Raw genomic sequence first — 72,089 nt, 5'->3', positions numbered from 1 at the left:
AATATACTCCACATTACAGAACTATTATTATAAAAAGTGTTCAGCTGCCATTCTAGAATATATAAAAAAGAGAAATACATATTATTCTGGCAGACATCTTCATCATTAAACAATCTATAAATCAGTTATTTCTTTCCCAAGCTGAGTGTGGACAGAGATGCCAACCTCCAGGTGGAGTCTGGGGATCCCCTGGAATTTCAGCTCCTCTCCAGACTGCAGAGATCAGTTCCCCTGGAGGAAAGGGCTGCTTGGGAGGGGGGACTCAGGGATGCCAGCCTCCAGGTGGGGCCTGGGGTCCCCTGAAGAAAAGGGCTGCTTGGGAGGGGGGACTCAGGGATGCCAGCCTCCAGGTGGGGCCTGGGGTCCCCTGAAGAAAAGGGCTGCTTGGGAGGGGGGACTCAGGGATGCCAGCCTCCAAGTGGGGCCTGGGGATCCCCTGGAATGACAGCTCCTCTCCAGACTGCAGAGATCAGTTCCCCTGGAGGAAAGGGCTGCTTGGGAGGGGGGACTCAGGGATGCCAGCCTCCAGGTGGGGCCTGGGGATCTCCTGGAATGACAGCTCCTCTCCAGGCTGCAGAGATCAGTTCCCCTGGAGAAAAAGGGCTATTTGGGGGAGGGACTCTGTTTCATTGGACCCCACCGAGGTCTCTGTCTCCCCCAGACTCCACCCCCAAACCTCCAGGATTTTCCCAACCTGGAGCTGGCAACCTTGCCCCCCCTTGTGGGGACTCCTGGGGACCTGAACTGTGGATAAAAAAGGACAAACGAGTCCCCCCCCCCCTCTGCTCGCTTTCCCCCGACTTCTCGGAACAAGGGAATGTTTCCCCCTGCTTGCCTGAAATTGCACATTCTTTCGTTGAAAACAGTTAATTAGGAATTGAACTCCGAAGTTAATTTGGCAAAGGTCACCCGGTATTCCGTCGGGCCCGGTGACCCTGTCTCGAGTAATCGGCCAGCTTTCGGCTACAAAAATTAGGGCTTTTCCCCCCCTTCCCCGTTGATGACATAATCTCTTTAATTGGTGTCAGGAGGGGGGCTTTTGAAAGGAGGCAGGGGAAACACCTATGGGCTATAATTTTGGCTTGGCCCCCATTCACTGAGGAGTGAATGGAGCCCGGAGCTTTCAGAATGTACTAGAGTCTCATTACGGCCCCCTCCCCTGTCGACACAAAGGCCTGGCTTTTTCGAGACAGGGGGGGATTAGCAATGGGAAATTCGGTTTGCTACTAACTTCACTCCCTGAACTGTTAACCTTTTCAGAAAAACTGGTGAAAAGCAAGTGTCAAATAAGACTCCCTGAGAAACTTCAGGGGAGGGGTCGGGGAACGGCGGCTGGTAATCATACATTTTCAGCTGATTAAAAGTTTCGCGAACAACAGGTTTCCTGTTTGTGTGTGTGTGTGTGGGAAAGAGAAGCTGCCTTTCTGACAACTATTCTGTACTTAATCCACCAGATATATTCTCTGTAACTAGAAATCAGGGATAAGATTGGGACGTGGGCATGTATTTGTTTATGCCCTGCTTTTCTCCTGAATGGGGACCAAAGTGGTTTACCATTTCATTCTCCTCTCCTCCGTTTTATTTATCCTCACAACCGTCACCCTCAGGAGCGATTTAAGGATTCACAGGGCCCGTAGCACTGGAGCCCGTTTAAGGATTTGTGGGGCCCTAGCAGAATAAAGAGCTTCTTATATGCCGCTTTTCTCTACCTGAAGGAGGCTCAAAGTGGCTTACAGTCACCTTCTCTTTCCTCTCCCCACAACAGACACCCTGTGAGGTGGATGAGGCTGAGAGAGCCCTGATATCACTGAAGAAGAAGAAGAGTTGGTTCTTATATGCCGCTTTTCTCTACCCAAAGGAGTCTCAAAGCAGCTTACATTCGCCTTCCCTTTCCTCTCCCCACAACAGACACCCTGTGAGGTGGGTGAAGCTGAGAGAGCCCTGAGATTACTGAAGAAGAAGAAGAGTTGGTTCTTATATGCCGCTTTTCTCTACCCAAAGGAGTCTCAAAGCAGCTTACTTTCGCCTTCCCTTTCCTCTCCCCACAACAGACACCCTGTGGGGTGGGTGAGGCTGAGAGAGCCCTTATATCACTGCTCGGTCAGAACAGTTTTATCAGTGCTGTGGCGAGCCCAAGGTCACCCTGCTGGCTGCATGTGGAGGAGTGCAGATTCAAACCTGGCTCGCCAGATTAGAAGTCCGCACTCCTAACCACCACACCAAACTGGCTCTAACAGGGCCACCCCATCTTGATCTGTCTCCTTGGAAGGCACCCCATGTAGCCCTACAGAATGGAAAATCCATCATGGAAATCCAATCTCGTGAGAGTCTTTAAGGAGCTCCTGGACTCTTGCGCTTCTCCTCTTTCCCTTGACCCATCATCCTAAGCATCAAGAGTGCAGGCGCTGCTGTATCAGTTCATCCAATCGCCTACGTTGAGTGAGACTCACCTCTAGGCGACCAGGCGGAGAAGATTTACCCCCCCCCCCAAAAAAAAGTTCCTTTTCTCCAGGGCATGCATTTATTCATGCCTTTATTTTTAGATCCATAGCCTACCTTTCTGTCACCTGCCAGTGCCATAAGAACGAGACATGAAAGTGGTTCAGATAAATAATGTACAAGCCGGGGGAGGGGGCAGGGAAAGTATTGCAGACTATCTTTGTAAGGCTGAGCTGATAACCTCTGTGGGAATTGTGCCTTGGAAACCCAAAGGCCTTGGGTGGGTGCATGTGTGACAAGCGCCACGCTGGGAGATTCCTGGAGATTTGGGGGTGGAGCCTGGAGGAGGCAGGTTTTGGGGAGGGGAGGGACCTCCTCAGGTTTCAATGCAGTTTGTCACGGTTTGGCTGCCTTGGCGATCACCAAAGCCCGAAGCAGTGCGTAGGAGGCCAGCGCTGCGATGTGGCATGGAGAGGAGGGGTGGCAGCGGTGCGCCAGCCAGTGGCCGCACGGAGGCACAGAGCTCTGCACCTGCGTGCGGCTGATAGCTGGTGTGCCGTTGCCACACTTCCTTCCTTTCCGCACCACGGTACTGACCCCCTCGGGCTGCAATGATCCCCAAGGCAGCCGAACCGAGCCAAAGCACATAGAATCACAGAATCATAGAGTTGGAAGGGGCCATACAGGCCATAGAATCACAGAATCATAGAGTTGGAAGGGGCCATACAGGCCATAGAATCATAGAATCATAGAGTTGGAAGGGGCCACACAGGCCATCTAGTCCAACCCCCTGCTCAACGCAGGATCAGCCCTAAGCATCCTAAAGCATCCAAGAAAAGTGTATATCCAACCTCTGCTTGAAGACTGCCAGTGAGGGGGAGCTCACCACCTCCTTAGGCAGCCTATTCCACTGCTGAACTACTCTGACTGTGAAAACTTTTTCCTGATATCTAGCCTATATCGTTGTACTTGAAGTTTAAACCCATTACTGCGTGTCCTCTCCTCTGCAGCCAACAAAAACAGCATCCTGCCCTCCTCCAAATGACAACCTTTCAAATACTTAAAGAGGGCTATCATGTCCCCTCTCAACCTCCTTTTCTCCAGGCTGAACATTCCCAAGTCCCTCAACCTATCTTCATAGGGCTTGGTCCCTTGGCCCCAGATCATCTTCATCGCTCTCCTCTGTACCCTTTCAATTTTATCTACGTCCTTCTTGAAGTGAGGCCTCCAGAACTGCACACAGTACTCCAGGTGTGGTCTGACCAGTGCCGTATACAATGGGACTATGACATCTTGTGATTTTGATGTGATGCCCCTGTTGATACAGCCCAAAATGGCATTCGCCTTTTTTACCGCTGCATCACACTGCCTGCTCATGTTTAGTTTACAATCCACAAGTACCCCAAGGTCTCGTTCACACACAGTGTTACCTAGGGGTGTTCACGCACCCCTTGTGCGACGGCATGGAGTCCACCTGCAAAGCAGCCTTTTGCTCCTGGGAACTGATCTCCGCGGTCTGGGCATCTGCTGGAATTGTAGGAGTTCTCCGGGTCCCACGTGGCGGTTGGCCGAGGTTGTGTTGAGAAAGCTGCAGAGAGGACAGCGACTGCTCAGAACGGTTGCCCTGAACGGTGAAATAAATAGAGACGACACCGTTGCCTTGGGCTAAGAGAAAAACATTCAAAATCAAAAATCCAAGAGCCAGCATTGTAAACTGGAAGGTGAAGGAGGGACGCTTGGATTCCCGACAGCCTACCCGCTGGAAAACTTGTTTAAAGAGCTACCGGATCTGAATCGGGCTGATGAATCACCACTTTCTGGTGCTAGTGGATCCATCCCAGGTTGTCAGTTTTCATGAGAGGCCTGGAGATCTCCTGGAATTATAATTGAGCCCCAGATTGAGGAGAACAGTCCCCTTGCAGGACAGATCAAGTTAGGAGAGAGACTCTTTGGCAGGGATAGCCAAACTGTGTCTCTCCAGATGGCCATGGACTACAATTATCCATGTACTACAATTACCATGAGCCCCTGCAAGGGCTCATGGTAATCATAGTCAATGGCTTTCTGGGGACCACTGTTTGGCCATCCCTACTCTATGGCAGGATATAAGATATAGAATCATAGAATTGGAAGGGACCTCCTGGGTAATCTAGTCCAACCCCTGCACTATGCAGGACACTCACAACCCTCTCGCTCATCCACTGTCACCTGCCACCCCCTTGAACCATCACAGAATCAGATTGTCTGTCAGATGGCAATCCAGCCTCTGTTTAAAAATTTCCAAAGATGGAAAAATTTGGAAGAATTTGGAAAGATTCTCTTGAAGAAGCCGAAAAGTACTTGAATCATTGCTGATTCAGGTAATTTTTTTCGCTCCTCTGAGCTGAACCACCCACTCCCGCATTCAAACGGTCCAAATCAGGGCACTCAAATTGCAATTTGCAACTCGGCCATGATTCAGCCTGTTTCAATGTATCCCACTCCCCGCATTCTCAGGCAGTACCTGTGAAGGTGGCGGGGAGATTGTGTGCCTGATAATGACAGGTGCCCTGCACGCTTCCTTTAAATCCCTCCCCAGATTTAAAGGGAGCAGGTGGGGCCTGTGTCATCATCAGCTGTTCCACGCACTGACCACTCCCTTTAAATGCTCGCCCCCAACCTTTGCAGGTAGCTGGCCTGCAATGGTGGGATGAGCACTTAAAGGGAGTGGCCAGTACACTGAACAGATGATGACAGGAATCCCACCAGCTCCCTTTAAACCCTCCCCCAACTGGGAACAAGCGGAATGCCTTTCAGATTTAAAGGGAGTGGGCAGGACACCTGTCTGGTTTAAAGGGGGTGGACGATACTCCTATCAGGTTTAAAGGGAGTGGGTGGGACGCCTGTTGGGTTTAAAGGGAGTGGGTGGGATGCCTGTCAGGTTTAAAGGGAGTGGGTGGGATGCCTGTCAGGTTTAAAGGGAGTGGGTGGGACACCTGTCATCATCAGCTGGTTGGCAGGTGCTCTCTTTCCTCTCCTTGTCAGGCAGCAGAGACACAGCTACCTGTGTTTAATGTGTTAAGCATTTATCGGGTGTTTAATTTGTTAAATATTTATTGGATGATATGACCATCTATGGTCCATGTTGACCTCTCCCTGCTCCCAAAATGGCCAGTGATGGGCCTGGAAGGAGCGGGAAGGGGAGGGGCCCTGTGTGGGGATGTACACAGCTGTGCATCCCAATGATATTCTGCATGATGGTGTCATTTCTGGGGTTTTTTGAAGCCTGAGAAATGTTTCAGGGGTTCCTCGACTGTAAAAAAAAACTTGAGAAAGGCTGCCACAGAGTTCATCAAAGGAGCCCTTTTCTCCAGTGGGACAGATTTCTGCCAGCAAAGGTCATTCTGGGAGATCTCCAGGTGCAGCCTGGAGATTGGCACTCCTTCTCTGAAAATCTCCTCTCCCTTCTTGACCTGTTGCAAAGCCAGAAAGGTAACTCGTGACAGACGCACTTTCCGAAACCAGGAGCTTTCCGGCGTGTAGCACAAGGGAGACCAGTGGGAAAGACGTTAACGAACAGAGTTAATTATCGACACTGATGAAAAGCCAGGGCCGAAGCTGTACAAGCCAAAGGGGATGAAAAGGAGCAAACCTTCAGTGCAGTGACACAGAGCCATTCGCCACGACCGGTCACCTAGCAACGTTTCCTTCCTCCCCCCCTCCTCCTTCTGTTCTTTAGTTCTCTAAACCTGCTGAGGATGTCGGCCTGATCTCCTAACAAAACGCATTATGCTGGCCGGATGGAGAAGGCAGAAAAAGAATCGCTGTACACCAAAACACCCCCCCCTCGAGTGAGCACGGCTCCATTCTCTCCCAGAAAGCACTGGAGGGGGGCCTCCCCTCCCCGTCTCCCACCACCACTACCGCCAGAGAAAACATTTACTTCTAATTGACATTGACTAGGTTGTGAAAAGGATGTTCTTTTGAAAAGCTGCCTTTATTGAGGCCACACTCTTTGGGGCCCTGGCACACAGCCCCCCCCCCCCCCCCACTCTCCGCTGTGAAGAGGGCTAAACACTGAAAACACTCAGTTCCTGGGCGCATCCCTCCCCCCTTCCACTGCTGGTGTTTGAGGCACACACAAACACCCAGACGGGCCTGGTGAAGTTGTATGTTTTGCTTCAATAAGCTGGAAGATCCAACGGGAGGGGAAGAAAGCTAGAATCAAGTCCGGGGGTAGGGTTGCCAGCTGTGGGTTGGGAAATACCTGGAGACTTTGGGGCGGAGCCAGAAGTGGGCAGGATTTGGGGCAAGGAGGGACCTCAGTGGAGGATAATGCTATAGAGTCGCCACCCGCCAAAGTGGCCATTTTTTTCCATGGGAACTGATCTCTCTTGCCTGGATATGAACTTCAAGACAGGGGGACCTCCAGGTCCCACATGGGGACTGGAATCCCTACACAGGTCCACTTTATAGATAGGGATACCAGTTCCCAGGTGGGACCTGGGAATCCCCTGGAATTACAAAAGAAGAAGAGTTGGTTCAGTGACAGATTTTATTTTCCTGGGCTCCAAGATCACTGCAGATGGGGACTGCAGCAAAGAAATTAAAAGACGCTTGCTCCTGGGGAGGAAAGCTATGGCAAATCTAGACAGCATCCTAAAAAGCTGAGACATCACCCTGCCAACAAAGGTGTGTTTAGTCAAGGCTATGGTATTCCCAGTTGCAATGTATGGCTGCGAGAGTTGGACCATAAGGAAGGCCGAGCGTCAAAGAATTGAGGCTTTTGAACTCTGGTGCTGGAGAAGACTCTTGCGAGTCCCTTGGACTTCAAGGCGAACAAACCGGTCAGTCCTAGAGGAGATCAGCCCTGACTGCTCTTTAGAAGGCCAGATCCTGAAGATGAAACTCAAATACTTTGGCCACCTCATGAGAAGGAAGGACTCCCTGGAGAAGAGCCTAATGCTGGGAGCCATTGAGGGCAAAAGAAGAAGGGGACGACAGAGAATGAGGTGGCTGGATGGAGTCACTGAAGCAGTAGGTGCAAACTTAAATGGACTCCGGGGAATGGTAGAGGACAGGAAGGCCTGGAGGATCATTGTCCATGGGGCTGTGATGGGTCGGACACGACTTCGCACATAACAACAACAAAGAGTTGGTTCTTATATGCCGCTTTTCCCTACCCGAAGGAGTCTCAAAGCGGCTTACAGTCGCCTTCCCTTTCCTCTCCCCACAACATGCACCCTGTGGGGTGGGTGAGGCTGAGAGAGCCCTGATATTCCTGCTCGGTCAGAACAGTTTTATCAGTTCCATGGCGAGCCCAAGGTCACCCAGCTGGCTGCATGTGGAGGAGCGCAGAATCGAACCTGGCATGCCAGATTAGAAGTCCACACTCCTAACCACTACACCAAAGTGGCTCTCTCCAGACTGCAGAGATCAGTTCCCCTAGAGAAAAGGGCTGTTTGGGAGGGGAGACTCCATAGCATTAGACTCCACTGAGGTCCTTCCCCTCCCTCTCACAGCACCACCCCCAAAGTCCCCAGGTATTTCCTAACCCAGAGTTGGCAGCCCTATCATCTGATGTCCTGGAAGGTGGCTTCTGGAAAACCTGAAGTAGGCATAAAAATGATGATGTTGCATGCAGAACAGTCATGTGCTTGGACATGCTTGGGAGGACTGGCAAATACTCCGGAAGATAGAGACAGAGTTCAACGAGATCTGAACGCAATGGAAAAATGGGCAAATGAGAACAAGATGCAATTTAATAAAGATAAGTGTAAAGTTCTGCATCTGGGTCAGAAAAATGAAAAGCATGCCTACTGGATGGGGGATATGCTTCTAGGTAACACTGTGTGTGAACGAGACCTTGGGGTATTTGTGGATTGTAAACTAAACATGAGCAGGCAGTGTGATGCAGCAGTAAAAAAGGTGAATGCCATTTTGGGCTGTATCAACAGGGGCATCACATCAAAATCACAAGATGTCATAGTCCCATTGTATACGGCACTGGTCAGACCACACCTGGAGTACTGTGTGCAGTTCTGGAGGCCTCACTTCAAGAAGGACGTAGATAAAATTGAAAGGGTACAGAGGAGAGCGACGAAGATGATCTGGGGCCAAGGGACCAAGCCCTATGAAGGTAGGTTGAGGGACTTGGGAATATTCAGCCTGGAGAAAAGGAGGTTGAGAGGGGACATGATAACCCTCTTTAAGTATTTGAAAGGTTGTCACTTGGAGGAGGGCAGGATGCTGTTTCTGCTGGCTGCAGAGGAGAGGACACGCAGCAATGGGTTTAAACTTCAAGTACAACGATATAGGCTAGATATCAGGAAAAAGTTTTTCACAGTCAGAGTAGTTCAGCAGTGGAATAGGCTGCCTAAGGAGGCGGTGAGCTCCCCCTCACTGGCAGTCTTCAAGCAAAGGCTGGATACACCCTTTTCTTGGATGCTTTAGGATGCTTTGGGCTGATCCTGCGTTGAGCAGGGGGCGGGACTAGATGGCCTGCATGGCCCCTTCCAACTCTATGATTCTATGATTCTATGACATGAAAGTGGTGGAAAAGATGTGTGTGTGTGTGTGTATACATATATATATATATATATATATATATATATATATATATATATATATATATATATATATACACACATATATATATACACACATATATATATACATATATATATATATATAAAGACTTTCCCTCTTCTACGCCTACTTAAATAGCTCTGCCTTCAGTCTACGCCTGCTGTGCTGGAGACGGGGTGATGTAAATTTAATGTACTGGGGATAGCAACGGCAAGCAAGGATGTTGGATTATTGATGAAACACAAATTGCTCAGTCAGCCGTGCGGTGTCTGGAGCCCCTTCTGCCATAGATTCCCTTAACTAGGTCTCGGCCACTCAGAACTGCTTCGCTCTTACTAGGCCATTAGTTCTCAAAGCAGAAGGGTTTTCTTCTCATAGTTAGCTGGACAAACCGGTATAAATTAGGGCTGTAAAAGGCAGGGAACAGCATGTATTTCATCTCGAGAAACTACCAGGGAGCCACTTAAAGTGGAGGCTTTGCCGTACGCCAGGAACCCTTCCCTTCGCCGTCGTTAGATCATGGATTAATATATTATAGCCTCCAGCTTAGATCTTGCTCGGCTCTAACCGGGAATGCGTTTCTGTCTCCATTTGAAAATCAGTTTGATTTACTGGCAGAATGAGGAGAACTGGGGCAGACAATGTCACACACATGCGTGGAGGCACAAGCGCACGCAGTCCGCTTCCCTGCAAAACTCTGTTGGTGGAAAGCAAGGAAATCTTTCCAGCAATGCTAGCTTTAGTGAGAAGGCGGCCAGAATAAATAATGTATGAGGGCTGCTCCCACACCGGTAACAATTTGCTCGCTGTCTTTTGTTGCCGGTAGGAGTGCAGAAGGATTTGCAGTAATGGAACGGCCACATGGAGGGGCTTGGTCATTTTTCCTGCTCTAGTCCTCTGCAATCACCACGACCACTTACAACAACACCCGGCGCTGGAGAGCTTTATTGCTTTTGCTTAATTCCTTGGGTCCATGATCAACGCAGAGGGATGCTGCAACCAAGAAATCAGAAGGAGACTGAGATCAGGAAAGGCACCCGTGAAAGATCTAGAAACTTTTTCTGGTAACCAAGATCAAGATCAAGATAAGTGGGTTCCTTTGAAATGTTCTGGTGGAAGGCAGTTTTACGGATACAGTGGCATGCCAAAAATACAAACCAGATCAAATGAAACCTGAACTTTCCCAAGAAGATAAGACAACCAAACCAAGGCTATCATATTTGATCAAATGATGAGATGATTCACTGGAAAATACAATAATGCCAAGAAAAAGTTGAAAAGAATGAATACCTGTGGCAGGAGGCTTCCAAGTTAATGAACAAAAAACTCCAAACTTTTTTCTTTTCTTTGGAGTCCAGCCAGAATGACCTCTGCATTTTATTTCATTCTCAAGCATCTTTCCTCAGGGGCTAGTCCTGTACTGGGTCTCAATTAACCCCTTGAGCCAGCTTGGTATAGTGGTTAGGAGTGCCAACTGCTAATCTGGCGAGTCGGGTTTGATTCCCCACTCCCCCACATGCAGCCAGCTGGGTCACCTTGGCCTCAGCACTGATAAAGCTGGGGCTGGCTCTGCTTCTCTCCCCCCCCCTTTCTACACCAGGGCAACTCACTGGGTCTGGCTCTGCTTCCCACCCACACACACACAATTTTTATACCAGGGCTACATACTGGGAGCAGTTCCGCTTCCACACAGCAAGTTCCAAGGGTGGCAGGAAGTTGGGAATGGAGAGCTGACTCCTTATCGGTGCTTCCTGGCTGAGGGCTCCTTCCCAATTGGGGCTAAGCTACAGGGAGGGCCATTTCTGGCTGAGAGCCAATCAGGTAGTGAGTGACCTGTTGTTTTGGAAAATATATAGTTTAGTTATTCTTACACACTTATTTTATATTGCATCCCAGTGAAAATAATTATAGACCTAATACAAAGCCTACTTGCTACATAATTGGAGTTACGACTGAAGTTAATGGAAAAAAATATCTAAGCTGACAACTTCATGTAGAAGTTTTCTTAAAGGAGTCTTTATATTACTGTATATAGCCATTAATGCACAGATTGTATGTTTCTTCATTCATCCAGTATCACTCCAGTTTTTCTGAATATATAAATAAAATGGTACAGGAGTGCTGGGAAGAGGGGGATCTCATTGCATCCCTGATTGTCCATCTCCCTCCAACCTCTTCCATGTGGAACAAGTGCCAGCCCACTCTACTGGACTGATGGCAAAAGATAAGATAGACAGTGAACGCAAGTTAGGAGGGAGAGGAGGCCTGGGATATGGTTGGGGGAAGGGGGCCTGGGACCACGGTTAGGGGGTGGGCAACCCAGCCAATGAATGGGTCCTGGGAGGGACGAGAGCCAGCGCTGGCCTCACCACCACATGAAGGGCCTGGGAGCACAGCGAGCTGAGGCATTACCTCCTGCCATGAGGTTGGGAGGCCAGCAGGCAGGAGCTGGGAGGGAGGGGGAGCGAACCCCAGCCTCAGCACTGCAGAGGGGAGAAGGCACTGCAGGAAGGCAGGAAGGAGAGACTGAGAGGGAGGGGGCCACAGTGTTGTGAGGCCTCGCCTCCTGCCCATCTGTCCACATGTGGCCCATGCCCACCTGCAAACAGTGTGCCTGTGTGGGCCAGCTAGGACTTTGCCTCCTGCCATATTGAAGGCTGGCCAGCAGGCGAGTGGGAGCTGGGAAGGAGGGACAACTAGTCCCGTCTTTGGTGCTAGGAGGGGAGGTAAGAACTCCCCACCGGCGCTTCTCTCTTTGCGAGGCCTCAGCAGAGCCTGCCTTGGTCAGGGGAAGGAGGCAAGAATGCCCCGCCGGCGTTTTCCCCCCTGCCCCAAGCAGCTCAGCCGCAGTCTTGCAAAGCCTCGATGGAGCTGGCCTGGGGGGAGGGGGGAGTTAGTGCCTGTTGTATTTTTTATGCAACAGGCTTTTCTGCTAGTATCCAGTATAAAAGTCTGCAAGGAGCCTAAACCTGATTAATATTGAACTGACCTCCAGAGGGAGCAAAACATGTGATGTTGAATTGACCATCGGAGGGAGAAAAACGTGTGATATTGATCACCAGAGGGAGCAAAACATGTGATGTTGAATTGACCACCAGAGGGAGCAAATCTTGTGTGATATTGAATTGACCACCAGAGGGAGCAAATCTAGTGTGATATTGAATTGACCACCAGAGGGAGCAAATCTCGTGTGATATTGAATTGACCACCAGAGGGAGCAAAACCTGTGTGATATTGAATTGACCACCACAGGGAGCAAAACCTGTATGATATTGAATTGACCACCACCGGGATCAAATCTTGTATGATATTGAATTGACCACCACAGGGAGCAAAACCTGTATGATATTGAATTGACCACCACCGGGATCAAATCTTGTATGATATTGAATTGACCACCAGAGGGAGCAAATCTTGTATGATATTGAATTGACCACCAGAAGGAGCAAATCTTGTATGATATTGAATTGACCACCAGAGGGAGCAAATCTTGTGCAATATTGAATGGATCGCCAGAGGGTGCAAAACATGTGTGGAACAGATTACTCAACCCTCCAAGATACAGGCAATGACAAGTGGGGAAAATGAGAAGGCGAGAAAGTCCATGGTTGGCTTCCTGATGATGTCACTAAGTCTAAGAACAATGGTTCTTTGCTACATTCCTTAAAGGGGCAAACACTTGTACCCTCTTTCGGAGGGACCATGGGAAAATTGCTTATGGTAGGGGAATCTTTTTGCTGCTTCAACCCTCTTGTTACCAGCTTTCGGCACAGCCTAGATGGGCACCCACATTCCATTTTTCCCTCTCAAGCACACAGGGTGCTGGTTTTGGTTTTTTGTTTTGGCAGATTTTTCTATTATATCTAAAACCTGCAAACCTTTCCCAGCAGAGGTGACACCATGGGATGTTTTAAAATATTCTTTCCCACTGCTTTTGTAGCTCATAAAAACAATCATGCACTTCCAGCTCCGGTTCCTTTGGAATCCACCGCACTCCAAACAAACCTGCCCCGAGAACAAATTTTTCTGTTCGTCAACTGGTGTTTCGCTTCTGAAAGAGGAGGCCATTAAATCAGTTTTGACATCTCAGTATAATTAAACCATATTATAGTCAGATAAGGTTCATTAATGAACTGTGAAGCTTGGTAGTTGGCCAGAGCTGGAAATCTATGCTGATTAAAAAAAAAAAAAACACAACACCAACCTATGTCTTACACTCACCTTTCTGCTACAGTGCTCAGCTAATTGACATAAGTATATCTAATGAGTACAAGGCACTAATAGGATTGTCTCAGTCTCTCCCTCGTTTTTGTTAAGGATCTGGCGGCCTTTATAATCGCAGCCCTTACAAATAATCCAGAGTAGCTTTAGTCCGCTCTGGAATCTAATTAGAGCCCTGTGTCCCAGTCGCCAGTTCCAGGTTAGGAAACTCCTGGAGATTTTTGGAAGTAGATCCTGGGAAAGGTGCGCGTTCAGGAGGGGAGGGGCCTCGGGGATGTATAAAGCTTTGAAGTCCCCCCTCCCAAGCAGGCCTTTTCTCCAGGGGAACTGATCTCTGCAGTCTGGAGATTGGTTACAATTCCAGGAGATCTCCAGGGCCCACCTGGAGTCTGGCAACCATCAACAAATAAGATAGGTTTGCCAACGTCCAGGGAGGGGCTATTCCAAAATCGCAACGGATCCCCAGGATGGTGACACTGGACAGTTTGGTCATGTTGCAGGTGACTTTCTATATTTCTTCTAATTCATTTCTGTGCCCAAATTTTAGAGTGCCAACTGCTTCCTGGTTTATCTACAGACCTCCTTCCTTCGAAATGGCTCAAAATGGCTAATCAAACCAAGAAGAAGGAGGGGGGGGGGACATAACCCAAAAAACATGAATTAAAAACCCAAAGGTTAAGGAAATGGAAATATAAGGGTCTAATGATTCAAGATCTCCACATACAAAGAGAAAACCATCAATTATACAAAGAATACATGAACTAATCTACATTATATCTCTGCCTTGAGTCACAGTTATTTTAAAGCTGTCTCCACTGGACCCAACTTTAGGAAATTATTCTTGATTAGCTCTAAGCCTGTGTAATATGTAATTTGGATGTTTGGCCACTGGGCATATGTAATTTGGATGTTTGGCCACTGGGCCACTGAACATGCATATGTTCAGGATTGCATATGGTCCTTGTTTGAGCATCCTGAATAAATGTTCTGAGGAGAACGCTTGGTCCTATAAATTGTTTTTAAACATTTTGTAATAAATACATTTATTGTATTTTTTATTGTTGTATAACACCTGTCCCCATAGGGCAGAGGTAGCCAGACTGTGGCTCTCTAGATGTCCTACAATTCCCATGAGCCCCTGTCCATGGACTACAATTCCCACGAGCCCCTTGCCAGCAGGGGATCATGGGAATTGTAGTCCATGGACATCTGGAGCACCACAGTTCGGCCACCCTTGCCATTTGGGGGAGGGGCGATATAGAAATGTAATGTTATTATTTTTGTTTAATGTAAGAGAATAATTAACTTAACATTTCCTAAAACCAACCGTCATTTCCATAATCAGCCAAACAAACAGGGTCAACAGTGTCTTTGTTTCAACACGAGAGGGACAGAAGTCCTTTTGCCATAGCAGAATCCGTCTGTCATGAACCGTAGGCTGATCCGCTCGACCAGAACTGCTCCAAACACATGCGGTGCTAAGAAGTCAGTCTTTATTGAAAGGTTCCATAAGGTGAAACAGGACAAGCGTGCTAGGGGCAGGGGATGCACTGACAGAGACAAGGATGGGTTGCCCCCATAAGGGTATTTATAGGGGGTCAGTTTAGGCGGGAAGAGGGGTTCACATAGGAAAGATTTTTGATCTAAAATATCAAAAATCTTTCCTATGTGAACCCCTCTTCCCGCCTAAACATCTAAAAGATGTGCATAGCTGGAGATATCTTGTCTGCCCTGACTATTGTTCCCAGCAGTGAATTTACAGCATCCCCCAAACAGACCAAGGACACTGGTAGATAAGAGCGAGTTCTCACCGTGGGGGAGAAAAGGCTTCTCCAAGCCATAAAACCTGGCCAAAGAAGCAGGGGGAAGATTTGGAAAGAATACCAGGAACTTGCAGGAGGGAGGGGTGATGATTCTCAGTGAACCTCTCCCTCAACTCTCTATTGGAAAACAGGAGGGCAGATCCAACATCCGACGGCCATAAACAGCCAGGCTCTGTGGAAAGGCTTTGAAGTAGGAGTCCAGGAGAATGCACGAGGCATAGAAAACGGGGATTCATGACACCGTCCTTCTGGCCAGACAGTGGGCACTGCTCTTCCATTAACATGATGAAACCATCAGGAGTCTTCATTCAATTAGACTTCTTTTCCTTCCGGCCAATGACGACGATGCATTTATTGTATAATGGTGCAATTAGCTGATACTCCTTGCCTACTGGCATCTTATTAAATCTGCATTTTTCCATCTTTTTTTCAAAATGGGATTTAGATCATTAGGAACTCCTAACGAATGGATCTTTTTTTCTCGTCCAGAAAATGGGTGAACAGAATAAGTGCCCTGCTCTTTCAGCGGTGGGATGCATGCCAGCCCTTCACGTAACGTATCTTCTGGGAATGAGGAGAAAGATACCCACCCCATAGGGCTGGCAGCCCCCTTCCCCCCCCCCTGGCCACTGGCAGGGGGTAAGGGGTAGGGTTGCCAGAGTCAGGCACGGATGTGCAAAGTGCAGACTCTGGGGTGCGGTGATTAAAGATCAGGATAACAGTAAATAGTTGCAACTTGAGAGAAGGTTGTCAGTTCTGTGTTTCCCTTGAGATGGCAGAATTAGAAGACGTCAGGTTTTGTTCTGGAGCTATATAGGTCTGAGAGTAGCCGAGAGACGTCCTATAGTCTGCCATGGTTCTTTTGGAGAAAGTTCTCTTGGGATATTCAGTTAGTGTAGAAGGCCTTGGCCCAGTCACAGAAGGTTGAAATAGATCTCCACAGAAGTAAGTAGTAAAATAAAGTAAACTTATATTCATTCAAGTACATCTGCTTCACATTCCGGTTGAAGTCAAAAAGAGAGGAAAGAAACCTAATCTAGCCAGCTTGGTATAGTGGTAAAGAACAGCGGCTTCTAATCTGGAGCCAGGTTTGATTCCCCACTCCCTCACATGCAGCCAGCTGGGTGACTTTGGGCCAGTCACAGCTCTCTCCGAGCTCTCTCAGCCTCACCTACCTCACAGGGTGTCTGCTGTGCGGAGAGGAAAGGGAAAGGTGTTTGTAAGGTGCTTTGAGACAGTGAAAAGCGGAATATAAAAAAAACCCAACTCCTTCTCTTCCTCTTCTCCTTTCTTTCCCTATCACCAGTGGCCAGCTTGCCCAGCATCAGACCTCTTTCCTTCGAAATGGCTCAAGGACCTACAAGCTGCAGAGATCTGTGTCTCCGTGGAAGGCCATGTGGAGAGAGTGAGAGAAGATGGGAGGAGAGGGAGGGGTCAGAGGGCAGCTTCCAGGTTAAGCTAAAAAGAGGCATCCCATTCAAAAATATAACACTTTAAGTGTGGGTAAGTGATGTAGTTGCTCCAATAACTTCCCCCTGCAAATATTAAATGAAATTCGGAACAAGAGGTTCCAGTTTCAAACGGCATTGACAGGAGACTGGTCAGTTCTCACTCAATATGTGAAAAACCTTTATCAGAGCTGTAGAAATCAGCTAGGACCTTCTGCCTCTGGGCTGTTGCTTTTTAAAATCCCTTGTTTTTCTTCAACAGAGTAATTATTGATTGGCTTAAGGCAAAGCTGGCGACCGACCATATGGGGAATGTCTGTTATCCGCCTGGATTAGCCTTTGACTATAACTCCCTCCCATCCGAGAGCCTTTAGGATCAATCGAAGACCAGGGGGCCAGAATGATTAGCCCGGTAGCCTCTGCTATTGCAAATCCTTCAGCATGGCATGGAGGCTGCAGAGGTTAGGGGATGATCCCGTGGGGACTTTTTCTTTAGACACCGCACGGTTTGTCAGAAAGCCGGTCTGCTCTGTTTCCTAGAGGGGCAAGAAAACATCTAGCCTCAAACCAGCCAACAATCGATAGCAAATGTAATTGATTGCTTGGCTGTCTTTCCTCCAAAATGGAAAAGGACTTGGAGTTTGACGACGGGAGAGGTGCTTTAGTCAGCTTCAGCACCTTGGACCAGGAGCAAATTTGGACGAACTAGAGGTTTGCCATTTGGCCAACTAACAGTGGAGGCACACCCACCTCTTTGGATCCCATTCCCAGCCACTGAGAAATTGAGGCGGAAGGGGGAAATTACCAGAGAATTGCCTCCATAGGGACACTCTAGGCATTTCCCCAAATCTTTATGGTTTTTAACAGAGAAATTCGGGGAGATTCCTAGAGCATTACCCAGAAATGACATCAGTGAGAGGAGAGAGAGAGAGAGAACCATAAGAGGCTAACTGACTAACTGTGTTCTTCTGGAGGCAATCAGGGAGGAAATGTGCTCAAAGGAGCAGGAAGTCCCCAGTTGAGCCAATCAGAACACAGGAGGATGATTTGGAAAATGCCAGAAATTGCTAATTTAAACATGCTTACCTCCCGCAATGCCCCCTGGGAAAGATTCTTCTTACGCAGCAAATCATAAACACTACAGATCTTCCCTGGTCCAACAATTAGCTCCCTCCTCAATCTCACAATCGCCGGTTTAGGCTTAAATTTATTTTATTTATTCATTCTGCAATTAATTATTTGCCCTATACTTAGAAACCCAGGAAATAACATGTCGGAATTCCACAATTCCAGAACGCCTGCAGATTCCAGCCCTCATGGCATTCTCCCCCCCCCCCCCCCGGTCTGAAAATACGTTTGATTCCAACAAATCCTTGCAATGAATTAAAAGGAAATGTAAGGAAAGATCTAGAGGCTGTTAATCCTTATTTCCCCAGAGCAGATGTTGAGTGACCTGTTCAACAAAGCAGATTATCCGGCCTTTGGGCAGGCGTTAATTACACTTAGTAACAGAATAATTGCTTGTTTACCTAAACTGTTATGGGAAGGAGGCTTTTCCCTCCCCTCTTCAGTGAGGGAGATAAGCTTGTTAAAAGAATTTTGTGTACACACATTGAGGCTAGCGCCAGAACAGCAGAACAATCTGCCTAGATTGGTGCCAACCTTGTCGAAATGAACGGATGCCTTTCTTTCACGGCCTTTACGATGGCTTGAGGGTGGTAAAGCGATTGGAAAATCAGCCGTTTTGAACAGCGGATGGAGCTTGTATGGTGCTTACTGCGGACTGATCCCCAGTGGATGGCTTGGAGATAAGTTCTTTGGAAGGGCGGTATATATAAATGAATGAATGAATGAATGAATGAATGAATGAATGAATGAATGAATGAATGCATGAATGCATGAATGCATGAATGCATGAATGCATGAATGCATGAATGCATGAATATTTGCCTTAAGAGCATAAGAACATATGTGAAGCCCATATTGGTTCAGGCCAATGGCCAATCCAGTCCAACATGCAACAGCAAAGACCCGGGTGTCATCAGGAGGTTGACCAGTGGGGCCAGAAGCCCTCTCCCTGTTGACCCCTAACACCAAGAAGACAGAGCATCACTGTCCCAGACAGAAAAAAAACATAAGAGAAGTCATGCTGGATCAAGGCCAATGGCCCATCCAAGTCACACAGTGGCCAAAACCTAGGTATCATCTGGATGTTCACCAGTGGGGCTAGAACACCAGAAGCCCCCCAAGCATCAAAAATCTCTGCCCCAGACATAAGAATATAAGAGAAACCAATCTGAATCAAGGTCAATGGTCCGTCCAGTCCAACCCCCTGAGTCACACAGTGGCCAAAACCGAAGTGTCATCAAGAGGTCCACCAGTAGGGTCAGAAACCCAGAAGCTCTCCCACTGCTGACCCCTAAAACACCAAGGAGACAGAGCTTCACTGCCCCAAACAGAAAAGCATAAGAGAAGCCATGTTGGCTCAGACCAATGGCCCACCCAGGCCAACCCTCTGTGTCACACAGTGGCCAAAACTCAGTGGCCATCTGGAGGTCCACCAGTGAGGCTAGAACTCCAGAAGCCCCTCCCCTCACACACTGTTGTCCCCCAAGCACCAAGAATACAGAGCATCTCTGCTTCAGACAAAATGTTCCATCTATACCTTGTGGCGGATAGTCACTCTTGGACTTCTGCCTAGTTACATTTTAAATGTGGTGCTGGAGAAGAGTTTTTGGGATACCGTGGACCAACCCAAAACCTCCAGATCACTGGGTTCTAGACCAAATTAAGCCAGAACTCTCCGCCGAAGCTAAAATGATTAAACTGAGGTTATTGTTCTTTGGTGACCTCTGAAGAAGAATCACTCTGAACTTGAACAGGTCCGCAAGGCCTGCAAAAGGGAGCTCCTCCACCAGGCATTTGGTTGAGGTCGACCTGAACAACCACTTCCCATGGGCCCTCGCCCTGAGCCTCCCTCCTATGGCACCCACTACAATTCCACCCAACCCAGTGGGCTATCAGTATGCGTTAATTTAATGTTTTCCACATTTTTCAACTGTTCTGTGTTGCTTGTTGTTATCACTATTGTTTCTGTTTTAGGTGAACCGCCCTGAGCCTTCAGAGAGGGTGGTATATAAATATAATAAATAAATTATATTTATATTTTAACTTATGCACCGCCACACTCAAAGGCTCTCAGCAGTTTACAATAAAAGAATAAAACAGCCCTTAAAATCCCCACACATAGATGGCTATTCATTAAAATTCAACCCCCATCTCCTCCCCTGTCCCACGTGCAGTCCGGAGCTCTTTCTTTAGGAGCGAGGGTCCGGATCTCATTGGTTCTAGGGGATCCCCTGATGGTAATTCTGGGACCACAGCCCAGCCTCAACCATATGCCTGGCGGAAGAGCTCCGTCTTACAGGCCCTGCGGAAAGCTGGTAACTCCGGCAGGGCCCTCAGCTCTTCCGCCAGGCATATGGTGCTAGGAAAAGCAAAAGCAGCAGGAAAAGAGAGAGACCCAACAGAACAGAAGTTGGCTCAATCAAGGCAGCCTTCGGTCTGCAGGACCTGAGGAATGCTGTTAATGATGGGACGTTTTAGAGGCTGTTAATTCATAGGATCATCATAATTTGGAAGTGACTTAATTCGGATGGCCCATAGCATGTTGGGTTGGATGGGATGGGTTGGAGGAGGAGGAGGAGAGCTGTTTTTTTGTATCCTGCTTTTTATTACCCAAAGGAGACTCAAAGCAGCTTCCCTTCCTCTCCCCACAAGAGACATCCTGTGAGGTAGGTGGCCAAGAGCACCCAACTGCCTGCATACGAAGTGGATTATCCTCCAGATTAGAAGCTGCCTCTCTTAACCACCACATCAAGCTGGCATTCAAAACTGGCAGCAGCTTTCCAATTCTCAATCCGAGGTCTTTCACATCAGTGCATACCTGATCCTTTCAACTGGAGATGCCAGGGATTGAACCTGGGACCTTCAGCATGACAAGCAGATGCTCTGCTGCTGAGCCACAGCGCTTTCCCCAAGGCATGTGCACGAGGGGTGCTATTTTGGCTTTACAGAGGGCAAAATCCACACAGGGTCTTGGACACCAATGACAGCCCTGCACCGAGGGCCTTGTTTTAGAAATCAGACCCTGCCAATTGTGGGTGCTGAATATAAGTTGTCAAACCACAAATATAAAAACACTGAGTCAAATGCTGTCAAACAGCAAATCAAACACTCTGCAGATGTCCATAGACTACAGTTACCATGAGCCCCTGAGCCACACTTTGGCCACCCCTGCATTATTGTCTATTAGATGTCAAATATCAAATACCAAGTGCGATCGCTAATCAAATATTGTCAGAGCTCCAGAAAAAAAGCTGTCAGGTTCATTCAGTGCCCTGCCATGTCATCTACCGAAAGCCGGCAAATGTTAAATGTCAAATGCAGCGAAATGTCAAATATTCAACACAAAAATCATTGGGGGGAATCGAATATAGAATATTGATTATCTAGTGAATGTTTGACATTGATGGACCGGTGGTATCTGATTCAGAATAAGTACGTTTCGTGTAACTGGGACTGGGATTTAGGGGAAAGCTTTACAGTGACTGATCTCCTGTCCCCAGAACCGGACACAGAGGGTGGCTGTGGGAGTGGAGCTGGTATGCCCCTACCAACTCCCTTGTAGAGCACCACAGGGGGCGATACTCTCTCCTACATCTTTCAACATCTGGCGTGGAGTTTTGGTGTGGAGTTTTCGGCTGGGTTGTCACCAGTATGCGGATGACACCTAGCTCTATCTCCTGATGGACGGATGGCCAAAATTCCTACCCACCCACCCACCCCGAAACATTCACCGGATGACTGGAAATGGTGTCTGGATGGCAGAGTCACCTGAAATTCAACGCTCCAAGATGGAGGTCCTAGGGCTGGGTAGAAGGGGATCGGACCAGGAAGCACGTCTCTTCCTGCACCTTGACAGGGTGCGGCTTAAGGCTCTGCCTACAGCCAGGAATTTGGGAGTGATCTTCATTGCCTCCCTGTCAATGGAGGCACAGATCACTAGGGTAGCCCAGGTGGCCTTTTTCCGTTCCCGCAAGCTAGGCTACAAGCACCTTACCTGTCCCTGGAGCACCTGGCTGGACTTTTATAACTCGCTCTACATGGGCCTTGACCCGGAAGTTTTGCTTGGTGCAAAATACAGCTGCTAGGGTCCTCACTAGGTCATGCTGGAGGACCCTTATCCAGCCAACGCTGAGGCAGCTGCATTGGTTGCCAATTGCATTCCGGATCAAGTTCAAGATTCCAATGTTGACCTGTAAGGTCATCCACAGTCTGGGACTCACATATCTGAGGGACCACCTGTCTCCTTACGCTACCTACAAGGGCTCTTTGCTCTGCAGGTCTGAATCTGTTGGTGGTCTCTAGCCCATGGGAAGTGCACCTGGCCTTAACCAGGGCCAGGGCCTTTTTGGCCCTAGTCCCAGCCTAGTGGAATGAGCTCCTTAAAGAGCTGAAGGCCTTGACAGAACTGTCACAATTCCACAGGGCCTGTGAGACAGACCTCTTCCACTAGGCATTTGATAGAGGCCAGGCTGTGGAAGATCTTGGGTCCCTCCTCAGAAGGCCCTGAACATCTAGGGCCTGAGGAGTCCTTCCTGAGGCCTGTAAGCAGTGGGTAGAGGGATGGGCCATTTTGGTCCATGCTGGACTGGTGCATTGGGAGGGGATTTAGTAGGATTTTATGCTGCCAGGAGATTGTTGTTATTTTATTTATGTTTTATCCGGGTCTTATTGTAAACCGCCACAAGCCGGCCTGGCCCGGGAGTGGCGGTTAAGAAATCAAATAATAAATAAATGAAATAAATAAAGTCCATTCAACAGTTAGCTTACTCTTCCTTAACAGTTTTTCAGCCATCACTTCACAGTCCTTGTGATTGAATTAAAATGCATTAGAGTTGGTTGTGACATTCAATTGCACTGGAGTAAATTGTGTCCTGAGGTGTTGAACTGAGCATGTGAAATTACTGTTAATTCTCCTGTCAAAAGTTCTCTGGATGAACAAAGGGCTAGAAACTTTTGTGAAGCCCCCTTAAGTTGAAGATAACTTAGTGGAGGGTCTTGTACCAGCAGCTGGGCAAAACATAGTTAATATGACCCAATACATATGCCCTGAAGATTTTCCTAAGGAGAATAAAGCCATTTATGACACTGAGAGCATCATTGAGGGAGAAAAGAGAGAACAGTCTGAAGTTACCTTTACAAAGGTGAACTGTTGCAAGCGTTCACTGAAAAAGAGCATCATCTTCACATCAGATCTAGCAAAGGTAAGGAGAGCAGCGCACCCAAAGGCAATTCCTTGGCAAGATGTTAACATGGGAACACAAAGCGATGTGTCTGGAAGCAGAACTGCCGAGCCGCAGACAACCTGGGTGTGAGTCAGAGAACATTAGGACAGGCCCTGTCCACCAGGAAAAGGAACTTGATTGCATGTGACTCATGTCAACTCCGGAGATGTCAAGAACCACAATGCGCGCGCACAAATGCCAAGGCAACAGAGAGGATTCTAAATGAGCCATTCAGCCTCGAAAGCAAGCCAGCTGGAAGCAACTCAGATTCTCCAGGGAGACAGCCAGCAGTCCAGGTGTGCTCTCTTAGAGTTCGAGCATCAATTCCGCTGCCGTTTGTTGGCATGAACAAAATTGCACAGGCGCACCAGTAATCCACTCATTCCTTGCTATAAAGGTGTTGTTGTTTTATAATGAGATCCCTCGTTTTCTCTAAAGAGCTAGTTCGTTGCAATAATTATGGGTGCAAGCCAGTGGCTGAGTCCATTTGTGCACCTTTATTGGAGAAGGTGCAGTATATAAAAGTTTAAATAAGTATCCTGGGATGGTGGGAGGGACTTGGCCTGCATTGTTGGTGTTAGAACAGCAAAAAAACAAACAAACAATTAACACGTGACTATATATATATATAAGTAATAATGCAATAAGTTGTTAGTCGAATTAGAAGTCCTGTTTATTATCCAAACTTGGCAAGCCAGAGGAAAAAATTTCAATAATGCCTGCTGAACAGGATTCTGGTACAAACAAAGCTGGTTTCAGTACCTTTTCCAGCAGCATTATTTATTTATTTGTTTGTTTGTTTGTTTGTTTGTTTGTTTATTACTATTTTTTTTTATTTATTCCCTGCCACTCCCTTCAGATTCAGATACCTTTATTGGCATAAGATTTGATATACTTAAAACAAAATTTAAAACAGAAACAAATTCCGGACATAGACACATGGACAACAGTAATAAGGCTCATGTCGGGTTACAACGTGTTATAAAATCCTCATTAAAACACCCATTAAAAGACATCAAAAGAACCCAACATGGCAGAAAAACCACTCCCAACCCCAACTACTAGAAGGGTAGAGAAGGAGGTCTAACGGTGTACCACTGAAACCCGGGGGGGGGGGGCCTGGATCGACCTCGCCAACCCCAGCCTCAACCATAGACCTGGCGGAAGAGCTCCGTTTTACAGGCCCTGTGGAACACTAAAAGATTAGCAATGTTAACATGAGCTCTCAGTGGAACCTGGCTCACAATCACTTGTGTCTCAGTTCTTAACTGAGCGACTGCAGGAGGCATTCATCATGTATCTACTAATCCTCCATCTTGTTAGCAATCAACAAGATTTTCCGGCAACGGGATTTCAAAAGTCAAAGCTCCCTTTGCCGCTATTACATTATTCTAGAATCATAGAATCATAGAGTTGGAAGGGGCCATACAGGCCATCTAGTGCAACCCCCTGCTCAACGCAGGATTAGCCCTAAGCATCCTAAAGCATCCAAGAAAAGTGTGTATCCAACCTTTGCTTGAAGACTTCCAGTGAGGGGGCGCTCACCACCTCCTTAGGCAGCCTATTCCACTGCTGAACTACTCTGACTGTGAAAAACTTTTTCCTGATATCTAGCCTATATCGTTGTACTTGAAGTTTAAACCCATTACTGCGTGTCCTCTCCTCTGCAGCCAGCAGAAACAGCATCCTGCCCTCCTCCAAGTGACAACCTTTCAAATACTTAAAGAGGGCTATCATGTCCCCTCTCAACCTCCTTTTCTCCAGGCTGAACATTCCCAAGTCCCTCAACCTATCTTCATAGGGCTTGGTCCCTTGGCCCCAGATCATCCTCGTCGCTCTCCTCTGTACCCTTTCAATTTTATCGATGTCCTTCTTGAAGTGAGGCCTCCAGAACTGCACACAGTACTCCAGGTGTGGTCTGACCAGTGCCGTATACAATTGGACTATGACATCTTGTGATTTTGATGTGATGCCTCTGTTGATACAGCTCAAAATGGCATTTGCCTTTTTTACCGCTGCATCACACTGCCTGCTCATGTTTAGTTTACAATCCACAAGTACCCCAAGGTCTCGTTCACACACAGTGCTACCTAGAAGCGTATCCCCCATCCAGTAGGCATGCTTTTCATTTTTCTGACCCAGATGCAGAACTTTACACTTATCTTTATTAAATTGCATCTTGTTCTCATTTGCCCATTTTTCCATTGTGTTCAGATCTCGTTGAACTCTGTCTCTATCTTCCGGAGTATTTGCCAGTCCTCCCAATTTGGTGTCATCTGCAAACTTGATGAGTAGTCCCTCCACCCCCTCATCTAGATCATTAATAAATACGTTAAAAAGTACCGGGCCGAGCACCGAACCCTGAGGTACCCCGCTACTCACCTCTCTCCAGTCTGATGAAACACCATTGACAACAACTCTTTGAGTGCGGTTCTCTAACCAATTCCCTATCCACCTAACGATCTGAAAATCCAGATTGCAGTCCTTCAACTTATCCATCAGAACATCATGGGGAACCTTGTCAAAAGCTTTACTAAAATCCAAGTAAATGACATCAACCAAATTTCCCCGATCCAGCAAACCTGTTACTTGGTCAAAAAAGGAAACTAGGTTGGTCTGGCAGGACCTGTTGGAGACAAATCCATGCTGACTTCCTTGGATCACCAAATTGTCCTCCAGATGTTTGCAGATCGCTCCCTTTAATATCTGCTCCATTATCTTCCCCACAACAGAGGTCAGACTCACTGGTCTGTAGTTTCCCGGGTCATCCTTCCTCCCTTTTTTGAAGATCGGAATAACGTTTGCTCTTTTCCAGTCCTCCGGGACATCTCCAGTCCTTAAAGAGGTTCCGAAGATGATGGACAAGGGCTGTGCAAGTTCTCTGGAATGTTCTTTGAGTACTCTTGGGTGCATTTCATCTGGACCAGGGGATTTGAACTCATCCAGTGCAGTTAAATGCCTCTCGACAACCTCTCTATCCATGTTAACCTGCCACCCAGACACTATCCTTTGGCTACAGCCATCTCTAGATGTGCCTAAACACTTTGACCTGTGAGAAAAAACAGATGTAAAATAGGCACTAAGCCTTTCTGCTTTCTCTGCATCTTTTGTTAGAGTTTGTCCATCCGCACCCAACAACGGGCCTATTGCCTCTTTTACTTTACGTTTGCTCCTCACGTAACTGAAAAATCTTTTCTTGTTACAATGGGCTTCCCTGGCCAATCTTAGCTCACTCTCAGCTTTGGCCTTTCTGATGATTGATCTACAGTGCCTAGTAACTTGTAGGTACTCTTCTTTAGAGCTCTGTCCTTTCCTCCATTTCCTGAACATTTTCCTTTTCTTTCTTAGTTCCTCTTGAAGTTCTCTGTTCATCCAAATAGGCTTCTTAGAGCTCCTGCAGTGTTTTCGTATTTCTGGAATAGTCATTGATTGAGCATGCAATAGCTCTTGTTTGAGTAGCGCCCACCCTTCACATGTTCCCTTCCCTTCCAGCATTCTCGTCCATGGTATGACACTCATCATGTCTCTGAGTTTATTAAAGTTTGCCCTACGAAAATCCAACATCCGCGTCTGGCTACAAGCTTCCTTGGCTCCCCATCTCAAAAGGAATTCTACTAGTTAAACTCTGTAGGTTGGTGTTTTCTATAGGTGCATGAAATCTGAATTTTTTAGGGATGCTGAAGGAATAGTTGTACAGACTTAAAATTATATCTAAAGAAGATGAGCAAATGCACACAAAAGCTTACACCCAGAATAAAACTTTGTTGTTCTTAAACTGGACATAAACTTTGAGGATTTCAGAGCTGCAGCTCAGAGTTAAGTTTGAGAGCCAGTTTGGTGTAGTGGTTAGGAGTGCGGACTTCTAATCTGGCATGCCAGGTTCGATTCTGCGCTCCCCCACATGCAACCAGCTGGGTGACCTTGGGCTCGCCACAGCACTGATAAAACTGTTCTGACCGAGCAGTGATATCAGGGCTCTCTCAGCCTCACCCACCCCACAGGGTGTCTGTTGTGGGAGAGGAATGGGAAGCCGACTTTGAGCCTCCTTCGGGTAGGGAAAAGCAGCATATAAGAATCAACTCTTCTTCTCCTTCTTCAGTAATATCAGGGCTCTCTCAGCCTCACAGGGTGTCTGTTATGGGGAGAGGAAAGGGAAGGCGACTGTAAGCCGCTTTGAACCTCCTTTGGGTAGGGGAAAGTGGCATATAAGAACCAACTCTTCTTCTTCTTCTTAAGGACAAATTAGTAAAGTTTGTGCACTGACATCATTCCTGCTCCAACCCGTCCCATCCCATCCCCAATCTCAGAGCTGTTGTTGTTCAAAAACATATGACATCATCTAATTATGCTGTAAAAAATGAGATTTTTTTCTTGAAAGAAGAGCCAGTCACACAAATGTTTATTCAAACTCCTTTTTAGCGTACGTTAAAATAACTTTAATGTTGTGCAAGTTAAAATACACTACAAGCAATTATTTAAAAACTCTAGAAACAACAACAATGACAAATACCTTCCCAGTATTTTTGCCATCTTAAAATAACTATGGCTATTCCACACCATCAAAAAAATGAAAATGTCTTCCTGCTTTGGGAAGCAGATTGAAATCCTTTTTTGGAAGCAGTCTGTGATCCAAAAGTGAAGGGAAAATTGAAGTCATCTTTTCCATCTTGAAAACCTTGGACAGAAGAACATGACGGGAAGGAAAATGCAAACGAATCCTCACTTTCCATTTTTCCAAATAAATCTCCTTGAAGGGCATAATAACTTGAATTAAAATTTGGTTTGACACAAATATAATCATATTATGAGACGAGGCATCAGAACATGGGAGATTCTGCGTTCCCTTAGCTGCTGCAGGGGCCAACAGGGCCTGTCCTGTGGCAGGCCTGTTCTCCCCGCTCTATGGTGGCCCAGAAGGGGGGGGGGAAATGCTCAGGTTGGCTTTGCAGCATTTTGCCACGCCACAGGGCGGACCGGGTCATTTTTTAAATTTTGCAGGACGGTGGGATTGTGTTCCATGCAATCCTGCCTTCCTGCAGAATACCCCCCCCCCATGTGGCAAAACCATCCCACCACTGCTGTATTTCTCAGAGGGACACATTTCAGTGGGACGCCAGGTATCCCACTGAAATGTGTCCCCTCTGGGGTACATCTCGGCACTGGAGCAGATCTGGTGCTGAAATGTGTTCACATTATGTTGTGGAGCATGCAGCTCCTCAGCAACGTACCAGTGGTGTCCCAGCATGGCCACTATCTTGTGGAATGGGCCTCTGCCCATCACTCCTACCCAGAATTCATTCTCCCCTTAATCCCCCAACTGCTGTCCGAACATTTGAAGGTACAGGTTTTCATAAACTCTTGTCCTTTAACGTAAGAGAACCAACATATGCCCAACATTCAAGTTTGGGCCTGTCACGTAAGAATTAGATACTGTAGTATTCTTTAGGCCCTCTCAATTCCTGGCAAATAGAAGGGGAAGAAATGGAGATAGTGACAGATTTTATTTTCCTGGGCTCCAAGATCACTGCAGATGGGGACTGCAGCAAAGAAATTAAAAGACGCTTGCTCCTGGGGAGGAAAGCTATGGCAAATCTAGACAGCATCCTAAAAAGCAGAGACATCACCCTGCCAACAAAAGTGCGTTTAGTCAAGGCTATGGTCTTCCCAGTTGCAATGTATGGCTGCGAAAGTTGGACCATAAGGAAGGCCGAGCGTCAAAGAATTGAGGCTTTTGAACTCTGGTGCTGGAGAAGACTCTTGCGAGTCCCTTGGACTGCAAGGCGAACAAACTGGTCAGTCCTAGAGGAGATCAGCCCTGACTGCTCTTTAGAAGGCCAGATCCTGAAGATGAAACTCAAATATTTTGGCCACCTCATGAGAAGGAAGGACTCCCTGGAGAAGAGCCTAATGCTGGGAGCGATCGAGGGCAAAAGAAGAAGGGGACGACAGAGAATGAGGTGGCTGGATGGAGTCACTGAAGCAGTAGGTGCAAACTTAAATGGACTCCGGGGAATGGTAGAGGACAGGAAGGCCTGGAGGATCATTGTCCATGGGGTCGCGATGGGTCGGACACGACTTCGCACATAACAACAAGTATTCTTTAATAATAATAAACTTTATTTTTATAGCTAGCCCTTCCTCGTTGGGCCAGGGCAGATAACAATGCATAATATTATAATTATTGTTCTCTAGCCAAGTCAACTGAGGGCCCGATCCACGGCAAGCCCAAGAGGGGGTCTGTCCAGTGGCTGCATCATGCGGAAGCGGGGATTAGCCCTGCTTCCATATGAGCGCCCCTCGTCTTTTTCTGCCTGTGCAGATAGATTGAGTATACCAGATGTCTCTGACCTCTTTGAGTCTACATGCACCTTTAGAACCCTGACACAGCATGGTAGGCACGGCAACAAAATGGCCGCCTCCGCTTACTTCCGCTCAGACAGTCATAGCCCATAAAATCACCAGTGGCCAATTAGAACCTGTGCTGGGCAGAAGTCCCACCTGACCCAGCCCACTTTCTAAAAACACTTGGTGGTCACCATATTGAAGGCCTCCAGGGTTGACAACAGCTACTAAATTTAAAAATTCCAGGATGTGTTGGCCTGTCAACATGACTGTTAATGATAATACTCAGAAACTATGGGTAAAATGTCTCATAGTATAAGGACCGCTGCCAGTATAACTGTTATCACTAACAGAGTAATATGCAGGAATTATTGGTAATATTCATCTTGCTGTAAAAACTTACCAATAGGTTCATGTGGGGAAACAGGATTTAGATTTCCAGCAGAATAGTTTTTGCCTGTCTGAAACACAATAATAACACACTCTAACAGGACATTTATTACTGTACTAGTGCCTGAAATACAGCGGGTGCTAGGAGCCCTCAAATTCCTGTCCAGCGGCCTAGAAGCCCTGTCCCAACCGCGAAGCCCTCCCCCCCCCCCCCTCAAAGAGCAGCTTCCCGTCTTCGAGGCCAGGGCAGGAGCTGGGCCGCGAAGCTCTCCTCCCCCCCTCCTGGCGTAGATTCCCGGCTTCGCGGCCAGGGCAGGAACTGGCAGGAGCTCATGCCCCGGCCGTGAAGGCCTCTTCTCTCCCCTTCCTGGCCCAGCTTCTCGAGGCCTCTGGGCCTACCTTGCCTCTCGGTGGCCAGCACAGGAATGGCCGCTGTGGGGTGAAGGTGGCCCACATTGCGGGGTAGGTAGGTTGGGAGGCACTTTGCGCCTCCCAACTGATCAGTCTTGGGGCTTCGCGCCTCCCGATTGGGCCCGCCACTTGTCAGTCCAGGGCCAATCATTGCCCTCCCCCATCCTGGACAGTGCCCACCCCTACAGGCCTTACTGTTTTATTTATACCGCTCCCGCAGAGCGGTTTAAAGATTATTGTCATTAAAAATAAAATAAAATAATGAAAATAAAATAAATAAATAAATAAATAAATAAATAAATAAATAAATAAATAAAAGGTTATTGTCATTAAATGTTATGCTGAATTAATCATAAAACTAAGCAATGTGCTGGCAAATATGTAGAGCCAGCTTGGTGTGGTGGTGAAGATCAGTGGCTTCTAATCTGGTGAGCTGGGTTTCATTCCCCACTCCTCCACAGGCAGCCAGCTGAATGACCTTGGCTTGCCACAGTCCTGTCAGAGGGACATTCTGCACGACTGCCAATGTAGCTAAATCTGAGCGCTATCGAAAAGCGCTGCAATTAATACCGGCAGGTCTCGTTAACACTAAAACTCCCATTAAAAAATCCAATAAAATTAACATTAACAAGTACAACAAGAACGGTGGTAAAAACAAGCCCTCCCCCACTGCCAAATGGCTCCCCCTTCTAGGACAACAACTGCTGGCCACCACTAATGGAACAAGCATGGTGGGGTGTCTTTCTAGGGGGAATCCATCACAACCCATCAGATCTTTCACTGCACTGGCGGAAGAGCTCCGTCTCACAGGCCCTGCAGAACACCGGAAGCTCCTGCTTGACTCGTAGCTCTTTTCTAGGAGCTCATTACACCAGGTAGGAGCCAGGACTGAAAAGGTCTTGGTCAGGGGTAGTCAAACTGCGGCCCTCCAGATGTCCATGGACTACAATTCCCAGGAGCCCCTGCCAGCGTTTGCTGGCAGGGGCTCCTGAGAATTGTAGTCCATGGACATCTGGAGGGCTGCAGTTTGACTACCCCTGGTCTTGGCCCTGGTCGAGGCTAGGAGAGGTTCCCTGTGGCCGGGACTGACCAATACAAATTAATTACAATTAATTTAATTAAAAATTAATTAATTCCCACCCATTCAGGAAATCCTTCCAGAGCTGTCACAAAACCCTGGTTGAGAAATCCTGGAATAGTCAGTGCTAATCTTGATAGAGCACAGTCTGAGTCACTATAATCAACAACTGCCTGTACATGTGTTTTGTCTGTTGTAGCTCCCACCTTGGGGAACAGCCTGCTCAATGAGTTCAGGAAAACCTCTGCTCTCCTGGCTTTCCATGAACTATTCAAAACTGAACTACTCCAGAGGGCTTTTCTGCACAGGCCACAGGGTTGCACCATACAAAATGGTTTGCAAACTTACTTGGATTAATGACTTGTGGTCTTACTGAAAGCAGGATCCTGTTTTTCATTTCTGTACTGCTTAATGTGACATGCTAATATTTATGCTGTGTTTCAGTTTCCTTCTAGTGGTTCCAGACTTCTAATCTCCTAATGCATTAGTTATTGTTGATAGTACTGACTCACTATGTGTAACGGGCTTTGAATCTCTGTGGGAAAGACAAACTCTAAATAACGTAATTAAAATTAAAAAGGCAACTTCATCTGTGTAAAATATTGTGGAAAGAATCTAATCCTCTCAGCAAGACCTGCCTAACTATGACATTTAAAAGAACACTTTCTCAATCTGTTCCATCTCATGCTGATAATTTAATGTTACCTGGTCGGGTGATTGTTCAACTCCGAACGCAGACGAATCAAAGAAATTAAACGCTGGGGACTTTGCGTTAAAGCTGGTTAGAAAACTGAATGCTGGTGACTTTGATGCTGACCCTTCATTTTCTGTTTGGAGTCTGTTATAATGAAAAAAGAGAAGCAACAGGAAGAAAATTAATATAACTCTTAAAACTTCACTAGGGCAACTAGTTTTTAACTGACATGGGTTTCTGTTGGTTTTAATGATCACCTAACTCTAGCCAACCTCAGCATGATCTCCCTGCTGGACCTAGCATTCCATTTTCTAAATGCTTTGATTCTCAAATATTTCCATAACTAACTGGTGGGGTTTTTGTTGTTGTTAGAATAACCTGCTGCAATTAAATAGAGCAAGAGTCCAGTAGCACCTTAAAAGCTAACATTTGTGGCAGGGTATGAGCTTTAGTGAGCCACTGCTCCCTTCTTCTAAACCCAACATGGAAAACATATGGCAAATTACAACCTGGAAAAAGAGGGGAGGAAAGCCCAAATGAGGAAAGCAGAGTGCCAACTTGCAACATCCAATCGGAATCCAAAACGTGGCTAAAATGAGCTACGTCTCCTAAAGCGGAAAGTAACATAGTCTCTCTTATGGACCAATCAAAATATACTAAAGATGTGGACTGAACTAGAGACAGGAGAAACAATGTTGCCGAGAGCCTTGGAAAAAGGCAACATTCTTGAATAATATTATAACTAAAAATCCTTACAGTTCAAAAGGAGCTCCATTAGACTCGGGTGTCTTCACAGATATGTTAGGTTCAGGGGTTCTGGGGAAGCTTTCAGTGTGCTCTTCTCTTGAAGCAGAATTATGTCCAGCTTTTCTAACACTACTGTCTATCTGTTCATCCTGTTAAAGGAAAATGATAAATATAAGAAGGACAGTTGGTTTTTATACCCCGCTTTTCAGTACCCAAAGGAGTTTCAAAGCAGCTTACAATTGCCTACCCTCCCTCTCCCCACAACAGACACACCATGAGGTAGGTGAAGCTGAGAGAGCTCAGACAGAATTGCTAGGTGAGAAGAGCTCTAACAGAACTGTGACTAGACCAAGGTCACCCAGCTGGCTGCATGTGGAGAAGGAGTGAGGAATCATAGAATCATAGAGTTGGAAGGGGCCACACAGGCCATCTAGTCCAACCCCCTGCTCAACGCAGGATCAGCCCAAAGCATCCTAAAGCATCCAAGAAAAGTGTGTATCCCACCTTTGCTTGAAGACTGCCAGTGAGGGGGAGCTCACCACCTCCTTAGGCAGTCTATTCCACTGCCTCTCTCACTGTGAAAAATTACTCTCACTGTGAAATTTTTTTTCCTGATATCTAGCCTATATCGTTGTACTTGTAGTTTAAACCCATTACTGCATGTCCTTTCCTCTGCAGCCAATGGGAACAGCATCCTGCCCTCCTCCAAGTGACAACCTTTCAAATACTTAAAGAGGGCTATCATGTCCCCTCTCAACCTCCTTTTCTCATGGCTGAACATTCCCAAGTCCCTCAACCTATCTTCATAGGGCTTGGTCCCTTGGCCCCAGATCATCCTCGTCGCTCTCCTCTGTACCCTTTCAATTTTATCTACATCATTCCTGAAGTGAGGCCTCCAGAACTGCACACAGTACTCCAGGTGTGGTCTGACCAGTGCTGTATACAATGGGACTATGACATCTTGTGATTTTAATGTGATGCCCCTGTTGATACAGCCCAAAATGGCATTTGCCTTTTTTACCACTGCATCACACTGCCTGTTCATGTTTAGTTTACAATCCACAAGTACCCCAAGGTCTCGTTCACACACAGTGTTACCTAGAAGCGTATCCCCCATCCAGTAGGCATGCTTTTCATTTTTCTGACCCAGATGCAGAACTTTATACTTATCTTTATTATCTTTATTAAATTGCATCTTTATTAAATTGAATCAAACCCGGCTCTCCAGATTAAAAGTCACCACTCTTAACCACTATGTCATGTTGGCTGTGAATGGCGTTTACAGCCATAATACCAACTGTTTATGTTTGAGAGCTTTTCTTGGTAAAAGTTAATAATGTTAATGTTCAGGTGGGTAGCCGTGTTGGTCTGCAGCAAACAGAACAAAGTCTGAGTCCAGTGGCACCTTTAAGACCAACAAAGTCTAATTCTGGGTATATGATTTCATGTCCATGCTTATTCCAGAGTGTATCCAAGTCATTCACTTGCTAGTCTTACGCAAGCACTATAAATTGCTGTCTGACAGCCTATGAATCCCCAGTACAGAACCAGAACCAACTCCTGGATTAGGGTTATTAGGCAATCCACTCCACATTCCAGATTTCTAGATGCATAAATCACATAAGGCTGCACAGTTTTGATTTGTGTCAGACCAACAAATCGCATCTTCAACCTATATTTGCACATGTAGTAAATCTTGATGTTGGGGCATGCATTAATTTAAACACGGATAGTGTGGATTAACTTAATTAGTGGATTTGACTGTCAGTGTCTTCCAGAGTTAGGAGTACCCACTGTCACCTTATAACTTTGCTGAAACTAACTGGGATTGGGACAGGCTAGTGCTTGGATAAACAACCAAAAAAGGGAGCAAAAACGCAACCTGACAAGACAAGTTAGGAACCTAAAGGTTGAGCTTCAAAAAAAAAAAAAAAGTTGAAAATCTAAATATTTATTATAATTAGATGCACATAAAAATGTTAAAAACACTCAGTTATATACACTGTGCAGTAGAGCAAGTACTGAATCAACATTAACATGTAGCATATAAGGACCAAAAACCAGATGCATTTTAACCTCTAAGGCAGCCTTTCTCAACCTTTTTACTGTTGAGAAAGCCCTGAAACATTCTTCCGGTTTCGAGACACCCCATAAGTGATGTCAGCAGGCCACACCTCCCTGCCATGCCCCGGAAGGCACATGCCACTAGAACGGACATCACCAAAAAACTCCCACTGAATGTGACATCATGCTCCATCAACCCCCATCTCCCCAACACAGATAAGTTATAATGAGAGCACTTGCCTCTCTGGACTCCAGTCGCTACCATGTAAAATAAACCTCAACCGGCAAAGATTTTAATGTCCATTTCCACCACTTCCTAGTCCATCATTGGCCATTACGTGAGGGCCCCCAAAATAACCATAAATGGTTATATCACCCAATCAATTTTTAATTTAAAAATATATTTAAAAACTAATTAACTCCCACCCAATTGGGAAACCATCCCAGGGCTTGGCAAGAAACCCCAGGGTTTCATGAAACCCCTGTTGAGAAAGCCTGACCTAAGGGGTCTTCCTCAGTGGTCAAAACTTTCAATATATAGAAATATATAATATTAGGGCTTGCTAGATGGTAAAAATAATTCTGAAAGTGAGGGACCGTCTACCTCCTTATGCCCCGTGCAGGGCACTTCGCTCTGAGGGTAAGAATCTGATGATGATGCCAAGACCCCGGGAGGCACACTCCCAGTCTTGACAAGGGCCAGGGCCTTTTTGGTCCTGGCCCCTACCTGGTGGAATGAGCTCCCTGAAGAGGTGCGGGCCCTGTTGGAGCTCTCTGACTTCCGCAGGGCCTGCAAAACAGAGCTCTTCTGCCAGGCATTTGTCTGAGGCCAGGTGGTGGCCCGGAGACTAAGATCAGACCCCTCTCCCTGGGGGGGGGGGGCGGGAAGAGGCCAGATTGTTCCCCAGATTGTTCCATCCTATCCCCAATTATCCATCCGCTCCCTTCTGCCCATCCAGTGGGCCTGTGTGGAAACAGTTTTATTCAATCACCATCATCATGTGTGAGTCACTGTTTATGGGCTTTTTAATGGGGAATTTTAAAGGGTTTAAATGTACTGATTTGTATTGAAATATTGTGAACCGCTGCGAACTGGTTTCCGAGAGTGGCAGTCATACAAATCGAATTATTATTATTATTATTAATAATAATAATAATCTCCAGCTTATATTCATTGTGTATAAGAATGTTTAATATGGAGCCCACCTTGTGAAATATTGTTCAAAAGCCACTGTTCTCAGTATTGCCCAACTCTCGTTCAAAGTGCATTCTCATGTGTTAAGCAGAAGAAGAGTGAGATTTTATCAGTTTTTTAAAATTATGTGCACATGATTATAATAAATATATTTGGATTTTAACTAAAAATGTTTTTGCAGCTCAACCTTTAGGTTCCTCGCTAGTACTTGGATAAGACAGTAATGGAAGAAAAGAAGAATGAAAATGAAATAATGACAATCTTCCCTGTTAGGAATATGAGCAGATACAAATCCTTTGTGCAGAAAATATTGGTCAGCATGGCAGGTTGCATTTTTTGAACAGCATACTTCAAAGCAGAAGTATGTAAGATAATTTAAGGCATTCAAGCAGACGTTATCAATCAACACAAGTCAGAATAACTTAGAACTGCAGCGTCTAATGTACTAATTGGACATTAAAACAATGAAAATAATTAGATAAAACAAACTTAATGTTAAACTCACTTGAGACGCATACGTGCTGTCCTTCAGTTCATTTCCTTCTTCTCTCCCTATGACATCAAGCTCTTTTTCTGCGACTAGAAAATTGTTTGTATTAATAATATATATATATATATCTTGTCAATTCTGTGATGCGAATAGTCGAAAATCCGAACATCCATCTGGTAATCCTAGTGCTTCTACTAATACAAATGTTTTAAAGATCAAGGTACAATGGTACCTTGATCAGCCCTGACTGCTCCTTAGAAGGCCAGATCCTGAAGATGAAACTCAAATGCTTGGGCCACCTCATGAGAAGGAAGGACTCCCTGGAGAAGAGCCTAATGCTGGGAGCGATCGAGGGCAAAAGAAGAAGGGGACGACAGAGAATGAGGTGGCTGGATGGAGTCACTGAAGCAGTCGGTGCAAACTTAAATGGACTCCGGGGAATGGTAGAGGACAGGAAGGCCTGTAGGATCATTGTCAATGGGGCCGTGATGGGTCGGACACGACTTCGCACCTAACAACAACAATGGTACAATAAAACCAGAGTCTAGTAGCACCTTTAAGACCAAGAAAGATTTATTCAAGGCATTAGCTTTCGAATGCAAGCACTCTTCCTCACTTCATTTCAATCATCAAGGTTTCCTTGTATCGGCCTACACTCCCATTGTAAAGAAGTAACATGGTATGAAGTAACATGGCTATAGCTGAACATGGAATGCCAGTCCTTCTGTTGCTTTATCTTGCTATATATTGCATTGATCAGACTGCACTTGGGAGTCCTGTGTGCAGTTCTGGAGGCCTCCCTTCAAAAAGGACATGGACAAAATGGAGAGGGTGCAGGGGAGACCGACAAGGATGATCTGGGGCCTGGGGACCAAGGTCTATAAGGAAAGGCTGGGGGAAACGTTCAGCTCGGAAAAGACGAGGTTGAGAGGGGACATGATTGTTTTCTTGAAGTATTTAAAAAGTGGCCACTTGGGGGAGGGCAGGGAGTGGTTCCTGTTGGCAACAGAAGAGAGGAGCCACAATAATGGCAGTAAACTATGTGCAGAACAGTATTGGCTGGATAGGAAAGAAAAAAAATTCACATAATTCAGCAGTGGAATCAGCTGCCTAAGGGGGTGGTGAGTTCTCACTGGCAGCCTTTAATTAGCAGCTGGACAGATCCTTAGCATGGATGCCTGAGGCTGATCCTACATTGAAAAGGGGGTAGACTAGATCAGCGGTCCCCAACCTTCTTGTAGTCGGGGACCGCCTCCGAGGGTGGGAGAGAGCCGGCGGCCCGGCCACAGCAGGTGCACGTAAACACGCACATGCAGTTGCCGCGCATACACGTTTTCGCCACTGTGGCGCTAACACGCATGCGCAGAACAGCCGCACGTGCGCGTTTTCGCCAGCAGAGGGCGCAAACGCGCATGCGCGGCGGCTCCGCGCGTGCGCGTTTGCGTCGCTGGTGTGCCAGCGGCCGCGCCTGCCTCTTCCCCCCTCTCGCTGCGGGGGGAGGGGAAGGTAGGCACGGCCGCTGGCGGCCCGGTACCATGGCCTTAACGGCCCGGTACCAGGCTGCGGACCGGGGGTTGGAGACCTCTGGACTAGATGGCCTCTATGGATCAGGCCAGGCCTCAGATGGCGGATTTTCTCCGAAGCCCTGTCGCTGCCATCATGGGCATTCCGGTCTGTGCATAATTGATCTCTGTCATTTGGAAGTTAGTCATAATCCCAGGAGACCTCCAGCTACCACATGGAGGTTGGCAGCCAGATGTACTATAGCCTCTTTTGAATGCCTCAGGAGCATTTTACCTGTTTCTGTAGCCTCTGTCTCCAAGATCTGCTTGCTATTTGTTTGCTTCTGATAAGCCAGCAACCTATTCAAATAGAATAGGGGGATTAAGTTTGTATCAACAGCACTCCTTGCAAGAGACATAAGTGAAAATACATTGTTGTTTTTAATTACCTGAATGGTGTTTCTCTTTGCAAGCTTGTGGTAGAGGTAACTTGTGCAGCTTTTGCACTGTATGTTCCTGCAGTGTCATTACATTTCTAGAACAAAGGACATACTTCAAATGGAGGAAAATACAAAATAATAACAATAGACATGATGACTTTTCCTTAGGCTATACAAATCCTGCTTTCTTGACCTCTATTTATAGGTCACAGTCTTTTTTTTTTCAGGTTTCCTCCCATTTGCTTTTTTCCCCTCCCCCCTTTTTAAAAAAAGGAACAGACTGAAGGAAAAACATTAGGAAATTATAAAAGTGAACCAACATCTTTAAATTGCTTTTAAAGTTGGGTATGCTTATTATTGTTACATGAAGAACACTGTATCTAAATAAGTATATTATTTGCTTTTTTTTTCCTTTGAGCTATATTTGAGCAACGTGACTGTGTTGAATATATAAAGGTAAAGGTAAAGGTATCCCCTGTGCAAGCACCGGGTCATGTCTGACCCTTGGGGTGACGCCCTCTAGCGTTTTCATGGCAGACTCAATACGGGGTGGTTTGCCAGTGCCTTCCCCAGTCACTACCGTTTACCTCCCAGCAAGCTGGGTACTCATTTTACCGACCTCGGAAGGATGGAAGGCTGAGTCGACCTTGAGCCGGCTGCTGGGATTGAACTCCCAGCCTCATGGGCAGAAAGCTTCAGACAGCATTTCTGCTGCCTTACCACTCTGCGCCACAAGAGGCTCTGTTGAATATATATAGGTACACAATTAAAAGGTACACAAAAGGAAAGACAACTTGTCATTTCCAGAAGAAATGTTGGCTTGCTAGCAATGGGAAATGCTCTGCCCTCGATAATTTGAGAAGAAAAAAAATAGTGGGAGGGATTCATAGCGACTTTCTAGGATTTTCTTTTAGTCTCTATGGTCTTTACCAAAGAGATTATGGGGAATTCTCAAAATATCACCTAGATGTGATATTACGTTTTCCTGAAATTCATCAAGTTCCACCCCAAATATTCCATGACATTTGTAGTGCAGGGCTGGGAACCAAACAGTGGTTTAGTTTCAATGAGGTTTTCCATTGAAATTTCTGTGATGAGACTGTTAGCTGTTGCTAGAAATTGCTTTTCTGTTCCATAGTTGTATTTTTTTTTGTTTAGGTATGTTTTTGTGATTTGAATCATTGTTATAAGTTGCCAAGCCTTGAAGAAATGTCTTATAAATGCTTTAAGTGTGTTAAAAAATTAAAGTTTCTATTAGCGACTTCATCTATTAAATATTGAAATAGCTACAATTAAAGCCTGTTTTCAATAATTAAAATATGTTTTAACAAGGAAAAAAATTACTTGCATTAATCCTTCCATATTTCACCAATGGCCTTATCTATTTGCCATTTGTGCATACCTGTGTTTCATTTTCCACATGACTGAAATAAATACTGGTCACTGCTGCATGTCTTACAGAATCTTCTTTCTCCTGTGTACCTAGATTATTTAATAACAGAATTAGTAACAATACAGTGTGCTGCAGTTTAGATGCATTTTGAAGAAAACAAAACAAGGATATATTCAATATGGAGTATCTGTTTACAGATACCAAACTTCAGAACAAATCTAACAACTTCTTTACCTTTAGGTTTGATTACAGCCACGGGACACAGAAAACAGAATAAGGTTCTAAGATCTACCAACTGGTGGTAAAGGTCATTTTGTGGTATCTGAATATAACAAGCTTCTCAATGTGGCGCCTGACCCTCTTTACAACCTGTTTCTCTCCAACCTCACTTTCAAAAATACAATCAGATTTTTCTACTCATCAAGTGTTTTAGTGCATTCACCACAAATTGTCTATACAGTATATTTCTCCCCAATATGTTAAATATTGCATTACTGTACCACATACTTAAACACAGTGGGCTCAGAATATTTCGGCATAAAGAGTTACCATAGATATTGCATACTGATATATTAGTGGTTTTCTTGTTTTGAAATCTCAAAATTTGAGGAAGACTGCTGCCATAATTTTTCAACAGCCTAGCAAAACTGCATCTGGTGAGGCCATGACAGGGTGACAGATGGGATCATGAAATTTTCATTTGTGTGACATGAGCTTTTTTACTAAATTGGACAAATTTTTACCAGTGCAACATTTGAAACCTATTTGGCTGAGCATGATGTTGATATAGCTGCATTCTGTTGAAATCAGCTTCAAAACTCCGGATGGTTTCCCTTTTTCTTAAGAGGTTTAAATTAATTTTTCAGTATATTTTACATCAATAAATATGAGTCCCATATTTATTCTGTTTATAGAACAACCACTACTCATTCTCTCCAAGATACAATATCTAGCAAGCTCTAACAATAGACGTTTTTTTAAAAAAGGAAAATGATTAAAAGATGGTACCATCTTTTAATCATAGAATCATAGAGCTGGAAGGGGCCATACAGGCCATCTAGCCCAACCCCCTGCTCAACACAGGATCATCCCTAAGCATCCTAAAGCAATGGTGCTGTGTGTTTTCCCTCTTACAGTACAAAGAAATAAATTGTGGCTTTCTATGTTCCTAGTGTCAACTGGAGATCTTCTATTACAATGGATGTCTACTAATCATGATCATTTCTCCTGGAGAAAATGGCTGCTTTGGAGAGTGAATTCAATGGCATTATATCTTGATGAATTCCCTCCAGTCCCCAAGCCCCGCCTTCCCAAAAATCTCCAGCTATTTCCCAACCTAGGGCTGGCAACTCTATCTGGTGCCAATCTGCTTCATTACGGAAGTATGTCTTCCCCCAAACCAAAGACCGAGTGTTTGGTTTCCTCCAGTTCATTGGAGTAGGGGAACCCAGAAACAACTAATTTCGTAGCAGAATGCACAGAGAAATTCCCAACATTTTGAGTACCTCATGGATTTTCTGATTGGTCCCACCTCTCCATTTTGTTATGACATGATTTCAAAATTCCGAAAGTGCCTGCAGTCTGAACAGGATGTGCTAGCGTGTGTTTTGGAAGAGCTTTTTGTTGACTGCAAGCAAAAATCCTCATCCATGTTTTATTATAGGGGGTATCAGGGCCTTCAAGACTAACTCTTGTTTCTTTAAAGGTATAGGTTTTCTACTTCAAAGTAATATAGAAAGAACATGTCCTGTATGAAAGAGGTATAACAGAATACAGGTGACACAAATATAAAAGACATCATTTTAATTAAGAATAGTGGACACAACTTCTCAAGCTGACTGTGTAGAAACACTCAGACAGCCTTCCTGTGTTAATCAAGGCAGCTCCAGAAAATATGGCAAATATGATTTCTGAGGCTACACTATTGTGGACAATATAGCTCCATCTTTAAACACTCATATATGTGCGTCAAGATGCCTTCAGGTAAGTCAACTCGGTGCAGTGGTTACAGCAGCCTTTTTCAACTTTTTGACTGTGGGCGAATCCCTGAAATACAATTACAGGCTTTGAGGAGCCCCGGAAGTGATGTCAGCTGGCCATGTCTTCCTACCACAGCCCTGGAAGTAACATATCACCAGAAGTATCCAAGAACAAGTATCCAAGAACAATCCGAGAAATAATTAAGGACTGTGTATAAATAGCAATGACTCTGTAAACAAGTCTGTGAAATAAAACACTATACATATGTTGTGTTTCTTGGTTCCAAATCACCCTGATAATTTTTATTTTAGTCATCACTATTTATACAAAGACCTGTTTATTTTGGGCTGCTTTCACTTTCTCTGTGTACTCCTTTTTGGTTTGGATGTCATCAAAAGTGACATCCCTACCTGTGTTAACACAGGCAGGCTTGAGGATGACGAGGGGGGGGGGGGAGAAAGGATGCAGTTTAAAGTGAGGAGAGGCATGCAGGCTCTGACCCCTCCCCGGCTCAGAAACCATGAAAGAACTCATACTGGGGGGGGGGGGGAGAAATGGAAGCAAATGATTCCCTTGCTTGTGGCCGAGTCCATTAAGGCAGGATGGAAAAGTCCACAGACCACCTCCAGAGCTCCCATGGACACCCAGGGGTCTGCAGAACCCTGGCTGGGAATCCCTGGGTTAAAGTGTCAGACTAGGATTTGGGAACCCCAGATTAGAATCCCAACTCTGCCAAGGAAGCTTTCTGGGTAACCTTGGGCTAGTCCTATACTCTCAGCCTAACCTACCTTTTGTTGGAATTGGCAATATCTGTAGTGTGCCTCCCCCTTTAAGAATCGCTGCCTTGCCATGGCAAGGGAGCTTGCATAGCTCAGTGAAGCTATGAGCTATGCCATGCAGGGCCACCCAAGACGGACAGGTCATAGCTGAGAGCTCTGACAAAAGGTGATCCACTGGAGAAGGAAATGGCAAACCACTCCAGTATCTTTGCCATGAAAACCCTATGGACAAGTTCAAAAGGCAAAACGATATGACACTGGAAGATGAGCCCCTCAGGTCGGAAGGTGTCCAATATGCTACTGGGGATGAGCAGACGGCTAGTCCGAGTAGCACCAGAATGAATGAAGCGACTGGGCCAAAGCCAAAAGGACGCTCAGCTGTGGAAGTAACTGGTGGCAAAAAGACAGTCCGAGAGGACAGGAAGGCCTGGAGGATCATTGTCCATGGAGTCGCGATGGGTTGGACACGACTTCGCACCTAACAAGTAGTGTGCCTGATTCTAAAAACATATGAAGACTATCCTACGAGGGGCATCGGAGGTGTGTATTTAACAGTTAGATTACCGTATTTGCCGGCGTATAAGACGACTGGGCATATAAGATGACATGCAAATAGTTCCACTCAAAATATAGAGTTTGTTACATTACAATACAGTACTATGGGCAGCTATATCTATCCCAATTGAAGTGCACCCGGCATATAAGACGACCCCCACACTTGGAGGCATGTTTTTCAGGGAGGAAAAGTAGTCTTATATGCCAGCAAATACTGTAGGAATTTTTTCAAATTATCTCCTGCTGTGTCCTGATTGGCTCAACTGAAGACTTCCTGCACCTTCGCTTGCCTCCTGAACAAACAGAATGAGCAAAACAGACAATTAGACTGTTAAGACTAATTCTCTCTCTCTTCTTTCTATGCAAAGTTGTTCCTCCTAATGAAACTATTTTATTATTTTAAGCAGCCTGATGTTTTGCTCCTCTCCGTATATTCAAACTCTGCAACACCTCACGGGGTTGTTGTGGGGATATAACAGCAGAGAAGAGAATGATGCACAGAGCTCTGGGGAGAAAGATGGGATATCAATAAATAAATGTGTTATTTGTCATTACAGGTTCTGAGAGAAAGAGAGATCTTTTTGTTTGCTGCCTTGAATGTACTTAAAGGTAGAGATATGCCCTTTTCACTTTACATGTTCAGGAAATTTTGGAATACTTGCGCCAGAGATGACTGCTGGACAAAGTGTGGAGCTGTCCTCAGTGCTTATTATATGGGGATATCTTATTATATAGAGAGCCTCTTGTGGCGCAGAGTGGTAAGGCAGTAGACATGCAGTCTGAAGCTCTGCCCATGAGGCTGGGAGTTCTATCCTAGCAGCCGGCTCAAGGTTGACTCACCTTCCATCCTTCCGAGGTTGGTAAAATGAGTACCCAGCTTGCTGGGGGGTAAACGGTAATGACTGGGGAAGGCACTGGCAAACCACCCCGTATTGAGTCTGCCATGAAAACGCTAGAGGGCGTCACCCCAAGGGTCAGACATGACTCGGTGCTTGCACAGGGGATACCTGTACCTTTACCTTATCTTATTACATAGAGAGACTTTATTACAGCATGGGAAAGATTTATGCTTTCCTAAAACCCCAGACAAAAATTAAACATAAACATGTTTTCATTATAGACACAAACTACACCTGTTTCTGACTGCTGGAACAATGGCTTCAGTGTCGGCATGCTTCGCACAAATTTCTGAGAAATGCTGGGGAAATATAATGGTTTGTATTTCTGATGTTCTTCATTTAACACTTGGAGCTGACCATCTTTTTTGAACCAGCTGAAAGGGAGGGGAAAACTTCAATGAAAACAAGTAGAGAACAGAAAAGGAAATTTACCAGAAGCAGGAGATGTGAAAATGGCAGGACTTTAATAAGTTAAGAGATAAGACCTGGAGAAAGTATGCCATCTCTTCCTCAACAAGATTCCCTTAAAGCCCCAAGTGACAGGGTGTAGCATATGGCAGAGCATATATCATGGCACCCCAGCTCAACAGTACGGTCCGGAAACATCTGTTAAAGTGTGTGCATGTATGTCGACACTTTAAACATTTCTGTTTGCTAATTAACTAATTCCATTCTACTGGATGAACATGTTGTAACTCAGTTTGAAAGATTTGGAAAATGCTTTATTCCTCCTCTTACCAACTGATATATTTAGTTTACAGAAGATAACCTGTTAATTGGGCAATTGCAGTGCCACATGGAATTCTAAAGTAGTTAGGCTACATAGTTAAAAGATAAAACCCAGTTTTGTCGCATTTTAAAAGAGGTTTGCCCCAAATGTTAACAAACTCATCGTTAGACTTCAGTAATGTTTCTTACAATAATGGTACAGCTATTTAAAATAACGGTTGTTGTCTTTCTACATAAGACACACAAAACAACTTAGAATCATAGAATTGGAAGGGGCCATGCAGGCCATCTAGGCCAAAATCCTGCTCAATGCAGGATCAGCATAAAGCATCCATGAGAAGTATCTGTCCAGACGCTGTTTAAAGACTCCAGTGCTAGAGTTAAAGACTATAGCTCTCAGTGCTATAGTGGAATCTCAAAAGTAATACATTAATTTGTTGTACTACACTCAAGGCCAAGAGCCTCTTGTGGCGCAGAGTGGTAAGGCAGCGACATGCAGTCTGAAGCTCTGCCCATGAGGTTGGGAGTTCAATCCCAGCAGCCGGCTCAAGGTTGACTCAGCTTTCCATCCTTCCGAGGTCAGTAAAATAAGTACCCTGCTTGCTGGGGGGTAAATGGTAATGACTGGGGAAGGCCCTGGCAAACCACCCCGTATTGAGTCTGCCAAGAAAACGCTAGAGGGCGTCACCCCAAGGGTCAGACATGACTCGGTGCTTGCACAGGGGATACCTTTACCTTTTACCTTTACCTTTTACACTCAAGGCTGGTTTATCCATATAGCACATGCTAAGGGCCCCATGCTTCCAGGGGCTCCACACAGTGTCTTACCCCCCATGGATCAGGGCCGTAGCCTCTCTCCTTCCCCCTTTTCCTCCTTTAAAGACACTTTAGTGACACCCCTTTCCAATGAAGGGGGCCCCTCTGCCCCCAGCCTTGCTGCTCCCACCACAGTTGTACTCTGTTAGGGTCTCGCAAATCCTTAAACTGGCTCTAATATTATGAAGAAGAGTTGGCTCTTAAATGTCACCAGAAGGAGTCTCAAAGTGGCTTCCAATAGCCTTCCCTTTCCTCTCCCCACAACAGAAACCCTGTGAGGTAGGTAAGGTTGAGAGAGCCCTGATATTACTGCTTCGTCAGAACAGCTCTAACAGTGTTGTAGCGAGCCCAAGGTCATCAAGCTGGCTGCAGGTGGAGAAGAATCGGGGAATCAAACTTGGATCGCTACATTAGAACTCGGCACACCTAACCACTACACCAAGCTGGCTCTATGGGTCCTGAAAATGCTTAAACCACTCCTGACTACACTGAAGTAATGAAGGGCCTGTTCCCACTGAGATGGTAGACAGGTGTACATCGTAGATCTAAACTGATTCAATATGCGTTACTCTCCCCCAAACAATCTAGTTGTATTTGTGCCAGAGATCTCTAACAGAGAATTTTCAGCATTCTCAGCAAATGAAAACTTTCAGGATTCTTCGGCGAAAGACTTGACTGCAAAATGGCTATGACTGGTATATATTTATATTGCAGATGTGTTCTAAGATTTATATAATGTTCTGGAGATTTGTGTCACCACATTCATCCATGTGTAGTCAACTTGATTTTAAAATGCTACCTTTTAACAAATGCATTTGTTTCATGATTTTCCTCACTTTTTTCTTCTCCCGCTTCAGAATGGTTTTGATCTTCTGTAACACTTTCAAGTTGCTAAAGAAAAGTGATGTAAAAATATCTTGAAATAATTAATCAACATTTATTTGACAAGCACTGCAGTTCAGCCTACATGTTTCCCAAGAGATCAATGCACCAAGGATGACTTTGAGCATCACTTAAATCACTTAAATTAAATCACTGAAATGAAATTTCTCGCTGGTGGTGTCAAAGAGGGAAAGTGGCCTGGGGTACTCTGATTTTATCAGATATCAAAAGCTAAGCAGGGTCATTACTTGGATGGAAGACTACTGAGGCAACCTTTGTTTGTTTGTTTGTTTATTGTTTTTATATACCGCCCTCCCTGAAGGCTCAGGGTGAGAAAGCCAACTGAAAGCCACTGCTGTTTCTCACTTAACTAGAAACCCCCTTGCTGAGGTCACCATAATTCAGTTGCAATCTAACCACAAGTACATATTGCCTCTCTCAGGAAACCTGAAGCAGAACATGGAAGGTACCACTTCATCTTCTTTCTTCCTGGTAATCAGAACTAACCTAATTGCTTATTTTCATCCCTGGATGCTCCCAATCGTATAGGTAGTCTCCTTTTTCCATTGCTTACCTTATAATAGTAATATTAATTTTATTTTAAAACCAACTATTCCTTAGTAGGCTCAGGGCCGGTAACAACAAAACATCTGTTCCACATAATATTTCTGGTAAGGGATTGGAGGAGGAGCGTGCCACTCAGCACAACACCCACTCAGGGTGGCTGTCCCGCCCCGAGTGCCTCCTCCTCCAACTGACTTGACTGTCTGTCCAGCGGCCAGCCAATCGCCTTCCATCCCCCACCCCTGACCACCCCCTCCTCCTTCCACTTCCCTCTGAAGCTCGGAGGCTTACAGCGTGAGAGCTGCCTGCCTGTCTGCCTGCAGCCTTTTCAAGTCCTGGGGGGAGCTGGAGGCCATCCGCAGAGTTCTTCCACCACCACCACCACCCCAATCTAGTATCCGCTGTATGTAGGAGGCAGCATGGAATCAAACCCGGTTCGCCAGATTAGAAGTCTGCATTCCTAACCACTACACCAAGCTGGCCAATCACTTACTCTGGAGGGCCAACAACAGAATGTCCCCCGTCCCCCCCCCAAAAAATTGGTTCATAAAGCATTAAAGGGCATAGTGGCCAAAGACTTATCCTGATGTTGCCTCCTGGCACTGGAGTTCTGATTGCTTCTGAACATAGGTCATCACCAGGGCTAGTACACATTGATGCACCTATACTCCACGAGTCTGTTTACTTAGCTGTCTAATTAGTAGCTTACTATTCTGTTGTAAGAATTACTGAAGCGAACTGCTTTGAGCACTTAAAAACAATTATGTATGTATGTGTGTCATCGCTAATGGCTAACTGGCTCAGCAATAACACTGGCTCAGATTCAAAAGCTGTGAGAACTGGAGGAGAAGCTACTATTATGTATGAGAAGCAGCACTTATGTAAGCTTCAAAGAGGAACAGGGCATGCTCAGAACTTCTTGGAGAATTTCCATTTCCTTTTCTTACAATCAAATAATTTACTTTGTAATAACAATATGGAAAGTATTCACTATGAAGGCCAGCAGGGTGAGATACAGAATTATATTTTAATGCATAATGTAACACAACATTAAATTAATAATAGACTTTTTACCTGCCTGAAAGATTGCGTTTTCTTTTCCAGTTCAACGGCTGTTTTGTCTAGTTCAAGTGATTGCTGCCTCAGAATGTTTGCCTGCTGAAGAGTTTCCTTTGTATTGTGCCTCAAAGACGCACTTTCTTAAGCTAAGGAATCAATAAACTTCACACAACAACAAACAGACAAGTAAAAAGCTGATTGGAAATCACAGTTCAGCCTAAAAACTGAAGCGCTTACTTGGGCTTCAGCCATGGAAAATACTAGATTTATATCCCACTGTATTCCACAGGCTCAGGGGAGCTTATACTAGTGTAAAAGGCTGGTCTATACTATCACACTGCTTATGTTCAATACCTTTATGCTCAGATTCGGCCATCCTATTTGAATAATTTGCTTCAAGCAAAAGAGAAATACCGCATTTGCCGGCATATAAGACAATTGGGCATATAACATTTGCACTCAAAATATAGAGTTAGTTATATACCCGCCCCACCCCTGCATCTCTCTGTGACCGGCACTAGTGCACAAGTGCGCATGTACGAGCTCTATGTAGACAAGGGGCAGGCCGGAGCACCACTGCTTCCCGCCAAGCAGAATGGGCCGGTCACGCCGAAAAGGCTTGCACCCCTGTCTCGCTGCTGATGCCCGCCGCGGCTGCGCTGGATACCGTGCGATACTGGATGGTATGTAGAATTAGGTGGGCGTGCATTGGGAGGTCATTATGGGCACCGGGCGGGCATCAGGAGGCCATTATGGGCAGCTATGTCTATCCCAACTGAAGTGCACCTGGCGTATAGGATGACCCCCCCACTTGGAGGCATGTTTTTCAGGGGGGGAAAGTAGTCTTATACGCCAGCAAATACATATGTGCCATTACTGGAAGTCAAATTTGGAAGATTTGTAATAGCATGCTAAGCTCTTTCATCAGATAAATTGTTTAGTCCGAATTTTAAGGTGTGGGGGAGAAAGACTAAATCGCAAGCATCTTTGTGTGAAATCAGCATCAGAAGACTTAAGTCCTTGTGCTTCAATATCAATAGGCTAAGATTGGGGGGGGGGGATTTGGGTAGCTAAGTGGTTAAACTACTGGATATGAATGAGTGCAAATTTCAGCTCAAACTTGATTTACTGACATGGCATTTCACAAGAGAAGCCTCTACTCAGTTTCTGAAAGATTGTGAGAATTTACTAATGAATAATATGAATAGAATTTCATGTATTTTGTTTGTCTATGTTATATATTCCTATTTGTATCTAACCCTATCATTATTCTGAAGACTTCTGATGAAATACAATGGCCCATTACACACGTCCATTTTACTGCAGACTTTCAGAGCAGTAAGTCTTTAAACTTGACTTTGGATTCTGTGCCCACCCTACACATCATTCTTCAGGACTCATTTTGATTATTTTAGTTTTTTAGTTACATACCCAGAACTATAAAGAGTTTTGCCTTTAGACTCTCTCTTAATTACAATTCAGTGGACTATTATTTAAGGCAGATTCCTTATGAGCTGAAAGACATTGTAGCTACCTATATAATTAACTATGTTGCAGCTAAAACTGTAATTTAAATATTATAGAAACTTCAACATGTATTTTCTTTTTAAAGGTTCACACTTATCTGTCTGGATACATTTGACATGCCCAGTATGAAAGCGATTGAAATGGACCAGGTTCTGCCAAAAAGAAAAAAAAAAGGATTCACAAATTAATCGATCTTTACTCTTCTTTCATGTTTGAAATTAAAAAAAGATGTTTATAAAGGGATAGGAAAAAATTAAAACTTCCTCTGTGCTACAACACATCTTCAACAACAAATGGAAAAATTGTTCTGTTTTATCTGTGTCCCCAGTCCTTGCTGGCTACAATGGTTAGGAGCAGTGGCTTTTAATCTGGTGAGCCAGGTTTGATTCCCAGCTCTTCCACATGTAGCCAGCTGGGTAACCTTGGGCCAGTCACAGCCCTGATAGAGCTGTTCTCATACAGCAGTCCTGTCAGAGCTCTCTCAGCCCCACCTACCTCATAGGGTGCCTGCTGTGGGGAGAGGAAGGGAAGGCAATTGTAAGCTGCTTTGAGACTCCTTCAGTTATTGAAAAGCAGGGTATAAAACCCAACTCTTCTTTTATTTTAATGTGATGATGTTGAAGTAGTAATGGAATTAGTTAGACCTAAGGTTGCCAGGTCCTCTGTGGCAAATGGCAGGGGATACAAATAGGGCTGCAGATAAGGAAACTCCAAGACATTTGGGGTGGAGCCGGGGGAGGACAGGGACTTCAGTGGGATACAATGCCATGGACTGCACTATCCAAAGCAGCCCTTTTCTCCAGGGGAACTGATCTCTGTAGTCTGGAGAAGAGCTGTAATTCCAGGGGATCCCCAAGCCCCACCTGGAGGTTGGCATCCCTAGTTAGACCACTATTAAAATGAAACCAATAGCTACTTTAAATTGATGTCACAGTTAATACGAAGGTGTTGACTGATTTTCTCATAGCTATTTGCATATTTCCCCCCAGCATATTTTCCCCCAGCTTGGTGTAGCAGTTAGAGTTGCGGACTTCTAATCTGGCGAGCCAGGTATGATTCCGCACTGCCCCACATGCAGCCAGCTGGGTCACCTTGGGCTCACCACAGGACTGATAAAGCTGTTCTGACCGAGCAAGAATATCAGGGCTCACTCAGCTTCCCCTCCCTCACAGGGTGTCTGTTGTGGGGAGAGGAAAGGGAAGGTGAATATAAGCCGCTTTGAGACTCCTTTGGGTAGAGAAAAGTGGCATATAAGAACCAACTCTTCTTCTTTTTAGCATTATAGAACACACCATAGACCTCTCTTCTTCCTTGGGAAAGAATACCTGGGAGGAATCAAACCCAAGTGGTAGATGTTCTTTACCCACGGTGCTTTCTGCCAGAGCATGGGATTCTAAGCCTCTGGGCAAAAAAGTTGTAAAGATACTGCGTCATGCCAATGCTTTGTTGTCAAGCTGCAATTTGGGTAGATCAACAGAAAAGGAAGCAGATTGGTAAGGCTATGGATTGCTGCTTCTGCCTTTCTATTGGAAAAGCCTTTTATAGAAGCAGATGGCCTCTGGGGATGTTGGGCTACCCAAACAAATATGAAGTGGGAACAGAAGAAGGAACAAAGCAATACAACCCACAAAAAGAGGAGATGTGGAGTAAAAAATATATATAAACAAATGCATCAAAAAGATTCTTTGGGAATTCCTGCATATAAGACATTAACTGTTATGTATGAGAGAACACAGAAAGAAACGCTTACCAATTGATGATTCTATGTATTTTATTATGGAAACCATGTTTTTACCTTGAAGATCCATTATTTCACATTTCTTCTGTTTAACTAGTTCAGATTGTTTTAAAACTCGGGTTTTTATTTCTTCAAATTCCATTTGTTTCTGAACAAATGTGCTTTCTAAATATTTTGCTTGGTGCTGTTTGAAAGTCTCTTCATACTGATTCGTGTAATCCTGGTACATGTTTCTTTTAAAAAACAAACAAAAAACCCAAGAAAATGCTATCATTCTTTGATGCTGTTTGTTTATTAATGTTCAAAGCTTAACCCATTTTCTAATACCATCTAAATCAAATGACAATTGTGGGGTGGGGAGGGAATGTTGTTTCATTAATCACACAGGTCTATAGTTGGAACTAACTGAGACTCCTCTCCAGCAGTCTTCAAGTAGCAGTTGGACAAATACTTGTCACTTGTTAGGCTGATCCTGCATTAAGCAGGGAGTTGAACCAGTTGACCAGTGGAACAGGCTGCCTAAGGAGGTGGTGAGCTCCCCCTCACTGGCAGTCTTCAAGCAAAGGTTGGATACACACTTTTCTTGGATGCTTTAGGATGCTTTGGGCTGATCCTGCATTGAGCAGGGGACTAGATGGCCTGTATGACCCCTTCCAACTCTATGATTCTATGATTCTATGACTTGTGAGGTTCCTTCCAACTCTATGATTTTATTCTATGTAGTTTCTTATTATTTTTCCATGATGGGATGGTGCTTGTGCTTAACAGGTGCCATTAGAACACAATTCCGCCCTTACTGTAAGGATGCCTCCACAAAGACAATCTGCTGTTCCCTTCTGCAACACTGTGTTTGTTTTTTGTTTGTTTGGGGATTTTTATCCTTTCACTCCCAAACAGCTTGTGGCGGGTCGCAATAACATAATAAAATCCCCATTAAGACCCACCACTAAAACACAGCATAGCCAAATAAAGAAGTGATAAAAACCTCTTCCCCCACCCTCCTCCCGGCTTCAAGATATTAATGTCTCAGGGATCCAGGAGTTGGACCAGATGTTAAAGATCAGCCTGGGGTGAGAGATCTTCTCAGCAGAAGTTGCATGATGGTGTTCCCCAAATCACCTACTTTATATTCTCCCTGATTTGCCAGTCTTTCCCAAACCTGAATTTGGGGGAGATTGCAAAATGCCTTTGCATGTTGTATGGACAGAAAAGTATCCATTTTTTGCAGCTTCCATCCATATCAGAACTATTTTCCTTGTCTCCGTCAGCTGTAGTCATCATTTCCTCCCTTATTATTATTATTATTATTATTATTATTATTATTATTATTACATTTTCTATACTACTCTCCCAATATAGCTCAGGGCCATATGGTTTAGTCTCCTGCGATCTGAAAAAGTCCTTCAGTGGCATGGAGGTAATGATGACCATGGGGAAATTTCTATGAGGGCACTCTGCTGACACTGAGAACATCTCTGCCCACCCAGGAGTAACAAAAGGAACACCGAAAACGTTTGTCATTTATTAATTTATTGCTATGAGAAAGCATCATAGTTCTCCAGGAAAGTATTGCAGTCATAACTTTGTGAAACACAATTCACCTCTTTAACAGGAACTGAAATGATCATTGATGATATATGATCAAACCAACCAGTCATGGGTCCATCTACATGTTGTGGTTAAGAATTTACTGTTAACACTGTTTATTATTGTTCTATTGTTATCTATGGTTACTAATTATCTCAGTATTGTTCTTTTTATGTTCCATGTGAACCGCCCTGAGTCTTAGGGGAGGGTGGTATATAAATGTGATAAACAGACAAACAAACAAAATACAAGGATATATAGACATGCAAGAAAGCATACTTGTCTTTTTGTGTCGTTGTCATGCAGTCCTGGAGTTCCTTCTGCAAATATTCTTCATGTTTATTTAGAATCATGTATGTCACTTTCCAACTAGGATGACAAATTTGAACTTCTATTAAACAACTATTTGTTAAACATTAAATGTCATTATGACTGAGAAAGTCATCCAAAAAATTGGTGACTTCCATTCTGTGAAAGTGGAATTTATTCCCTTTTTTACTTTCACCCTTTCTTCTCACTCCATTAGTATTATTAACACAAAGACATCATGATGCACGTTGAAGGGTATGGAGCCTTTGACAGCAGTGAGAATCTTCAATCAAAACTAATATATTTTTACCACTCATTTGAATGGGGTATAAATTGTAACCACTGCCAAATTCAGAACTGACATCCTTATCCATGGTTCCTCTATATATTTTGGAAACTGCCCCTAGGGTGGAGCGTGTCTGGGGTGTCTAAGCTACAATACGTACCAGGCTGCTGTCGCTCACACTTCTCTGCTGCACTGCCACTGCATCCCTCTGCCCGCAGTGGCAAGCAGGACCTGATGCGCGCGCCGCAAACAAGCCGCCGCAGCAACGGAACTGCCGCCACCAAGGAGGTGGCTGGGAGTGAGAGACGCCAGTCCCACTTGACGAGCCCACAGGCGGAGCACAGAGACCACCAGCGAGCCTGTTAAGTACCCCAGCAATGTGCAGCCAGTGGGGGAATACAGCTGCCGGCTCCCACTACACGGCGCTGCAGCCGGGCAGCCACAGAATCATAGAATCATAGAGTTGGAAGGGGCCATACAGGCCATATAGTCCAACCCCCTGCTCAACGCAGGATCAGCCCTAACCATCCTTGCCAAACACCGGGGCCACAGACCACCAGGTGGACACGGCGCAACCCAGGAGGCACCTGTCCCGCCATCCCCATGCTGAAGAATGTTACACTGCCACTGCCACCCTATGCTCAGAGGTAGGTACCACCGGCACTGCGCCCAGCCAGCAGCATGAGCTGCTGGCAGCACATGGCAGGCAGCGGCATTAGCATCTCCTCAGGTGGCCCTCTACCACACGGGCAGAGTCCTGCATCCTCCTGCAGCCTCCGATGTTCTCGGCCACCTCCGCACCGCCCGACGCCACCATCAGCGGCAGGGGGTTTGCCCGCTGGGAGGCCTGTCCGCGCCTCCACAGGTCTCCCCGCCTGCCCTGCCTTCCTGCCACTAGCACCCGCTGCATTTCTCCGTTCAGCGGGCTTAACTACTAGTATAACAACACAATAACAAGTTTTTCTTACACTGAGAATTTATTCATGGCCAAAAATATTCAATCACATGACACATGAAGACGCCTTTTACAGAATTAGACCACTGGTCCATCAAGGTAATTATTATCTACTGAGACCAGCAGCAGCTCTGCAAGTTCTGAAGTCTTTCATATCCCCTATTATCTAAACCTCTGAATTAATTAATTAATTAACATAATTTTAAGCCACATCTCTCTGACAACTGTCTCAAGGCAGCTGACATCATTAAAACCATATACAAACTTTCCTAAAATTATTTAAAAACCATTTACAAATTACCTAAAAACATCTGATAAAATAACATGAGACCACTCTATCACAAACTCCCCATGAACCTGGGACCAAGAAGATTCAAGTTGAATTATTCCCTAGGATACAGATGAAGCAGGCAAGGTGGAGGTGGGGGGGGGGGCATTAGTGATTTTGCCAAGGGTGCTGTTTTACAGGCCCTTCAGTACAAAAGGGCCTGGATCTTCACTGGCAGCTTATTCCATCAGGCGGGAGCCAGGGCCAAAAAAGTGGCAATCATCCTATAGGGGGGGTGGGGAGGATGGGCGGTTTGCATCCCTGCGTGTACCTGTCAAAACTGGGGTGACACTTTCATTGAGCTATCCCTTCTTTGTCCCAGCAAGTTCAGACCCTATTAATCTAGACTTGAAGCTGGGATTTTTTGTTCCAATGTGCATCAGGATACACTTACCAACACTGAACTTCATTTGCCTGGATGAAATCAGGTCAAAGGCTAAGCAGACAGAGAGGGGGGAGTCCTTTGCTGGGGTCGCCATGAATTGGCTGCAACTTGGTGGCCCTTTATACACACATATATTACCTTACAGAGTTTTAAAATTACTGTTAATGCATGTAAAGCAATCTGAACTTTCAGAATGTGTTAGACATTGTTATCCCCTGTCTATAATAAAATAACTTCTCTTTCCAGCAGCAAAATCCATAAATGTCAAACTACTGTTTGATTGAAATAAATTGCACTATAGCCTTAAGTAATTTAAGAGATATAGTTCTTAATAAATACATACACGTTACCATTCTCCTTGCTGCTATTGTTGCGTTGAAGGCCAACAATCACCTCCTCATTCTTGTTGATCTCTTCTTGCAGCCAACATATTTTGCTTTTTTCCCCAACAATGTTAGCATTATGTACTGGAAGAAAGGAATAATTTATTCTATATCATATTGAATTTAAAATCACCATTACCCAGGGGTCCCCAACAAGGCGCCTGTCAATACCTTTCCTGAGACCAACCAAGTGTTTTTAGAGATTGGAGAGGGGGGACTGGAGGCGCTTTTTATGAGCACAGCTCTAGTGTGGCCATTATAGATTTGATTGGTTGTGCAGACTAAAAGGTGTTAAACAGAATGTCTGCCTGAAATATTTAAGAGATACTATGAGAGTTATGTCTAATATCATTCCTTGATACTTGCGTTGGCTCCACCTCTTGTGGCAGCCATTGTGTGGTTAGCTCCACCTCCTGTAGCAGCCATTTTGTTGTGCCCACCATTCTTTCAGAATTCCAAATGTGTCCAAACAGTTTGGGGACTCTTATTTATTTTCTGATTTATATACAACCCCTCTCAGTTACCTGTCTCAGGACAGTTTATATAGTATAAAACTCAACAAAACAATGATTCATCAATAAAACCAGATTAAAAGTTGTATAAAACCACTCTATAACACTGTTACAGCAGTCCTAGTTTCTGAAGTTAGTTATAGCCTACCAGAGAGAGAAAAAGAGGGCAGGGGGGGCAGAAGGGAGGCCTGGGATTTGTTATAGATGTTATCTAGCTGTATATCTATATGTCTAGCTGGCCTCAACCACAGATCAGGTGGAAGAGCTCCATCCTTCCTGATCTCACTTGGGAGCTCGTTCCACCAGGCAGGAGCCAAGGCCAACAAGGCCCTGGCTCTGGTTATTATTGCAAACTTAAATGGACTCCGGGGAATGGTAGAGGACAGGAAGGCCTGGAGGATCATTGTCCATGGGGCAGCGATGGGTTGGACACGGCTTCGCACATAGCAACAACAACTGGTTATTATTGTTATTTTTATTTTTGTTCAATGTATTGGCCACCACAATGATGATCAATCTCACTCCGTCTTCCCCTTACACACAGAAGAGGCACCAATTACAGAGCCACCTCTCCAAATAGACCCCATATATCAGGCAGATGAAGAGCCTCTTGTGGCGCAGAGTGGTAAGGCAGCAGTCATGCAGTCTGAAGCTCTGTCCATGAGGCTGGGAGTTCGATCCCAGCAGCCAGCTCAAGGTTGACTCAGCCTTCCATCCTTCCGAGGTCGGTAAAATGAGTACCCAGCTTCCGGGGGGTAAACGGTAATGACTGGGGAAGGCACTAGCAAACCACCCTGTATTGAGTCTGCTATGAAAACGCTGGAGGGCGTCACCCCAAGGGTCAGACATGACACGGTGCTTGCACAGAGGATACCTTTACCTTTACCTTTATCAGGTGGATGAGAGATGTGATAACTGAGATGTTCCATCAGTATCAAAAACAAAAGAAGGTGGAGGAAGGGATCCAATGATCTGCCAGCCCTAGCCTCAACCAAATGCCCAGTGGAAGAGCTCCATCTTGCAGGCCTTGCAGATCTGTGACAGCTCCAACAGGGCCCAGCTTGTCTGGGAGCTTATTCCACTAGGTAGGGGCCAGGACTGAAAAGGCCCTGGCCCTAGTTGAGGCCAGTTGGGGCCAGGGATCCTCACCTTGCAATAACTGAACAACTCAAAGATAGGGAACAGATATGTGTCCATAGTCTGATCCTGCTTTAGCCATTTTATTGTCTTGATGCTGTGATACCCATGGATTAAAATGTAATAAACTTCTGGGTACGCAAATGTGTACTGTGCACGGCTACTTACTTTGTATCTGTTGTCTCACATGTTCTTTGGAGTAAGATGCTTGCTCAACTTGAAAAACTGAAGCAGAAATATTTAATTATGTTACCAAATTATATATTAAAATGTATTTTAAAACATAGTTCAGTCACTTGAGTATCGATTTCAATCCCATTTTTAATTTTTTTTATTTTACTTCATTTATACCCTACTTTTCTCCCCCTTTGGACCCAACATAGCTTACAACATTCTTCCCTTATCTTATCTTCACAACAACCCTGTGTGGTAGGCTAGGTCAACAGGATGTAACTGACCCAGCAATCTTCCATGGTAATTAGGAATTTGAATTTAGGTTGCCCAGATCCTAGTCTGGCACTCAAACTACTACATGCTGGCTCTTATAACTATTATAACAGCTTACTCAAGATATGAATGATTTCAGGGGTCCATGAAGCCTTTCCCACATTCACGTAATTTTCTTCTGCAGAGTAACAGGTGGGAGCCAATTTGGTATAGTAGTTAAAAGCAGCAGCCTCTAATCTGGCAAGCTGGGTTTGATTACCCGCTCCTCCAAATGCAGCCAGCTGGGTGACCTTGGGCTTGTCAGAGCACTGATAGAATTGTTCTGACCCAGCAGTACTTTCAGGGCTATCTCAGTCTCACCTATAGTTGTCTGTTGTGAAGAGAGCCTCCTGGTAGAGAAAAGTGGCATATAAAAACCAACTCTTCTACTTACCACAGAAAAATACATTTGGAACTCTGTAAAGGGCTAAGCACCCCTTCCACCACCACTTCTTTATTATTTAGTCCCCTTCCAAAAGTACATACACCTGGAAGGTGTCCAGTTCAGTCCTGGACATTCCCATTTCCAGATCCCATAAAACATGTAGAAAAGAAGTTCTGACAAGAGCAGGAAAGAATGCCCAAGCCATACATATAGGGACTAGGTGATAAACAAGCAATAATTAATTCCTATAATGAGAAGATTTAGATTTCTGAAGCTGGGGAACTGGTGACTGTATTTCTTGATTTCAAAGTTCAGAGGCGGGCCTCAGTATAATCCATCATGACATACCAAACTGTAGCAGCAGTTTATCCAAGGAGCTTAAAACATCGTCATTCATTCTGTAACCTACATTAAAAAAAAAGAAAATGGAAAATTAAACCCACTGCACTGCTTCGCCTCCTCCTTCTAAAGCTAGCAATATAGGCGTTATTAACTCAGGTACCAGTGCTGTGTCTCCATAAGCATGCCCATGAAACGTTTGTTCATGCAACAGAAAGAAATTTGAGGCTATATCATTTATTTTTTATCTAAAACCAGCTAACAATCAACTACAATGTATCAAATTGCCACTTTCAAATGGCCGTTCATGACTTCCTGTCACACTATATATAGGATTTATTTAAAAGTGTTAATTAAATAGTGTTAGGGGAAGGGATATGGTTCAATGGCAGACAGAGTTGCCAGCTCTGGGTTGTGAAACACCTGTATATTGGGGGGGGGGGAAGCCTGAAGAATGCAGGGGTTTTGCCCTGGGCATCAACAGGGCCTACATTGGCTCAGGGCCATCTGGAAGGGAAGATTCAGGCCGTCCTGGCCCAGCTCCTCCCCACCAGGGCCAGATTTTCCTATAAACTAACTAAGCTTCAGCCTAGGGCCTCAAGATCAAGAGGGGCCTATATTCCACATTTTTTATTAAGGTTAGTACCGATCACAACATGTTTCATTTAATATATTGATATATATCACAGTAATGATGTATTTTATTATTTTATTATCTCTCATGTAAATTACAAACTTAAAAATGGGAGGTGAAAGGGCCACATAAGTGGAATAGCCTAGGGCCTCTTTTCATGTTAATCCAGCCCTGCTCCCCACCCTTGCCTGGGTACAGCATCCCGGAAGGGACAACAAAATGTCCCAAGTGGCTCTGCCACGCTGCACAGCACAGTAGAGCCGTCTGAGGCATTTTTACCTTTAAGAATGTGGTATTGCGTTGGTATGCAATACTACGTTCTTAAACAATCAAACACAAAGACCCACACTGCCCCACAATGCAGCAGAACCTCGCCACCTCGGCTCTCGTGCAGGATAACAAATTCGGGCGGACAAAGTGCAATGGGCCAAATTCTCCCCCCCCTCCCCCATGCAGGAACAAGAAGAGGCAGGGCAACCTGTCCCAGCTCAAACCGCAGCCAGCAGCCCGGTGTGGAGCCTCCCATGGGTTAAAGGTCCTCCTAAAAACATTAAGCAGGATTTATTTATTTTATTTACTGAAACATTTGTATCTGCCTTTCTACCCAGTTACGGCCTGCAAGGTGTTGAACGGTTTATATATAAGAAGAGGGTCAGTAAGGGAATGCCAAACAAAACAAAATAGTGTTCACCCACAGGTGGAAGATGATGATAGTTGTGGGAGATAGTAGCAGTGATAGTAGGTGATGGGAAAGATTTCTACCTGAGACTTGGAGACCAAGGTCAGAATTGACAAGACTGACCTTGACAGAACAATAGCCTGTCTTCGAATAAGGCAGCTTCATGTGCTTTCCTTAATATAACTTAGCATCATGTTTGTATGTGTTTTTGCAACTATGCAGCCTAAGAAAAATACTTCTGCTATCTGTAGTGATAGCTAGATCCTTTTTGTGGCTGGTCACCATTAATGTTAGTGTGTCTGAGCGAGTATCACTGATTTCCAAAAGGTTAACCTATTATTAACGGTTGTTGTTGTGAGCCATTCAGCTTCTTGGCGATCCCATGGCACAGCTATCATCACAATCCCCAGTCCTGCACCACCTTCCTCAGCCATGCAATGTGCTAGTCAGTGTCCATTTTGACTGTGTCCAACCACCAAGTTTGTCAGACTGGCTTCCTTCTTCCACTGACCAATCCTAGCATAATTGCTTCCTCCACTGAGTTGGAGCGCATGATACAGCCAAAGTAAATGAGTCAGAGTTTCGTGATTTAGCCTACCAATGATATATCACGCATTATGCACTGTAGTATTTCCTTGTTTGTGACTTTTGCTGTCCATGGAACCTGCAGAAGCCTTCTCCATCACCAGAGTTCAAAGAGTTGGTTCTTATATGCTGCTTTTCCCTATCTGAAGGAGGCTCAAAGCGGCTTATAATCGCCTTCGCATTCCTCTCCCCACAACAGACACCCTGTGGGGTGGGTGAGGCTGAGAGAGCCCTGATATCACTGCTTGGTCAGAACAGCTTTATCAGAGCCGTGGTGAGCCCAAGGTCACCCAGCTGGTTGCATGTGAGGGAGCGCAGAATCGAACCTGGCATGCCAGATTAGAAGTCCGCACTCCTAACCACTACACCAAACTGGCTCTCTTAATAGATGTTGGTTGTATACTGATAGAATCATAGAGTTGGAAGGGGCCATAAAGGCCATCTAGTCCAACCCCCTGCTCAACGCAGGATCAGCCCAAAAGCATCCTAAAGCATCCTATACTGATGTTCATTAATGTTTAAGCAGAGGATTAAAGTTAGAAGAATCAATCAGAATGATTATGACTTTGAATTAACCATTTCTCATGGTTACAAGATACGATACAAAATGTCCAGGAATGGGAGCCCAAATGAGCTCTGATATTTTGTGCAACCAAATGCGCTTTCTGTTATTCTTCAATTGCAAAAGAAGTTTTGATAAGTCTTCAAATATGTCAAGCTGAATGTCCAGGTGTATTTGTTTACTATGTCCCATCATTCTTCACAAGAAACTCGGGGGGGGGCGATAACAGGGGTTTTAGATGATCTCTCATCTGAAGTAACTGCTGGCCTCACTGCTGAGAGATAGGAGATCTGCTCCTTGATGTTAAAACTCCCTTGTCTGGGATATTAATTAGGGGAATCTAGATTGGTGATGGTTTAACTGAATTATTTATGAGGTTTTTATGATGTTGTTTACCCACCCTCAGCAGTATTGGAAGGGCGAGCTAGCAAAAAATAAATTATTCATGTATTTATTCATTCAGACACTGATGACTTTGGACTGATTAGCATCTACAATGTTGCTACATCATGGTTTGTGTCCAATTAGCTGTTCTATTGGGTGAAAAAAGGGAGAGCCCTTATGATCAGCAAAAGGAGATCATGAGACCTGCAAGAGCAAAACCTATATATGACAGAACTGTAACTAGCCTTGGGAGACAGGTCCAGCATTGAACAGGGGTACCCAACATCACGACAGGTCCAGTTTTGCAAGAAGAGACATCACAGCATTGCTAGGTTTTGTGCAGGCCAGTTCTTGCTGAGTATTGCCAGCCAAAGCAAGGAAAAAAATAAATTTCTATATCAATAGGGTCACCAGATTTTATTGTTGTCCCTCTTTTTTGGAACTCTTAAAAAAACGGATTAAAATATCCTCTCTGGGGGTCAGAAGATTAGGATTATTCCCAGTTAGTAGAATGATCTCAACTGAAATAGGGTCATGAAAATGAGATTTCCTATCATGATCACTTGTTTGAAGTCGTCAGGAAATTTTTCCACTTTTCAAAATATAGGAATCTTAAAGGTGATAACGATGATCATGGTGATAATGGAAAAAATAGGGCTATCAAATGTCCTCTTTTTAGTGAACATGTTCTCTCTTTTTTGTGCGTGTCCATCTTCTTTTGGACACTTAAAAAAAATGAAAATATCTTTTGGGTTGGAAGGTTAGGATTATTCTTAGTTAGCAATGATTGCTGTTTAAGTAGGTTCATTTATTTGAAGTAATCAGTTGGGAAATATGTCCTCTTTTTCACTTTTCAAAATATGAGAATCCTGAAGGAGTTGGTTTTTATACCCCATTTGTCACTATCTAAAAGAGTTTCAAAGCGTTTACAAAGTTTTCCCTTCCTCTCCCCACAACAGACATCCTGTGAAGTAGGGGAGGTGGAGACAGCTAGAGAACTGTTAACTAGTGCAAGGAAACGCAACTGCCTGCATGTAGCAAAGGAGTGGGGGATCAAACCTGAATCTTCAGATTAGAGTCCACTGCTCTTAACCACTACATCAAGATCATCTTACGGAGAGGCTGATTCTGTGAAGGTTCAAGGGAGTGCCAGGTTACAGTGGAGGAGCGATAGGGTTATGGGTGTCCTGCACAGTGCAGGGGGTTGGACTATATGACCCAGGACCCAGGAGTGGCAGGTTACTGTAGCAGAGCGATAGGGTTATGGGTGTCCTGCACAGTGCAGGGGGTTGGACTAGATGACCCAGGAGGTCCCTTCCAACTCTATGATTCTAAGTTCCTGAGAGTTAGAGCGGTTTCCCAGTGGAAACTTTCTCGGGAGGTGGTGGGTTCTCCATTTTTGGAGATTTTTAAACATCTGACAGAGAGGCTGATTCTGTGAAGGTTCGGGGGGGTGGCAGGTGACAGTGGATGAGCGAGACGGTTGGGGAGTGTCCTGCACAGTGCAGGGGGTTGGACTAGATGACCCAGGAGGTCCCTTCCAACTCTATGATTCTAAGACGGAAGACGATCATAATGGGAAAAGATAGGGTGACCAGATGTCCTCTTTTTAGTGTCCTCTTAAAAAAAAAAACTGATGAAAAATATCCTCTTGTGAAGTTGGCAGACGGTGGTTATATTCCTAATCAGCAATACTGATTGCATCTTAAATAGTGCGGGGTGGGTGGGGGGGGGAAGTCTTTAAAACGAGATTTGCCACAGCAGCGATCTCTTTGTTCGAAGCAGTCGGGGAACAAGCCCTCTTTCCAAAATATGGGGCAGCCACGCTGGGCAGACCAGCAGCTCACCCCATCCCTCCCTGGCTCACCCTCTGCAAAAGCAAAGCAAAGGCGGCGAGAGCGAGGGAAGCAGTTGGGCGCGCGCCTGCACAGGCTCCCCCGCTCGAGGCGTCCCTTCGCCGCCCTCGCCTCAGCGAATTCCCGCCTTTTTTTCCCCCCAACGGCTTTTTGTGGGCGCGAGGGAGGCGGCGGAGAAACGCCTCAGGAGGGGCGTCTGTGGAAAGCGGGGGCTTAGCAGCCCGCAGATTACAGCCCTCCGCGGCTACTCCCGTTTTTAACTGTTACTGTACTAGAAATCAAACCATCCATCAATAAAAGACCTTTATGAGGACGGGTCACAGGCAGTTCACAAAATGGAGGGCGGAAGGAGTTTGAGGGAAAGCGCCGTGCCTTTGCGTTTGGCAACGGGGCGCAGGTGGCCTTAGGGCTGGCTCGCTTCCCCTCTCGCTTTCCCTCGCTCTGGAGGGGAGAGGTAGAGCTGGACTTCTGGCCAGCGACTGACCCAGGCAGAAAGTTGACAGGGAAACTTCCAGCGCTGTATTTGCATGCTTGGAAAGGGGAAAGTGGTGTCTCTTCAGGAGGCACTTGTTAAAAGCACAGAAACCCAACCAGGGGGTGGGTAGGGTTGCCAACTCTGTTGGGAAATACCTGGAGACTTTGGGGAGTTGGCGGGTCCCACCTGGAGGCCGGCATCCCTAAAAGTGGCAGCAAATAAAATACTGCTTCCTATGAACACATCATATGATCAGCATTTAAAGTGCGAGTCACGGCTGATAGATTTTTCTCTATGCATCATTTGTCTCCTTTCTGTCTCTCCTTTTGTTTCATTCATCTGCCCTTCCTGTCCATCCATCCTTTTTTCCACTCCTCTAACCTTTTTGTTTGTTCATCCTTTCTTTTCATGCATTATCTACCCCTTTGTTCTGTCTATTCATACTCTCTTCTTTTCATTATCAATCAAATACCTCATTTACTGTTTCGGTATCATCACCCTCCCCCCCAGGCTACTGGGAAAAGAAGCAAAAGCTTAATGAGACAATCCGATGGTCATCATCCAGATCTGGGTCAAATGTCCATAAATGGAGGCATAACTTTAGCCATTGTGGTTAGAGTGTCATAGACTAGGACTTGGGTTCAAATTTCCACCTAGCCATGAAGCTTCACAGGGTGATTTTGGGCAAGTCACTCTAAAATTAACCTACATTGAAGGGTTGCTATGAGGGGAGAATAAGGAAAAGAACAATTTATGCCTCCCTAAGCTGGAAGGAAGGAAGGAAGGAAGGAAGGAAGGAAGGAAGGAAGGAAGGAAGGAAGGAAGGAAGGAAGGAAGGAAGGAAGGAAGGAAGGAAGGAAGGAAGGAAGGAAGGAAGGAAGGAAGGAAGGAAGGAAGGAAGGAACTTCTTCTGGCTTTAAATTAACCATGGCAAATTTTCATTTGCATATGATGCGTTGATATGCAAAGAAACATCAAGCAGAAACCACAGAATACCTTTGGTCTCCATGATACCTATACAACTTATCTTCCACATTCCATCAGTAGATTCACAACATTTCTTTTGTCTAGTACCGAAAGACACTTTGCCACCAACCCCATTGCAAGATTCCTTCCTGGCCTTTTGAATGGTTCCTGTACCTGTTTGGCTGCTTTTCCAGATCTATATAGCCCCTGGCCATAATCTGCATTTTCCTTGATACAAAGCAATGTGATCGGACTGTATAGAAAATGTTACATGCCTACAACAGGGGTACACAATGAAGAAACAAATGCACATTTATTGTTTGATAAACTGTGTGCAATGTTTCCTAGGGAGAGCAAAATCAGCACAAAAACAGAGCATCTTCCAATGCACACAAGAACCTGCCCTTCCAGCCATAAGAACACTGACTTCATTTGCGCCGACTTCAAGCCTCTGTCTCTGCCCACTGGGGTAACTGTTGTTCAGCACCACATGAAGAACTCAGCACAAATCAAAAGCTCTGGACTACTAGCTAGGCAGGGGTGGAGTTAACTCCAATCAATAGCCATCTTTTAATGTGTCTTAATGTGCTGGGAATTTTAAGGGTTCTGTGTTTTTGCCATTTTATTGTAAACCATCACGAGCCTTTGAGAGCAGCCTTTTATGGACGGATGGATGGATGGATGGATGGATGAATTTAACTGAGATTTTTCTGGCTGTGCCCATCCTAAAGCCAATCCATGAAGAGTTCTGATTGAATCCTTGCATCCATGTTCAAATGACCACTCAGCATGTGGCACATACTTTGAACATTATTTCAGAGGGTGGCCCTATTGGTCTGCAGCAGGACAGCTAAACTCCAGTCCAGTAGCACTTCAGAGCACAACAAGATTTTTGGGGTATAAGAGACTTGAGATTCAAAGCTCATTCATCAAGGAGCTTTGACTGTGGGAAGCTGATTCCCTGAAAATCACATTGGTCTCATATTGGACTGGAATCTGACTACACTTTGAACAGATTCAAGTGGATAGCCATGTTGGTCTGAAACAGCATGACAAAACAAAACAGAGTGCAGTGGCACCTTTAAGACCAACAAAGATTTATTCAAGGCGTGAGCTTTCGAGTGATGGTCAGTTCATAGTCCGAGGAAGAGTGCTTTGCACTCGAAAGCTCACACCTTGAATAAATCTTTGTTGGGCTTAAAGGTGCCACTGGACTCTGATTTTGTTTTGTTACACTTTGAACAGTTAACCATGTCACATCAGAAATGGTTTGGTGAGCAGGCTTTGACATACTGACCAGCTGATGATTGCCTGAAGATACAAAAATAATCTATTTTCTGAGTTACTCCAATATTTATCTCTGTGTGTAGCTATCCATGTATATATCTCATCATCTGATTCAAGAAAAGCAATGAAGATGCTCCATCTACTGGAGAATTTGTGTAGCTTATCCTCAAGTGAAAAAGGTAAGACCATACAAAATTGCCCACATGTTTTAAGGATCAGTTTTCTGCTCATAACATTAGGTTATATTAGTCTATTTGTATTTATGAGATACTGCCTGGCTTCACAATGTGTTAAAAGAATGTGATAGGTTGTTTTTTTTTAATCACCCATCTGGAATTTGTAGTTTGATTTTGTTGCCTCCTCCATTTTCTTGTCTGGTGCAGATAATAAACAGTGTCCATTGAAATATCTATTTGAATAGAGTGGGAACATGGTAATCCTAAAGATTGTCGTCAGAAAAAGAGAAAAGGCAGCAAGTGAACGAGAAAATTAATCCATTGGAAAGAGAATACAAGCAAATGCAACGAATTAATTCTGCTCAAACTATAACCTATTGTCAGTCAGACAGAATATATTGCCCCGGGAAATTAAAAATCATGCATCAAGAAAGGCAGAAGCATGGAGTAAAGGCTGGCCAACCTGACTTGAGGCTGAAAATGTTAGAGGGCAAGAAATAAGCAGACTACAATAATCTAATATACTGGGTTCATAGACATGAGTGGAGAACCATGTAAATCTCCCTCCTTTCCTTGACCTTCTATCCTGTTACGATTTTTTAAAAATCTGAACAGATGGAATGTTCATAAACATTTCATAACACCTCAGCTGCCCAGATGTCTGGCACATTCATTTTAATCTGATCAAATCAGAATTCTTGCATTGTAACTGATAAATATAGAAGTTTTGCAGACTGCAACCTTTGTTTTCTTCATCCCCCCCCCATAAGTCAAATGTGTATAATTAACAGGCAAACTGGCAACATCACTCTGTAAACAAATGTTTTTGTGATGGATGCAGAGCTTTTTAGGAGCATGTAGGCAGAGGCAGTCCAGCAAATCAGTGAGTCCTGGGCTATTTAAAGCCGGGATGGGCCAAGGATTTTTGGCACCCGCATGCCTGCCACACTGGGGTGCAAGCTATGGCTTGAAGCAATGTAGGACCTCCCAATGGATTGGAGTGGGAGGCAAAAATAGCCTGCCAAAGTACCCTCTACTGGGGTGCCCACACCCCAGCCTTCTGCTGGAAGAAGGGAGGGAAGTATCAGATTGGCTATAGGTCACACACTGAGGTAAGAGGCACTGCCCAAGGCTGCCACTTGCCGAGGCAGATCTCAGCATCATGAACTAGTGGGCTGGTTTTGTCAGCCCTCCACCACTGCAGCCCTAGATAATCCCCTAGATGCACCCAAGGGACAGTCTAGACCTGATTAAAAGTTCTCATAGTAAAAACCAACACTTTGAACTTTGAAACAAACCAAGACTAAATCTATATTGTTGTTGTTTGTGTTGATCATCCCCCTTTCTCACCAGGACTCAGGGTGGATTACAAGTATGATAAAAACTTTTCAATCAATCAGTAAACAGATTACAGAATAAAATAAGAATCTGACAGTTATGCTTCAAGATCTTATTAATATGGTAGAGTGTACTCTTTTTTTAGTTTGATAATTAATTTTTCTGCAGCCCACGTAGTAAATGACCTAGCAGAGTATTAAAATGTGGTTTGGCTTATCTTCTATAAAACAAAAATTGACACAGTAGTTATCAAACAAGTTGGGCTGATGGTTATTTGACTATAGAATGTTAACAGCATGACCAAGAAAAGAAAAATTCCCAAACTGAGAGATTGGTCATTGTCATCCAAAGTTACTTATGAATTTCAAGTAATATACTTCCAATTCATTACTAGAAGTACTTGTGATGATGACGGAATAATAAATGTTCTCAGCAAATAGAATCAATCAATTGCACCTTCACAAATTGCTTCGAGTTGTCAGGTACTGATTGTCAAGACCCACAACCAAATGACAAAAAAATAATCCTTCATACATTTGCCCAAGCAATGTAATCTCCAACATAAATGCTTTTGTTATCAATAGATACCAGGGTCCATGTTGGGAAATAATTCACACTTATTTATTGAGACCAACTAGTGATCAGCAAGGAAACAAAACAGTCCCATTGGTCAATGTTAAATTAATGTGATTTTTTAAAAAGGAAACAGCTATATTTCTTTCTGAAGAGAGGAAAAACAAGAAGGCAAAGAATAAATTTCAAAACAAAAATGAAGTTGTTATGGAAGTTGAATTGACTGAGTTTTCATAAGGAAGATGAGAATTAAGGGAAGGGCACAATAGGTGAGGAATAAAAACTACAACTTTCTGACTACTCAAACAACTATTCTCTACATAGACATGAAGTTGCTGAATACCAAATTAGACTACTGGTCCATCTACCAACTGGTAGCAGAGACCGCTTTGACAGTTCCATATTATCATCAACAGTCTTGAGGGATAGAAACTTGAAATCTGATGCTGACGTAACTAGAGGCCCTTATGATGTCTGGGACTTTCCAGTGATACTGAAAAACTGGGAGGCCAGTTTGCAATTCAAGAAACATGTAGAATGGCTCTCCTCTCGGTGCTACCATATAAATAAAATGAAATTTTATATAAAATAAGAGCATGAAAGCAAAGAGATGTAACGGTTGTCCATGACAATATATTTCAGCAATGATGGCTTTCCCTCCAACATTTATATCTCCTGTCATAAATGGATTCATTTATCTAGTCAAATCAATGCCGTTCACGCAGCCATCCTGGCTGCCTTTCAGAGATTTCCTTTTTCCAACCTTCCCTGCTGGATTTGGGCTAATGAGGCCACTGTACCATTTGCAAGGCAAACAGTACGGCCTAAAGTATTTCATGTTTTGCCTGACGACAAAGAGCACTTTCATCCTCATGACACTAGCTTGCTACTTGACTCAGCATAATTAGATGCCCTGGCGGAGAGGCTTCATTCCTTTTCCGGGAAGCAGGATCTGTGAGTCACAGGGCAACATTGTGCTGGAAGGTTGCGTGAGTCTAAGTGGGAGATGCATTGGCAGAAATCAGAGAGGCGGCTAAACTCTCTCCAGGCGCGCAGGACAATTTGTGCTTTGCAAATCAACTGCCGGGTTTTCAGGGGTGGGGGGGGGAGATGCAAACCCCTTGCAAAATTTCACAGAAAGCCACAGTGATGAGCGTGGAAATTCCTGAAGGCTTCTCTGTATAGGGAGTGCAGTTGCACAGTACTAAATGATTCATTAAGTTACTTGAGGAAATTGTTAGGTACTGTGGTCTATAGCCCTGTGTACAGCTTGCTGATACAAGGATCCTGCTAGAGAATTTTGCATCATTTAATGTGTCATGTTCAGACTTAGGTTTTGCTTCCGTTGGGATTCTAGACTTCTCTGTTTTCTGCAAGCCTAATCCTGTTTCATTGTTTATTGGGGGCCATTCCGCACGACTTAAATGTAGCAGATGTCTCACCTTTGGTAAATGCTACAAATTCAACGTTCCGCATGACATCGCACACAATCTGCAACACTCCTGCAACACTCCCACAAAAAGCGCTTAGTAGTAGCAATTTTCGGGTAATCGGGAAAAGTGGATTCCCCCTGAAAAAAACGCTACACTTCTGTGCACAAGCTGCAACAAACCAGTGAAAGACATGTGCGTTCTCAATGTAGCGGTAGGAAGTCCCTCCCCCGCTCTTGCCCCGAACTTCCAGAGAAGCGATCGCCATTTTTTTTCCTTAGACCTGCGAAAGCAACGAACGAGTGAGACTTCTCTGGCTAAAGTCCCTCCACAGAAGTAATTTAAAGTAAAACAAAGCTCCCTAAGTTCCCAAGCACAATACAGCCCCATGTTCGGCACTGCCTGTAATTTTGGCCACAAATCGCGCCCGTGGGGGGGGAATTATTTTTCTATTTGAGGAGCGTGTAAACGATTAATCACCAGCTCCTACGCCAGCAAAAAGGTCTTTCTGATGCAACGATTGAATGCATATTCGTTGCAATGGGTGTGTTTGGTTTTTAAAAAAACAGTTCTTTAAGGGAAAGGGGCTTTTCGGGAACATGAACACAACAGCCCATTGGCTGTTCCATTTGATGGACGGCCAGGGGCGGGAAGAAGTGCAGAAAAAAATTGCTTCCTTTGTTGCGATTCCAACGAGACCGGAAACCTGTGGGGAATGAATGAAATGCTACTGGGACTTCTATATTCCACTAAAAATAAAGGTATGCGGAATGACGAAATTCCACTATTTAATATAGCGTTTCTGCATTCTGTGAACATTTGGCAACATTGGTCCTTGTGCAGAATGGCCCTGTTCCATCCAGCAACTGGATTGATTTGCTTTGTGTATTCTGCATTTAGTCCAAATGAGGAAGGAAGGAAGGAAGGAAGGAAGGAAGGAAGGAAGGAAGGAAGGAAGGAAGGAAGGAAGGAAGGAAGGAAGGAAGGAAGGAAGGAAGGAAGGAAGGATCCGATCACTACTGTTATGCATTGAGCTTAATGCAGCCAGCTGGGTGACCTTGGGCTTGCCATGGCACTGATAAAGCTGTTCTGACTGAGGAGAGATCAGGCCACTTTCAGCCTCACCTCCCTCACAGGGTGCCTGTTGTGGGGAGAGGTAAGGGAAGGCAACTGTATGCTGCTTTGAGACTCCTTCGGGTAGAGAAAAGCAGCATATAAGAACCAACTCTTCTTCAGTAATCTCAGGGCTCTCTCAGCCTCCCCTCCTTTACAGGGGGTCTGTTGTGGAGAGAGGAAAGGGAAGGCGAATGTAAGCCGCTTTGAGACTCCTTCGGGTAGAGAAAAGCGGCATCTAAGAACCAACTCTTTTGCTTCTTATCTGATGAATGCAAAGACAGAGACTTGGTGTATTTTCTATAGGGCCAATGCAAAGCAACCCTCAGACCAGGAAGGGGGTCTGGCAAAGACTCACCACAAAAATGTTTTCTGCTTGAATCACTTTGAGGGTCCTCAGATTGGGGGTGGGGTGGGCTGCATTCCCGAACTCTGCTTGTAGGTCCCTCTTCTCTGCCTCCCCCAGCCCTTTTCAAAACACACACACACTGATGCTAAGTATAAAGACAAAGGCCTCGTGATCCCTGGCAGGGACTAACATGGCAATCCCACCATGCTGGAAGATACTATGGCCTTCCAAGAGCTAGCTAAACTAACATTTTTTTTACCCTTGTTTGTTCACTGCCTTTATTTACCCCCTTTCTCACTGGGACTCATGGTACATTCTGGAGTTACAAGAGTAACGTAAGGAAAGCTCCTAATGTCCTTGGTTATTGAGTGTTCCCATTTTGTCTGTTGTATTGACTCCCTGTGTATAAAAAGAAGAGCTGATTTTTATACCCTGCTTTTCACAACCCAAAGGAGTCTCAAAGCAGCTTACGATCCATTTCCCTTTCTCTCCCCACAGCAGACACCCTATGAGATAGGTGGGACTGAGAGAGCTCTCAGAGAACTGCTCTAACAGGACTGTGACTGGCCCAAGGTCACCCAGCTGGCTGCATTTGTAGGGGTGGGGAATCAAGCCTCGCTCACCAGAGTAGCCACTCTTAACCACGAGACCAAGATGGCTCCCCACCTTGAGAAAGGTGGGTGATCAATACATACTGACTCAGACAGAAAACATGCACAAGGTGTTAAACTGGGTTATCCTGTTAGAGCTTACTCCTGAACTTTGACATCAGTGAATCGAAACTGGTTTCCAGTCTGACCGTTGCTCTTATCTGAGGCTGAGCCGATTAAACTGACTGAAGGCTGTAACTGAGGGATGCGTTGCCCATTTGTAAAACCAGTCACCCAAGCAGTGCAGTTCTCTGTATTCCAAATTGTTTTCTAGCATTGCACTAAACAATACCTTGAACAGTCACTGTGACCATTCTTATAAGAGCCTTAAAGTGTGTGTGTGGGGGGGGGGAGGGGGACACCTGGAAACCTAAGCACAAGGTTGACAGACACATCTTGACTGACACTGATGCCTCCCTTCCCCTCCACCTGTGGCTTTCGGCAGTGGAAGAGGACCGGTTCTGAAATTCTGGCCAGCGTTCCCCTCCACCCTCTCAACCTCTGCATCTGGAGACATAGCAAGGCATCAGCCTGTAAGACAAATAAAAGCACCCGAGGTCTTCCAGTGTCTCGGCCTGGCGCCAGCAGAGCCCGGAGTGCAGCTTTCTCCAGTTACAGTAATACCCATCCATCCATCCATCCATCCATCCATCCATCATCTATCCATCTGTCCCGGGCTTTTTTTTACCATTGAGCACCCCCTGAAACAAGAGCCTCTTGTGGCGCAGAGTGGTAAGGCAGCCGTCTGAAAGCTTTGCCCATGAGGCTGGGAGTTCAATCCCAGCAGCCGGCTCAAGGTTGACTCAGCCTTCCATCCT

General features: G+C 45.1%; 1 protein-coding gene across 7 annotated transcripts; it reads right to left on the bottom strand.

Moving 5' to 3' along the window:
• Nucleotides 1-27,246: 27,246 nt before the first annotated feature.
• C2H14orf39 (chromosome 2 C14orf39 homolog) lies at nucleotides 27,247-63,633 on the bottom strand. Of its 7 annotated transcripts, none has more exons than XM_077323936.1 (19): nucleotides 63,545-63,560; nucleotides 61,304-61,412; nucleotides 58,224-58,280; nucleotides 57,173-57,229; nucleotides 55,316-55,439; nucleotides 52,989-53,078; nucleotides 51,180-51,355; nucleotides 49,494-49,536; nucleotides 47,873-47,993; nucleotides 46,152-46,243; nucleotides 44,042-44,181; nucleotides 39,604-39,683; nucleotides 38,211-38,296; nucleotides 38,057-38,121; nucleotides 36,275-36,348; nucleotides 32,520-32,659; nucleotides 31,775-31,907; nucleotides 29,594-29,651; nucleotides 27,247-27,595 (listed from the first exon to the last, which is right to left on the bottom strand). In XM_077323936.1, exons 3-19 carry the CDS (start codon nucleotides 58,270-58,272, stop codon nucleotides 27,408-27,410), a joined length of 1,716 nt encoding a protein of 571 aa, XP_077180051.1. In that variant the 5' UTR covers nucleotides 58,273-58,280; nucleotides 61,304-61,412; nucleotides 63,545-63,560; the 3' UTR covers nucleotides 27,247-27,407. The 7 variants fall into 7 exon arrangements, with proteins under 7 accessions (XP_077180051.1, XP_077180053.1, XP_077180052.1 ...); XM_077323938.1 differs by lacking the exon at nucleotides 63,545-63,560 and adding an exon at nucleotides 63,399-63,459; XM_077323937.1 differs by lacking the exon at nucleotides 63,545-63,560 and adding an exon at nucleotides 62,926-63,019.
• Between the last annotated feature and the right edge of the window lie 8,456 nt (nucleotides 63,634-72,089).

The sequence above is a fragment of the Paroedura picta genome, chromosome 2 (assembly GCF_049243985.1).
Source record: "Paroedura picta isolate Pp20150507F chromosome 2, Ppicta_v3.0, whole genome shotgun sequence".
Lineage (NCBI taxonomy): Eukaryota > Metazoa > Chordata > Lepidosauria > Squamata > Gekkonidae > Paroedura > Paroedura picta.
The sequence above is the reverse complement of the archived record's forward strand: the minus strand, read 5'-3'. Positions and strand labels throughout refer to the sequence as shown.

What these genes read in the sequence shown, in the direction of transcription:
- C2H14orf39 (XM_077323940.1), bottom strand. Translation starts at nt 58,272, where the DNA reads ATGAATGACGATGTTTTAAGCTCCTTGGATAAACTGCTGCTACAGTTT. An exon ending in GTTCCAGCAGTCAGAAACAG is followed by an intron (nt 39,684 to 44,041) that starts GTGTAGTTTGTG and finishes TAAATAATCTAG; the next exon opens with GTACACAGGAGAAAGAAGAT. An exon ending in ACAGCACGTATGCGTCTCAA is followed by an intron (nt 32,660 to 36,274) that starts GTGAGTTTAACA and finishes TTCCTTTAACAG; the next exon opens with GATGAACAGATAGACAGTAG.